At 41.0% G+C, this 72089-nt stretch overlaps 2 protein-coding genes across 2 annotated transcripts in view; one reads left to right on the top strand and one right to left on the bottom strand.

Annotated features, from left to right (window-relative positions):
• The first annotated feature begins 37915 nt into the window (after window positions 1-37915).
• NEFL (neurofilament light chain) lies at window positions 37916-41654 on the top strand. The gene is made up of 4 exons (XM_063088085.1): window positions 37916-38962; window positions 40107-40231; window positions 40670-40989; window positions 41515-41654. Exons 1-4 carry the CDS (start codon window positions 37916-37918, stop codon window positions 41652-41654), a joined length of 1632 nt encoding a protein of 543 aa, XP_062944155.1.
• Window positions 41655-67620: 25966 nt separating this feature from the next.
• Window positions 67621-72089, bottom strand: part of NEFM (neurofilament medium chain) — a 4621-nt gene continuing 152 nt past the window's right edge. The window contains exons 1-3 of the mRNA XM_063088126.1: window positions 71162-72089; window positions 70321-70445; window positions 67621-68944 (exon numbers count right to left, since the gene is read on the bottom strand). The exon at window positions 71162-72089 is cut by the window's right edge and continues 152 nt beyond it. Of these exons, the coding sequence (XP_062944196.1) occupies window positions 67621-68944; window positions 70321-70445; window positions 71162-72089 (2377 nt within the window). The remainder of the gene's footprint in view (window positions 68945-70320; window positions 70446-71161) is intronic.

A 72089-nucleotide genomic window follows, 5' to 3' on the forward strand; every position in this document is an offset into this window, starting at 1 on the left:
ACCTCTTGTCCCCCAGAGAGTCCTCTCGGTGTGTGCAGGCTGGTTTAGAACTGGATTTGCTGTGCCGTGCTCCTGTTGGGCCTTGATCCCTGATGCTCAGGGTTTCGTTTTTGCTCTCCTTTTGGTTCATGATCCTGTTAGCATTAGGCTTCTAAGAGTGATTTCTTTTCTTTCAGTCTTAAAAGCTTTCTTTCTGACACGTCTTCCTAAAAATGGCATCTAGCCAGCAGCCCCAGTACAACCTTTCCCACCTTTTCAGTAAAATATTCATTCACTTAAAAGGTGAAAATATACCACTTCCAGAACCAGCCCAGACGTTCAGCCTAGAGCCAGAATCTGAGAAGTGAGGAAACACACTCAGATGGGTCAAGGATTTGTGTCTGTCTTGCTCTTTCCTTGTGCCACACTGTGTAGAGTCCCTCCCCAACGGTGATGTTAATATTGGAATATGTTTATTCCTCCAGAAATAAATGATAAATGCAGCACAATGCTATCATACACCAACCAGAACTTTTTTAACTTGACAAGATGTTTCTAAAGTTCATCTAGAAGATAAACACTTGAGAATAACTAAAAACATTTTGGAAAAGGAGAATTAATGATGGGAACTTCCCATACCAGATACTGTACTCAGATAGATGAAAGAGAATACAAATACAAATGTAGACTATTGTGTATAATATTTTGGTATAGGATATAAAAATGGCAGTGTGGATCAATTCAGGAAATAATGGATTATTTAATGAATGGCATTGGGATAACTGGCTAACCATATATTCCTTCATACACCAGAAAAACACTTCAGATATACTAGATTTTAAAAATTAGATAGATGAAACAAAAAATTCTAGAAGAAAGTACAGGTAAACACTCATTGGGATGCAGAAGGACTTTCCAAACTTTAAGGCAAAGATAAAAGGAAGGAGGAGAATGATGGACTTGAATACAGAAAATACTTTAAACCATTCTATTTTTAAAAACCACCTTAAGTAAAGTTGGTTTTTAAATCATCTTAAGCAAGCAACACACAACAAAAATTTGCAGCACGTATTACGGAAAAAATAGTTGCTAAGTATATTTTTGAAAACTACATACGAAAAGAACTCTAACACCACAATAAAAGAAAAGAAAAACCTGAACATAAAACAACAGAGCACATTGTATTAATTAGGGATTCAATTTTGCTGCATGTAACAGAGATCCAAATAACAGTGATAAACAAGATAAGGTTTTATTTTCTCTCGTAATGAGAAATCTGATATTAGGTGGTTGCTAACACTGTTTCAGCACCTACAGATAAATGAGTTGAATTTTCTCTAACCACCTCGGCCTTTCCCTGGTGGTCACAGGATGGCTGCCGCTTCTCCAGGATGGAGCCTGCATTGCAAGCTGCAAGAGGAGGAAGGACAAAGGAGCACAGGCCTGCTGAGCTTCCTCCCCTTCCTGAAGGCGTTTTCCCAGAAGCCTCATCCCGCCAATCCCAGGTGCATTGCTATGTCAGACCACGCCACGTGAGGATCCATGTTTTACAAAGAAGGCTTTGTAATGTCATTTTTAGCTGAGCACACGCTACCTCTAACAGAATCAGAGTTCTTAGTGACGAGGAAGGGGAGAGCGTTGAGTAGCTAAGTAGCCATATTTGCTGCAGTCAAGAACAGACAATTCATAAAGAAGAAACAGATATTGCTAGTAAATTAACAAACATATATACATATATACTCATTAATAATAAAATATAATTTAAAATGAAATTTAAAAATTGAGAACAGCATATGGACTTGGTAAGGATGTGATGAAGCTGACATTTATCACTGATTCTGGAAGTGTAAATTGGTCCTACTTTCTTGAAAAGCAATTTGGCAACAGATACCAAAAGTATGCAAAAATTTCATACCTTTCTTTCTTTAAAAATTTTATTTATATGAATATATTTTAGGTGAATAATTGTGGAAGTGTGCAAAGATTAACTGTAAAGATGAACATTCATTTATTTATTCATTCACCTGTAATGCTTATAAAGCTATGACTTTACCACTGTAAGACTAGTATCCCAATTTAAGAAGCCACAGTCTGCAGTAGAATAGAGTAGGTAGTCTAGTACACTACTTAGTCCTTTCTCTTCCTTTCTTCCTTCTTAATAGAACTCCAAAGAGCAAATCTGATTTGGGCAAGAGAAACCTTTGCAAGATATTGATTCAGCTATAATGATAACAATCATAATAACTAATGGAAATTTGTTTGCACAGTGCATGGCACATCATAAGCACTAAATACCAACTTATGAAGTGTATATTAATTCATTTTGTTGTCCTATCAACCCTGTGAGGTGGAACTATTATTACCCACATTTTACAGATACATAAACTAAAGCACAGATTTATTAGGTAATTTACCCAAGGTCTCATGCCAGTAAGTGGTAGAATCAACATTTGAACCCAGGTGCTATGCTCTTAACCAGTATGCTATACCAGGCAGGTCACCTAATACCGGCAAATGATATATGAAGAGAAGTCTTCTGGGGACAGTTGGGACAATTTGCCATGCCCCTAGAAGACAGCTGCAGGAAGAGACAGTCCTACTACTTTCTCAGGATGCTGTTATTTCTACTGTCTTGCTACCAGCAGAAGGATGAAGCCAACACTGAGGATGGAGGAGCAGAGAGATGGAATGATTGTAGTATCTTTAAGACTGTGAAAAGAAAATAAAGTAATGAAGGCTCAAGATTTTAAGTGGAGTGGAGAGACTGCAAGAAAATCGCACTCAGAAAACCACTCAAGACTTAAGGACAAACTGTAGGGATATAAGTTTTGAGGAAATCCAATTACAGACATAAAGCGATCTCATACTTGGAAGAGAATTGTGGATAGGGGACACATATTTTTGATTTTTTGCATGTAGATGATATTTTAAGCCATGGAGTAGATGAGATTCCAGGGAGCCAGGGTGGTGAGAAAAGAGAAGTGGGACTGCCTGGGAGATAGGAAGAAAACCAGGAGTTCACTTAGATACGAGGAATAAATTCAAGAGATATATTGTACAACATGGTGACTATAGTTAATAAGAATGGATTGTATTCTTGAAAATTGCCAAAAGAACAGATTTTAAGTGTTCTCACCACAAAAAATGATAAGTACATGAGGTAATACATATGTTAAATAGCTAGATTTAGCTATTCTACAATGTATACATATTTCAAAACAACATGTTGTACATAATAAATTTATATTATTAAAAATAAAAAAAAAATTTAAAAATTTACTTCAATTGAAAACAATTTTTTTCAATTAAAAATAAAAAACTATATATTTTAAAAAGAACATAGACTCTGAAATTAGCTTCCCTACATTCAAATCCTGGCTTCCCTTATATCTAGTTTAAGTTCTCTGTATGCAAGTTCACTTGTCTACAAAATGAAAATTATGATTACTTCGTTGGGTTATTATGAAGGTGGAATTAAATAGTGGATATAGGGCCGAGCCTGTGGCGCACTCAGGAGAGTGCGGCGCTGGGAGCACGGCAACGTTCCCGCCACGGGTTCGGATCCTATATAGGAATGGCCGGTGCACTCACTGGCTGAGTGCCGGTCACGAAAAAGACAAAAAAAAAAAAAAAAAAAAAATAGTGGATATAAAACTACTTAGCAAAATATGAACAACAAACAAACAAAAATCTCAGCAAACTGTAGACAGAAAGGTACTTCATTAACCTGATAAACAGCCACCATGAAAAAACCTCCAGTGAACATTGTACTTACTGGTAAAGCACAGAATGCTTTACCCCTAATATCCGAGAAAAGGATGTCTATTTTGCACACTCTTATCCAACACTGTATTGCATGTCCTAAGCAATACAGCAAGAAAAATAAAAAGGTAAACATACATATGGGGAAGGAAGAAATAAAACTATATTCACAGATGACATGAGTTTCTATGTAAAAAACTCAAAGAACTTACAAAAATTTCCTGAAACCAAGAAGTAAGTTTAGGTAACCAAAAACAAACAAACAAACAAACAAATAAATAAAATGAAGGAAAGCAGGAGAGTGGTGTGTTGTGAAACCCAAGAGGGGAGAAAATTTCAAAAAGTAGGGAGCCCCAAAATGGTTGGATCATGAAAAAAGCAGGCATTGGAATTGGGTCTTGAAGGAAGGGAAAGGGTATTCCAGAAAAAGGGAATTGTATGGAAGGTACAGAACAGAAAAATCAGGGTACACCATTGAGTTTGATTGAAGCATAAGGAAAATTTGAGGCATTTCATAAAAGATGTTGAACGTGGGCTGAGAGCGGGCCATGGAGAAGTGATGTGCAATTTTAGCAGGATAGTCAAATGGCTTGCTCCCTTTCTGCATTTAAGTTGCTGAAATGAAAATCTAGGAGAGGTCTTCCCTGTGTATCTAGAGCTCCTCTTTCTATTGACACACCACTCTGCATTATTTATTTATTTATTTTTTCGGTAGTTGACACCACCTACCATTATTATAGATGTATACATTTACCTACTTATGGTCTGTCTCTTCAAATTCTAGAAAGGCAGTTCTGTGAGGGCAGGGACTTTCTCTTGTCCACTGTAGTATTTCCAGTGACTGAACAGTAACTTCCTCCTGGTAGGTGATTAATAAATACTTGTTTTTATAATAAGTGAATTCATGCAATACAAGAGAGTATCTGACAGGGAGAAAAAAAATGTGTAGAGTGTGGGTGGTAAGTTTGAAGATTAAAATAAAATTATGAAATTTTAATTAATGGAGCATATGTGACCAAGTTTATCATTTTAGGACATCTGGGCAGTGCTGAGTGCCCATTTGAGAGAGGTAACCATGAATTATGGCTGTCTTCAGTAACATTTAAGTGCATGGGTGCTTGGGACAGAAAAGTCAAATATCTGGGTTTAGCCAAGGCTGGAGTTTTGCCATGTTCATGTAGCAGAGGTAGAGTTTGGGCAACGAATTGAGTGTGGTAGGTTGTGGTATCTATTCTGAATGAAGTGGACAGACAAGACAGGAGAGAGGGTTGATATGGTGAAGTCAATGGGTTCATGGTATAGAAGAGGTTAAAGAATTGTAATAACTACACAGCAACTACACTAAAGTGAGAGAGCCCTGTGTTTGAAGAGCGTGATGCTTGAATTTGTGGTTTGGACTAACCTGTTTTCTAACAAGATATTGATGAAATAAATTATGATGTATAAATGGAATGCGAAACAGCTATTAAATATGATGTGTAAAAGAATACTTAATAACATGGAACGATGTTCTTGCTGTATACGTGATGAAAAGGAAACTACAAAATAAGAAGAATAAAACAATTCCATTTTATAAGCGCATGCATGGAGTACAGATGAGGGACGCATGCTAAAATATTAGTAGTGATGATCTGTCGGTGGTAGGATTATGTCGCTGCAATAGTTTAAAGTTCCTAAATATACAATAAAATAATTTTGTATTCAGAAATAAACCCTAATATTTTTGAGGGTTACTGGTCTTCAGATTCCTCTTTTGAAATGCAGATTTCCCTACAAAGTGATACTTCACAGTTGATGCGTCACAGCTCTATAGCCCTGGAAGAGATTATTACACATTAATGAGGCCATCTTCCTTACTGTCACACAGGGTCTCTGCAAACGTAGGCAGCAGCAGGGGCTCTCCAACTCTGTGCCGCCCGTCCCTTCGCAATTCTGCTTATCTCAGGTAAAAAGGTCATGAGAGAAAAGAGATACCTCCCAACAGGCAGGATCTTACTCTACGCTTTACCTCATGTAGGAAACTGCTTCAAGGCATTTATAAGTCTATAAGTAAACATGTCTTGAGGAGCCGCATGGCATGAGAAATAGATTTTAGAAAGCATTTGTAAAGCTGAGTCTATTTCCCAGGCTGGGTCTCTCACACATGAAGAGTAGGCAGTTCCACCTCACTTTCAGATCAAGTTTCCACTTCACCCCCATCAGGATGGTTATTCTTAAAGGCACATAAAATAACATGTGCTGGTGAAAATGTGAATAAACTGGGACTCTTGTGCACTGTTGGTGGGAATGTGCAATGGTGTAGCTGCTGTGGAAAACACTATGGTGGTTCCTCAAAAAATTAAGCATAGCATTAACATCCGATCCACATCTTTCACTTCTGGGTATATACCCAGAAAAGAATTGGCATCAGGACTCATACAGATATTTGTGAATGAATGTTCATAGCAGCATTATTCAAAATAATAACAATAGCCAAAAGGTGAAAATAACCCAGATGTCCATTGATGGACGAATGGATAAACAAAATGTGGTATATCCATAAAAAGGAATATTATTCAGCCTTAAAAAGGCAGAAAATTCAGACACATGTTACAACATGAATGAACTTTGAAGACATTTTGCTGAGTAAAATAAGCCAGACACAAAAGGACAAAGACTGTATGATCCCACTTGTGTGAAATATCCAGAACTGGCAAATTCATGGGGACAGAAAGCAGAGTGGTGGTTTCCAAGGACCAGGGGGAGTGTGTAATGGGGAATTAGTGTTTAATGGATGCAGAGTTTCAGTCTGGGATTATGAAAAAGTTCTGGAGCTGGATGGTGGGGATGGTGGAACAACAATGTTCATGTACTTAATGTCACTGAGCTATGCGCAAAAAATGGTTAAAATGGTAAATTTTATGTTGTGTGTGTTTTATCACAACTATAAAAAGGGAGAGAAACTTAAGAGACATATAAAAAAAACAGTTTCCATGAAATTCTCACATTGCTGAACACAGTGATTACTCCATGTTATTTTCCAGGCTGCCTTTACCTCTAGCTGGTGTATGACGCACTTCAAATGTCTTAAAAGGGTCATCGTGTGGTATATTAAGGTGGTTGTTTAGTCAGGTCATTTCAGTCTTTAAAGCATAAGAACATATTGAATCTATTCTTTAAAAATGAAATAGAGGATACTTTAAACAAATGACCTCTTTCGTCTTGTGATATGTCATCTAACTGGCTGAGATTTTTTTCTTTTCTTTTTTTCTTTTTTTTTTTTTGTCGTTTTTTCGTGACCGGCACTCAGCCAGTGAGTGCACTGGTCATTCTTATATAGGATCCGAACCCGAGGCGGGAGCGTCGCCGCGCTCCCAAGCGCAGCACTCTACCAAGTGCGCCACGGGCTCGGCCCGAGATTTGTTTTCTTTAATACAGATCTCATCTATGGGCAGAGGACAGTGACCTCGGAGAGCCCTGGTAATGGCTCTTCATTCCTCCCCCTACTGTATTTCATTATTTGGATTTTGGTGTTCTTATTAACACAAGAGTTCTGGGTGATGCATCTAAAGAAACAATAACGAAAGGTAGAAACCCAATTCCCTAAATGAGTGCAAGCCACCTAGGAAAGTGCTGGACCCGTGATCCTCTGATTCTTGAGGCAGTCCACTCTCCCACTGGTCTCCCTGCCTCAGTCTTCCCCTCCCCACCAATATCAATCCCGCACATCCATTGGTACAAAGGGTTCTCCCTGGATCCCACTTTGGACATCTACTCAAAATAGCCCTTGGCTCTGTAGTAAGCATCCAAGAGTTGCTCCAAACCTTCTATATGCCTCAAGCAAGCTGAAGGCTACTGGACTTTCCAGTCCTGTGCTTCCACACGGCGTTCCTTTTTACTGGACAGTCCTTCCTCCTTTCACAAGAGCTGGCTCCTTCATGACACCTTTTTAGAACCCCCAGCCACAAGTACTGTAATCTCTATCTCAATCCTGTGAACTCCTTTAACTTGTTGGTTCTAACTCTGCTTTATATTTTGACCTAAAGATAATTTATTTACATGCTGTCAGTCTTCTATAGATAAAGTTGCTGGACAATGATGTGAGTATCCCGTTAGTTTTTGTATTGCCCAGAGAGCCAGGCACATGGTGCATGCTGATGGATGCTGACTGAATGTTGAACAAGATGTGCAGAAATCCAGTAACTCACTTCCAGAATCACTTGTAGGGATCAAAATCCTTGGCTGCAAGTATGTTAAAAAAAAAAAAAGGAATACTTCATAATTTTATTTGTTGGCATTCTCTATGTCCTTTGTGAGTGATTCCTCCCCCCGCCTCCCACCACCAGCTTAGAATAATAGCAGTGTCAACTTAAATAACACAGAGAGAGAGAGGCTCTCTAAAATAAAATGATGTTTATTCAGGAACAGGCATTGCAATGGGGATATGTGTGCCATAGTAAACATAGTTTTCAGGGAGGTAAAGGAAGACAAAGGTTTTTAAAGAAAAAAAGAGGATTACATAATTGCTTGGGGATAATTATCTTTTGCTACAAGGATCAATAATTAAGGTGGTGCCAGTACAAGGTTGGACAGAGAGTTTCTGGGCAGATGTCCTCATAGCATCATTTCTTTGTGTAAGGTCGCGATGGCCTTTTTGCAAGGTTGTGGTTGTTGCAGAGCCACGAAATGCTTACTATCAGTTCTTGTCATCAGGCATTTGTGTGTGAGAATCCTCCCTTCATGACTTTCCCTGCCTCTACTGATCAGGATTTTTTTTTTACTTAAGTGACTTCATTTTGATTCTGACAACTTTCACAGCACTAAGAGATGAACTTGAGAACAATGTGGAGGAACTATGTCCATGACTAGCATAAATGGAATTACTGGAGCAACAGAAATTAGTTGCAGAGCAGATCAACAGCATGTCTTTGAGCTATTGAACTAAGCATATAATGTACTGATTATAGCTGGGGGTGGAGAATGATTTACAATAGTATGATCTTGTCTGTATTCACAGAGAAGTGTCTTGTCATGCAAGTTTGGAGATAGGACCATTTTTTAAAACTCTATATGAAGTTGATATTGCATGGTCATGCTGTGATCTGTGGGATTTCCTTGATCATAAATGATGCTTGTATTGACTGGGCCCTTGCAATGTGCTGACTACCATGCTGGGCATCATGTACCCTGTTGCTGTTCTGGCCTCTCAGATGTAGGCATTATGGTTAGCTCCATTTATGGACCTGGAAACAAAGACTTCTAGTGGGTAGAGGACCTAACTGGGTCCAGGTCACAACAAGGGTAAGTGGGAAAGGCCCACTTTGAGACAGCGTGGCTGCCTCCTTTCTCATCAGCATGCTACATGCCCTGCCACGAAGAGCCCCGGATGGAGGGTCAGGACTTTGGCACCTCCCAGCTTGACAGAGGAGTGGAAAAGTGCATTAGCAGAAAAATTTGTCAAAATTCTTCTTCCAAAAGAAATGCTTCAATGATCTAATATTTTATTTTATTCCTATAGGTGCAATTTTGGAAATTGTGTTTGGCTCAAATTGATCTTTCACGCCGTGATTAGTTCCAGTGACTGCCTTAATGTTTTAAGGCACTCGAGGGGAGAAATGTATCAGGAGTCTTGCTAATTCTCTTTTGTTCAGGGATTCCAGCACTTTTTTTTTTTTTTTTTTGGCAGCTGGCCAGTATAGGGATCCGAACCCTTGACCTTGGTATTACAACACTGCGGGCTAACCAACTGAGCTAACCGGCCAGCCCCCACTTTTTTTTTTTTTGAGTGAAGTCTGTTGACTTCTACCAAAAGTACCTGCTGTCTGATTAAACTATTTTCTTCTTGTGAAGCAGAGACACTCTAAATGGGCCATAAGAAAGCCCAAGTTTCAAAGCTTTAAAGAGAGCTTTCAAAAAAAAAAAAAGAATGAAGCCAGTTTTCACAGTCATGCGTCTGCTTCACATCCACCCCCCAACCCTGGCATCTCTCCTAAATGCATCCTGTGCTTCCGCCAAACTGAGTCTCAAACTCACCCTACTTTCACATGCAGCTCCTTCTATCCAAAATGCCTTTCCTTATAGGCCTGGCCACCAGATACGCGTTCATCAAGACTCGTGTTGTCCTGGCTTTTGGAGAGAGGCAGAGCTGCAGGAGTGTGGTGCTTAGCACGCTGACTTCAACATCAGACATACCTCACTGAGAGTCTCACCTCTGTATCTGAGCAAGCACCCTAACCTCAGAAAGGGTCCACTTTCACATCTGTTAAATGGGGATATGAGTAACACCTTTGACAGAGGGCAGCTGATGGGATTAAGTGATTCCTGAGAATCTTTACCATAATTAGCAGTAGAGAGCTGAGCAGTAGTGGATGCTGGCTCTGACTGTTATACGAGAAAGGCCTTCCCTGACACTGCCTTCCCCACCCTCAAGCTGAAGTGACTGCTCCTTGTTTAAGGTCCACTGTGCCCTGCGCTGTCTCTAGCACAGCACTTTCTGTGCAGACCGATGAATGTCAGCTTGTATTTCTCCTTCTTTATACTGGGAATGCAAATCTCAAATGTCTGGTACAGTACCTAATAGATAGTAGGTACTCAATAATGAGGGAATGAATGAGTTTTTATACCAGGGTATAGAAGGATCTCGGTATAAAAGTTCATTCATTCCTTCACTTATTGACTTTTACTTTCTATGATGTCAATGGAACTTCACATGAGATAGGCACAGCAGAACACAACATTTTCTGGCTGAGAACAGAATGAAATGACCTTTCCACAGCACACTAGTGACAGAGTTTGGGCTCAATTGCAGGTGCCCTGGCTCTTTCTCCAGTGCTCCTTCTGGAATCAGCTTTGTATCTCATGAATATTCATAACCAATTTTTTTTTTTTTTTAAAAAGCATGGGCTTTGAAAGTAGCCAGACCTGACTTCAAAATCACCAACCATGACCTAGGACAAATAAATATCCAAAACATTTATTTCCTGGTTATTAAATGTGGGTTACCTGAATATGAGCGAGAGCTCCACACATGGAAGACATTTTTATGAGGATGAGACTGTGGTCCTTCATTACAATACGGATGCTGAAATTTCAAGAATGTCTCATGATCCCCCAAACAGCCAGTCTAACAGTGCAAGACAAGCCTGTGAAAGAGTGTCAGTCCTGTCCCCCAAACCTGCACCACAGGCCACTTTGTTATGAAGGAAGACAAGGACAGGCTGGGTCATGTCTCCTCTTCCCAGCTACCATCAATGAGCTGCTGAGTTCAGTCCGAGAGGGACTATGGATCTGCACTGCAGCTTCTTTTCACTGCACCAACAATATAATTTATGCCAAGCATGGACCGTTTCTCCAATATAGCTCAGGTTCAGCTCTTATTGTCTTGGAGATGGGGTGGAGGGTGGGAACCAGTTTGTCAAGGATGTAGGAGAATGAGACTTTGTACATTCACTGATAAAGAGAACAAAGCACACTGTTTTATTTCATGCTGTGGCCAAGGATTCAAAATGGACACATGCCCTATAAGAGGCTTGAAAGTTGAAAGTCCCTGGACCACTGCACTTTTAAAAAAACAGATGTTTTTCTCATTGATTCAACATTTGTTCAACTGCTAGTAAAGACCAGGCTTGCTGGAGAATTCAGAATTGAAAAGGAACTATATAACCCACAAACAAATAAGAATATAAAAGGAAAATGAGACGTACAAGAGAATTATGATAAGCTATTAAAGAAGGCTGTGGGAGATGAGTTGCAGGAGTCCAGAGAAGAGAAAAGAGCAGACATTTGAGTCCAGCCTTGAAGGATGGGGAAAGGCATACAGGAAAAGTGAACAGTGTCTGGGATAGAAAGGAGTAGAAAAGGCCAGGAGCACAGTCCAGCCCAGTTCTGATGATGCACAGGAGGGCTTGGGGCAGCTCGTGGAAGCGGTTGAGAACAGGCAACAAGAAGCTCTGGACTATTCTGAGCAGGGCTTAATTGATGGTATTGGCAGATCTGGACTCCATGCAGAGTCCTTTGGCAGCAGTGGATGGGGTGGACTGAGATTAGGGGAGACTGAGGCAGAAAGACCTTCAGAGGAGTGGTTTGCATGGAGTCAGAGGACCATGGTTTGTCCCCAGTTGTGGAACCAGCCTCATGATTCCTCCCATTGGTTCTTCTGTTGGACAGTCCTGAATTCTGGTGCTAATTTTAACCTCAAAATCCAAAGACAAGTGCCAGAAAAGTGACAGAAAGCCATTCAATGTCTAAGTCACAGCTCCTCTGTCCTGGAATAATTGAAGCAAGAGACGCCAAGCCAGTGAAAAACACAGACTGATGAAAAATAGCCATTTGTTTAAAATGCCCCTACTTCTTTCTTGGTGTATGGCCTGAACAAAGCATTGCTAAACAACAGCCCTTAAACACTGCCCAGCACTGTTTTACCAAGGGGTTTCACATTCTCATTTCTGTGAGGTTGAGAACGGCATTTTGAGACAGGGAAACTGAGTCAAGCCAACCTTCCCAACCTGCTCAGGTCAAAGCCAACATCGGGGCAGGAGACTAGAATGGAAATTATTTACTGGACCCTCTTAGTCTCTGCTGGGATGGATGGACCACTGTTCATCTGGAGGATGGGATGCTTTCTTCACAAGCAACCAGTTAGAGCCGGCCAGCTGGAGGATGAGGTTTGCATTTGTGTTTTGTAAGCCTAGCCCACCACTACTGAGACTGGCTTGGGATCATGTGCTAGCCTAACTCTGAGAGTTTATGGCCATATTTATGGTCAAGAGAGAATGGGGCTTGGAATTGGGTTACGTGGTTGAACAAAGAGGACTCTGAAAATCCAGGGTGTAAGAGGAGTGAGAAGGCAGACAGGGGTCACTGGGAGCATATTGGGGTGACTGGAGCCCTTCAGGTGACCTCCAAGTTTTTATAAGCTTAACCCTCCATTAGCCTCCATGGATCAATTTCATTCACCAGAATAATAATGATCCTGAGATGTAAATCATAAGCAGCATACTACATAAGCATTCCTAATAAGTTGTATGGATTCAGGAGAAATAGATTCATTTACTAAGGCAGTCTGGTTCTAAAAATAATATATAAATGAATTAACACAATTAGAAGCTAATTTTTATATTAAAATTATTTAAAGCAATAGCAATTATGCAGTATGCTAGTAGCATCAGTAAAAGATAAAAAGAAATTAAAACTGTATCTTCCACATCTATACATAAAATTCCTCTAAAATTTGGTATAGTAACATTCACCCTGGAAAGCTTTCAAATATAAGCAGGATAATCATTTGCTTTTATCATATAAATGAAGTGGCATTCAAAAAAACATGCTTATCTCTTCCCCAAAGATCTCCTCTGTTTACCAGTCAAATACCTGTTAGTGGTAATTCTACCACTCACAATTTTGTCTTTTGGAGTGAGTCTCCAGGAATCCTGGTTTTTGAAAGCAAATACCTCTTTCCGGAAGAGGTTGATACATTGCTAACATTTATAGGCCTGAATTCATCCTGCAGTGCACAGATTTCACCACTAGATGTTAGCCTTGTCGTTTTCATAACGAAACAAGTTTTGTTCTTCAGAAATCAATGTTAAAGGTCCTTTTTAAGGTATAGAAAACTTCATAAAAAGATCCAGCTAATTACCTGACTAGTTCACAACTTCGTAGTGAACAGCATGTTACATAAACAGAGAAAAGTTTAAAAAGTAAAGTATAAAAATTGATTCCACAGATTCAAGACAAGGCATTTCTCTCTAGTGCTTCCTAAAGCTGTACTCAATTCCTTATTCAGAGACTTATAAGTGAGATCCTGGTTGATCCACTGTGGGTTTGACAGAATCTGGGTCTCTGATTCCGAAATCCTACTGAGTCTCACAGGTTTTCCCAGAAGCTAAGATCTTCTGACCTACCAGCGTGGGGTTTGCAATTAGCTAATTGGTACTTAAGTCATTTGAATTAAATTGTTGTCACTTAGTTCATCTGATGAGTCTTCCTTTAGAATTTTTTTCTGCTTTCTTTCAGCAACCAAGTCAAACTAAAAAAACAAGTCAACTGTAAAATGGGTCTGTCCCTTGAGTCTGTGTTGGTCTGTTTAGTCCATCAGGATAATTCCTTAGCAATTCCATAGTTCCAGGAAAACTGAGCAAGTTAGGGAAATTTCAGCAGTCCAGCTTGAAAAAAAGAGGGCATCAATTAATCATAAATCTCTTTTAGAAGATGATAGGTAAGTTGATAGCTTGGAAACTAGTGCTGATTTCTCATAACTTAAAAAATAATTATGGGTAGCACACAAAATAAACAATATACCCTTACCTACAAAGGAATTAAAACAGAGTCATTTCTACTTAATAAGTCTTTTGGGACTCCAACAAAACAACAGAGAAACTGCCAAATATGAATTATCTACCTATTGTTATCTAGGCAATGTAATAGATAGTTCACATACATTATCTTATTTCAACCTCCCAGCACATGTTGGAGATAGGCATACTTGATTCTGTTTACAGCAAAAGTAATTCAAACTCAGGAAAGTTATTTGTTCCAGACCTTCCAGTTGGTAAGTTGTAGATCTGAGATGAGAATGCAAAGCTTTTGTCTTAAAATCCAGGGTCCTTTCCACAAACCACAACAAACCACATGGGACTTTTCACTGAGGAAGTAATGTAACTGCAAACACAAAAAACACTCATAGCTGCCTGAGTGATGGAAGGAGGGCTTTGGCAGGCAACACTAACTTTAGACTTCAGTAACTCTAACGTTCTGTTAAATCTTAGCCACTAAATAATAGAAATATGTTAAAAATTTTCAAAACAGAAGAGATTAAAAAAGGGAATGAAGAAAACTCGACCAATCTGAATGAAGGCAGAAAAAGAGAAAAAAAAGATCACAGAAGAATCAAGGTAGACAGAAAGCATACAGCAAGATGGTAGAAATAAATCCAAGTATATTAGTAAATGTAATAAATGTGAATAGGTATAACGTACCAATTAAAAGCCAAATATTGTCAGACTGGAAAGGGAAAAATCCAGCTATATGCAGTTTACAAGAAATTACAAGGGAGTAAAGATTATAAATACATAACTAAAAAGCAACTATTTACCAGAAGATGTAACAATTTTACACCTGCATGTACTGATTAACATAGGTTGAAATATACATATATTAGCAAAAGTTGAAAAATTATAAAAAGAAGCTGACCATCCCAATCTTTAACACTTGTCTCTTAGTTATTGGTTTGTTTAAAAAACCGAATTACCAAGTCTAATGGATATATACAGAACACCATACTCACCACATAGTGGATACACCCTCTTTTCAAGAGCCCCATGGAACGTTTAGAAAATGAACTGAATACTGGGTCATAAGGCAATTCTTAACAAATAACACCACTAACAAAAAAATCATACAGACCACACTCTCTGACTACAATGTAAATAAGCTAGAAATCAATGGCCAAAAGTAAATGAAAAAACACATATGTTCAGAAATTTAAAGATATACTTCTAAATCATCTTTGAGGCAAAGAATAAATCTAGATGGTACTTAGAATAAATTCGAGCTGAATGATAATGAAAATTCCACAAAGGTCACCTTGAATGATGCAGCTAAGGGAGTATTTAAAAGAAAATTTATAGCCATAATTTCTTAGATTAGAAAAGACAAAACATGGAAAACCAAAAGCTAAAATTCGCTTCAAGAAGTTAGTGAATGAACCAAAATGAAATTCCCCCAAATAAAGGAAATGAAATAATAAAAATCAGAGATGAATGAAACAGAACACCCAAGAAAAAACACAGAAAAGATCACAAAATGAAAGTTCAAGCCATTGAAACGAGTAAAATTGTAGATAAACCTTTGGTAGAATTAATCCAGAAAAAAAATAGAGAAGACACACGGCCAATAAGCATATGGAAAGAGACTCAACATCACTAATCATTAAAGAAATGCAAATCAAAGTTACAATGTGATATCACCTGGCAACCATCTTGATGGTCGCTATCAAAAAAATAGAAAATAACAAGTGTTGACAAAGATGCGGAGAAATTGGAACCCTTGTTCAGTGTTGGTGGGAATGCAAAATGATGAAGCCTCTGCAGAAAACAGTGTGGAGATTCCTTTAAAAACTAAACATAGAATTAACATATGATCCAGAAGAATTGAATGAAGGATCTCAAAGAGATATTTGCACACCTATGTTTCTTGCAGTGTTGCTCACAAATAGACAAGAGTCCACTGATGAACTAGCAGATAAACAAAATGTGGTATATACCTACAGTATAATATTACTCACCCTATAAAAAGAGGAAATTTTTCACATGCTACAACATGAATGAAATTTGAGGACATTATGCTGAATGAAAAAAGCCAGTCACAAAAAGACAAATACTGTATGATTTCACTTATATGAGGCATTTAAAGTTGTCAAACACTTAGAAACAGAAAGTAGAATGGTGGCTGCTGGGGCCAGTGGAAAAGGAAATGGGGAGTTGTTCCAGGGGTACAGAGTTTCAGTTTTGGAAGATGAAAAAGTTCTAGAGATCTGTTGTATAACAGTGTGAATATACCTAACACCACTGAACTGTACATTTAAAAGTGGTTAAGATGGTAAAATTTATGTTATGTGTTTTTTATAACAGTTAAAACATTTTTAAAAAGAGAAGACACAAATAGCAATATAAAAAATGAAAAAGGAGGCATATCTTCCAATAAAACTAAAACATGAAAATGATAAAGGAATGTCACCAATACCAATAATTGTATGTTAACAAGATTGAAAACTTACACTGTACAGTTGTCTGGTCCTGTAACCATAAACATATTTTTCAGTAGTTCAAATTTATATAAAATAAAACACCATTCCTGGATGATTTTATGGGCAAGTTTGTTTAAATGTTCAAGAAACAGATAATCCAATGTTTTACAAATTTTTCCAAAAAATAAAATGTGAGAGAACTCTATCAAGCTCAGTTAATGAGGTTAGTAGAACTTTGATCCTAAGTTTAGGCAAGGACTTTAGGGGCAAATAGGTTTAGGTTAACCTCACTTTATAAATATATATTCAAAAATCGTAAATAAATGTAGACAAACTGAATCTAAGGATGAATGAGATTATATCTATATCTATGTCTGTCTACTATCTGTCTGTCTGTCTACTATCTATCTGTCTGTCTGTCTGTCTGTCTGTCTATCTATCTGTCTGTCTGTCTGTCTGTCTGTCTGTCTATCTATCACAGGAGATACTGACGATTTAACATTAGGAAACCAACTAATGTAATCCATCACTTTTACATAATAAAGGAAAAGAACGTACGATTGTAACATTAGATAAAAAAGGTATAGCGCAAAATTCAATATGCATACATGATAAGAATTCTCAGCAAACTAGGAATAGAAGATAATTTTCTTAATCTAATAGAGGATGTTCCTCCAAACCTTCAGCAAACGTATCTAATGTAGAAACATTAAAAGCATTTTCTTTCAAGTCAGAAAAACAATAAAGAGGCATTCTGTTCAACAGAGTATAGAGTTGTGAATAAGATGAGAAAGAATGATAAGGTTTAAGGATTTTAAAGGAAGTAACACAATTGTATTTATTCATGACCAATATGTCTATATTATTATGTATGTCCATATTATTTATAGATGTGAATTCAAAAGGCATGCAAGGGAAAGAGTAATACTAAATTCAGTCTGCTTGTTACCTCTGGGAAAGAGAGGTGGGGGGAAAGGGATCAAGGAAAGCTAAGTAGGGGTCTTTGAACATATAATTTTTTATTTTAAGATCCTCAGCAAATATGACAAAAGTGTAAGATGTGACAGCCGACCAAGAGATATTTGGTATTTATTATAAAATTCTTTATACTTTTCTGCAAGCTATAGTAAAAAAAATGTGTTTTTTTTCTTGACAGCTGGCCGGTACAGGCAACCAAACCCATGACCTTGGTGTTATAAGGCTGTGCTCTAAGCAACTGAGGTGACCAGCCAGCTCTAATGAAAAAAAGGTTTTGACAAGAACTGGTCATGCCTGCCCAGAAGTTGTTCAATAAAAATTTGTTCTTCAGTTTTTTTAAAGGTACATTGCCATCATGTGACCCTGAAAGTGTGACTTATAGACACAAAATATCACCCATTGTATATATATGTGTATATATGTATATATATATGTATGTATGTATATATATATTTATGCTTACTGCCTTTGGTTTTCAGCTCATCTGACACCAGTCACTGGGCTGGTGAAAATGTGGCTAACTTATTTGAATGCTTTGTGTACAAAGTTTGTTTTGTGCACATGACATGTAAGAATAGAATAATAAAGCTATCTGATTCAAGACGTTGAACTGAACATATTCATATTCATCCTATCTGCTGAGACACCATTAAAATGATAATTAAGAAATAAAAATATATGTCATCTCACAGGACAGGACGGGGGACAAGAGAGTTCTACACGTTTCTGAAAGTCAGCTGCACCTGAAAGGGTTCCGACCTATGAAGCAAAGTAAAGGAAGGCAAAACCCATGATGTGTGTGGAGAGCCCAGCAGTGAGCAAGATCCCTGGAGAGACTCAGTGCAGGGACTGCAGGTGACAACGAGGGGCAGGAAGGCGGGGGGGCAGTGAACAGAACCCTGGGATTAACCTATGGCCTTTGGGAACAGCCGGTTCCCTCCTTCCCCAGTACCAGCCTTAGTTGGGACTGCTGGCATTCAGGCATTTGGACCACTTCCCCTCACCCAGCTTCAGCCTACTGCATAAGTCCTAGTGGAAAAAGGAAAGAGTTTTTCTTAAGGAACTGACCAAACCATCTAAGATGAACTATAGAAGTATGAGTAATGGTGCCGATAAACCCTCATCCTCCCATACAAAAGTCACTCAGCAAACCCCACCCAGATCCACAGTGCTCTCAGGGAGACTTTCCATTTTATTATCCTTAAATATGAATAAACAACTATGGATCAGCAGATCTTTAAAGAAAGCCTGTGATAGAAAAAAAACCCAAAATTTTTCAAGCAGTGAGAGAGTAAAAGTAAGGAAAGCATGTTTATTCATTCCTTTTGACCAGTATGTATGTATGCATGTGTATATGTATTGCATCTGTGACGTTTTCAGCAGCTTTATTGATATACAAGTTATATAAAGTCCACCTGTTTAAAGTGTCAAATTCATTGCTTTTGAGTACTTTTTATAGAGTTGTGCAATCAACACAATCTAATTTTAGAATATTGTCATCACCCCAAAAAGAAACCACACACCCGTTAGCTGTCACTCCCCATTTGTCCCCCACCTCTCAGCCCTAGGCAACAACTCATCTCCTTTCTGTCTCTATAGACGTGCTTATTCTGGACATTTGATATAAATAGATCATACAATATGTGGTCGTTTGTGACTAGTTTTTCCCACTCAGCATGACATTTTCAAGGTTCATCCATGTTGAAACATGTATCAGTATTTCATCACATTGTTCTACCACACTTTTTTTCCCATTGCTAGCTGAGTTACATCGGACTTGTTTCTACATTTAGGCAGTTAAGAATAATGCTGCTATGAACATTCATGTGCAAGTCTTTGTGTGGACCTCTGTTTCATTTCTTTTGGGTAGACGCCTAGAAGTGGAATTGCTGGATCATATGGTAACTCTCTGTTTAACATTATGAGAAACTGCCAAGCTGTTTCCCGAGGTTGCCGCACTATTTTATATTCCCACCAGCAATGTTTGAAGGTTCCAGTTTCTCTACATCCTTGTCAACACTTGCTATTGTTTGTCTTTTTTATTATATTCATTCTAAGTGGTCTGAAGTGGGATCTCACTGTGGTTTTGATTTGCGTTTGTGGGTGACTAATGATGTTGAACATCTTTTCATGTGCTTACTGGCCATTCACATATCTTCTTTGGGGAAATGTCTATTCAAATTTTTGGTCCATGTTAGTGTTCTTCAAACATTTTTCGCTCACGTACACCCTAGAAGAATGTTAGAAATCTATGTGACTCTTCTTTTGATTTTAAATCCATATCTAAAACCATAAGTCTAAATAGTTGCAAAAGATGTACTTTCCTGTGCATTTTAAATATTGGTATTTAAAAATAAAATTTTGAAACTACTCTTTCCCGTGTATCACATGGAACCTAAATACAATGCCAACAGGTTACCTATCATCATCAAATTAAAACACACACGAACAAGCTCTTCTTTAATCTTTACCAATTTTATAGTTTTTTCTCCTTGAACTCTTATTTCCATTACTCATTCCTACATTATTTTATCCCTAATACATTTTATGCTTGCAAATCTTTTATCATAATCCTATCATTTTTCTGTAATAAAAATATGTATAAAAATGCAAATTAAGTAAACTGTTTTATGTAAACATAAACATCTAAGTATTACAAATTTTTCTAAATTGAATTATGACTGCAAGTACTATTTAGCACACAATCACTCAAAACAGAATATTTTACAAATTTTAATAAGCTATAATTAAAATAAAAATGATCTTTTATTTGCAGTGCCTCTGCTAATTAACCCATGCATCCATGAATGATTATTACTTATTGCTAGATGAATAACAAAACACTTGTATTTTTTCTTTGTAAAATGCACAGATAAGTATATAAATAAAAGTATATAAATATATAGGAATATAAGTTTATATGTTAAGCTTTATGCGTTTCAGCAATGCCATTCAATATTTGAAATATTTACAAACTTTAAATGAAAAAGCACATATTGACTTATTATAAAAATTATTTTAATGATCTATCAGCTAATTGATTAAGTTCTCCTGTAATTTTTTTTTTTTAAAGCAAAGAATTGGAAAACACCTAGTTTGCATAATTTACCTTTGGATGATTAAAATAATTTGCTCACTCCATTTCTGGGAAGTATACAAAAGAGGCTTCATCAAGTCTTATCAAATGACTATTAATTATATCTGTTTTTTTCACATAAAGGTACTTTATTGAACCCCTTATACTTAGAAAGTGTTGGAATAGGAATATTTTAAATTTCAGTACATCTTTATCAATACAATGTTAAAAATGAAATTATCTTCTTATGTGATTTAAATGGATTTTTGTCAAAACCTAATTGCTGCAGATTTAGCTCATTCAGTTTATGGTGGAGGTAGAAAAGAGAATGAGCACAAATTTGAAAGCAGATTGTTTTTACAAAAGACTACACATGGCAATTGTGGGTATGGAAATAGATTCTTTCAGCACTACTGTGCCTGTGAACTCCTTGGAAAGTCGTCCAATCTCCCCAGGGGAATGTGTGGCCCAGTTTGAAGACAGTTCCACTTGGTTAGTGGCAGAGCTCGATCTAGGATGAAACACCTCAGCCCCAATCCAGGGCCATTTTTACTCTTCACGGTGTTCTCCAAAACTATATAGACTTTCAAAATTATCTACAGAGCAACACCACATCCATAAAATTTAGTTGTCAGGAAAAGATTTAGCCGGCTTAGATGACATTTTTTTTTTCTTTTATAAAGTAACAGCAGGCTCCACTCACCGTGTAAGTAATACCTAGAGATTGTTTCCGTGCCCTCTCTCTAAACCCCAGACTTCATGGTCTACTATTCTTTGGATATTGAGTACAAATTCTTAGGTTCCTTTCTTCAAAGTGAAATCGCCAATAAGCAACTTTCAGGAAGAGATAAAGAACCAAAGATTTACAAAGAGAGAGGGTAGGGGGCAGGAAAAGATTCTTCGATTTCTCATACTCGGGTTGGGGTCATAGATGAGAAATACAAATGGACCTCCATGTATGCTTTGTTTTAACACTTAATCCCAAAACCAGAGCAAGAGAAGTATCTGATTTTCTCTCCTTTCTTTCATAATCTACCTGTGGGAGGTGAGGAGGGTGGGGTTCAGAAGAAGGAAAATGAATTAAATGAATTTTATTGTGTGATGTGAATGGGAACCAATTCAACTGATAAACTGCTTACACTTGTTTAGCTGTTTATCACTTAGCTTTATTCTATAGGAGACACTAGTTCAGTGCAAATAGCAAATGTATATTCCTGGAAGACTTTAATTAGTAACTCTTTCTTCCCTCAAAAATTTCATTCTATTGACTTTTGCTCATATTCTGTCTTTGACTCATATTTGAACTAAGACATTGGCAAATATCGGTTTTTGGAATCATGCTATGCTTTTAAGCTCTCATTTATGATTGTTGTAAGATGTGAGTGCTCCTTGGTCCTAGCTTACTCAGTACTTTTCACCTTTTTAGAGCATTTATTCTCCTTTTTGCCTTCTTACCCTATGTTCCCTGCTCAAGGTTCTCATCAGAGAATCTCAGGTTGGTGGAGCACCCAAGAGGCCATCTAGGGTCAAGGCCAGCTAAGAGGTAGGGTGATTCCTTTCTGAAACGCTATTGCCTCCTGACTGCAGCAGCCCTTCTAGCTTTGGACAGCTCTCAATTTTATATGGAGCTGAACCTTCTCTTTCCATAGCTTCCACTCATAAAGCTATTGGCCTTAAGTAATCTTTCTAAATTTCATTTTGGGAACTAATTTGGAAGACAATTTAAATGTGGATAACTCCTAAAGTAAGTATTAATCAGTGTAGTGGGCAAATACATTTTTGGCATGAGGAAAAGAAAACGCTTTTCAAATTGAAATATCTGAGCCCTATTCAGAAGCACATCTGTTATTCTAATGCAATTTGGTACTGTGGTTTATTAAATTTGTAGGATAAAGTGACACTAAAAGGTGCAGGGAACCTTTTTCAGTGCTTTTTAAAAAATTTCTCTTCCCAGATAATTCAATAATAAAAGGAATTTCTAGTTAACAATACTGCATTGAACTTGTATCCAGAGAGAGATGCTTTAATGCAATTGGGTCTTATAAGTCATTTCAGTGATGGATGTCTATTTTCGGAGGCTGCTAATAAAACAGAGTGTTGACTTATCTGGTTTGTGTCTGTGGTGCTCTGCTTACTGGATTACTGTACTTGGATGTGATTTGAGCATCTCCACTTTGATTATCATCACAGCATTTTTTTTTCATCAGTATACAAATTTAAACTTTGTGGGGGAAAAAAAAGAGTGTGAGATCTTATTTTCATGCCACCTCTCAAGAACATTTTGGGGGGGAGTTTCAAGATGGCGGCGGCTGCGGCGGCTGGCGCGGAGTAGCTGAGGTGGAAAAGGTGGCCACTGGGCCTCAGGCAGCCGGGAAACTTGTGGACCTTTCTCTGGCCATCTCTTAAGGGAGGACTGCTGCTGCTGGCCGGTCGTGGGGGCTCAACGCCACTTTGCCCCCGGCAGGAGAGGCTGCCTCATTTACAGGCAACAGCTTTGAAGTGTGGAGCAGGAAAAGAACTGATTCTTAGCTGCAAAAGCGAGTCTTGAAACAGGGAACACGGCGCCAGGGCTGCTGTGGATGCAGCCAGGATCCCGGAGGCTGGGGCCGCACTGAAGGCGGCCAGCTGCCCTATCCAGGATTCGAGGTTTCAGGCCGGCATTAAAGAAGACTCCTGGGAGCGCCCGAGCGGCGCCGCGACTGAACAGCCCGAGGCGGCAGCGCCGAGAACACGGAAGGCAACAAACCAGAGACAGAGCGAGCGCCCGACCTGGCACAGCACTGTGAATGATCCCTGGCAAAGCTCTGTTCGGGGGGTGGATGCCCACGCGGCTCCCCGCCTGCACCACCAGGCCACTCATTGCCCCGGTGCTGCCTCCATTTTCCCAGGTGCGGGCAGCTCCGCCCTGCTCGGCCATCACTGAGCCCATTTGCTTGGCCTGGCGCGGGGCTTTCCGGACCCTGCGGGCCGACCTCCTCTCCCACTCCCTCCACGGTTCTCTGGCAGGGCTGGGGGTGTGGGGCGTCCCGACCAGTTTTGGGAGGGCTAGGAAGTACAGGCGGGCCGACTGTCACTCCACCACACCCTGGACTCCGGCCCCGGTAAACTTCCTGTTACTGGGAGGCAGATACCATCTCTGTGACCACCAGTTTGGAAAAAAGCCTAACGAATTTCTGGTTGGGAATAGTGTGGTAGGAGAGTTCCCAGGTCTGCTTGAACCTGCCGGAGAGCAGGCTGCAGGCGGGCACTAGACTCGGTTTATACCGGGGGGATACAAAGGTGAACAAGACCCGAGAAAGATCTACACAGTGCTACAAAGGCACCCAGAGAGACTGGTCGTCTGTGCCTAGCAGAAACCTGGTAGACTTCCTGGGCGAGGCGGTGCTGAGCAGGATCTTGAAGGCCCAGCTGATAGAGGAGGGGTGCAGAAGACACGCCCCAACCCAGCACAGTGTGCACAGAGGGGGGAGACGTGCGGCCAGGGAGGCGGAGACTGGACAGAAACCACACACCCGGTGGGGTCGCCACTGCACGATCTAACAGCCTGGGCCAGAGCACACTGAACGGGGAGAAGTCCTGTACAGAAAGTGAAAGCTCAACAGAGATCACACACCCTGTGGTACGTGATCCACCAGCCCAGCAGAGTACAAGCTGACCAGAAAGGTGGATCCCCGGAGAAGCCCAAGACCCGAGGCAACCACACACACAAGACACTAGAGGCCAACTGAGCAGCCACGGCGGGAGCCATACCAAATTGGCAACCACAGCAACATCCTAGTTAGTCATTAGTCTTAAACCGGTGGACTGTGAAACCCCCTGCCACAATGAATAAACACCAAAAAAAAGACACCAGAAATACAAAAAATCAAGAAAGTACACCACCAAAAGTTAATAAATCTCATACTCTAGATCCTATAGAACAAGAAGCCCTTGAAATAACTGATAAGGAATTTCGAGTGATAATTCTAAGGAAACTGAATGAGATACAAGAAAACTCAGCTAGACATCATGATGAAATGAGGAAAAGTATACAGGATCTGAAAGAGGAAATATACAAGGAAATCAATGTCCTGAAAAAAAATGTGGCAGAACTTGCTGAACTGAAGAAGTTATTCAGCGAAATAAAAAACACAACGGAGAGTTTAACCAGCAGGCTTGTCGAAGTTGAAGAGAGAACCTCTGAACTTGAAGATGGGCTGTTTGAAATAACACAAGCAGACAAAAAGAAAGAAAAAAGAATCAAGGACATGGAAGAAAATCTGAGAGAGATATCAGACAACCTCAAGCGCTCAAATATCCGAGTCATGGGTATTCCAGAAGGGGAGGAAAATGGAGATTCCATTGAAAACATATTCAACAAAATAGTGGCAGAAAACTTCCCAGGTATAGGAAAAATCACAGATCTTCAGATCCAGGAAGCTCAACGATCTCCAAACGTATTCAACCCAAAAAGGCCTTCTCCAAGACATGTCATAGTCAAATTGGCAAAACTCAGAGACAAAGAGAGAATCTTAAAAGCTGCAAGAGAGAAGCGTCAAATCACCTATAAGGGAGCCCCAATCAGGTTAACATCAGACTTTTCATCACAAACCCTAAAAGCTAGAAAGGAATGGGATGATATTTTCAAAATACTAAAAGACAAAGATTGCCAGCCAAGAATACTCTACCCTGCAAGGCTATCCTTCCGAAATGAGGGGCAAATAGTATATTTCTCAGACAAACAAAAACTGCGGGAGTTCACTACCACAAGACCACCCTTACAAGAAATCCTCAAGGGAGTACTGGGTTTGGTTCCTGAAAAATAACTACCACTGCCATAAAAACCTAAGAAAAATCTAAACCTGCTAGTACAATAAAAATGGCATTCATGAAGAGAAAACAAGCTAACAAAAACACTATCTACAACCTAAGGAACCAACAAACAAAGAAACCAAACAGTAAATCAGAAAGCAAGGAACAAAAGACACCTAAGACAACCAAACAACCAATAAAATGCTAGGAATAAATCAACACCTTTCAATAACAACTCTTAATGTTAAAGGCTTAAATTCCCCAATTAAAAGACACAGACTGGCTGACTGGATCAAAAAGCAGGACCCAACTATATGCTGCCTACAAGAGACCCACCTCACCCATAAAGATTCACACAGACTAAGAGTAAAAGGATGGAAAAAGATTTACCATGCAAACAGAAAAGAAAAACGAGCTGGAGTGGCTATTCTTATATCTGACAAAATAGACTTTAAACTAAAAACCATAAAAAGAGACAATGAGGGACACTACTTAATGATAAAAGGACTGATCCATCAAGAAGACATAACAATCATAAATATGTACGCACCCAATGTTGGAGCAGCCAGATTTATAAAACAAACTCTATTAGACCTAAAGAAGGAAATTGACACTAATACCATAATAGCAGGGGACCTGAACACTCCACTGTCAATATTAGACAGATCATCTAGGCAAAGAATCAGTAGAGAAACACAAGATCTAAACAAGACTCTAGACCAATTGGAATTGGCAGATATCTACAGAACATTCCACCCAACAACCTCAGAATATTCATTCTTCTCATCAGCACATGGATCATTCTCCAAGATAGATCACATATTAGGTCACAAATCAAGTCTCAATAAATTCAAAAAAATTGGAATTATCCCATGTATCTTCTCAGACCACAATGGATTAAAACTAGAAATTAATAACAAACAAAACTCTGGAAACTATACAAACACATGGAAATTAAACAGCATTCTACTTAATGACATATGGGTCCAAGAAGAAATCAAGCAGGAAATCAAAAAGTTTATTGAAACTAATGAAAACAATGATACATCATACCAAAACCTGTGGGATACTGCAAAAGCAGTATTGAGGGGAAAATTTATTGCATTAAATGCTCACTTCAGAAGAATGGAAAGATGGCAAGTGAACAACCTAACACTTCACCTTAAAGAACTAGAAAAACAAGAACAATCCAATCCTAAAGTTAGCAGACGGAAAGAAATCATTAAGATCAGAGCAGAACTGAATGAAATTGAAAACCAAAAAACAATTCAAAAGATCAACGAATCAAAAAGTTGGTTTTTTGAAAAGATAAATAAAATTGACAAACCATTAGCATGGCTAACAAAAAAAAGAAGAGAGAAGACTCAAATAACAAAAATTAGAAATGAAAAAGGCGATATTACAACTGATTCATCTGAAATACAAGGAATCATTCGAGACTACTATAAACAACTATACACCAACAAATTTGAAAATCTGGAGGAAATGGATAAATTTCTGGACACACACAAGCTCCCAAAACTGAACCGTGAAGACGTAGAAAATTTGAACAGACCAATAACAATAAAGGAGATTGAAGCTGTTATCAGAAGGCTCCCAACAAAGAAAAGCCCAGGACCAGATGGATTCACAGCAGAATTTTACCAAACATTCAAAGAGGAATTGACACCGATTCTTTACAAACTATTCCAAAAGATTGAAACGGACGCAAATCTCCCAAACTCATTCTATGAAGCAAACATCATCCTGATACCAAAACCAGGTAAAGATATAACCAAAAAAGAAAACTACAGGCCGATATCCTTGATGAATATAGATGCAAAAATCCTCACTAAAATACTAGCAAACAGAATACAGCAACACATACGAAAAATTATTCATCACGATCAAGTGGGATTCATCCCAGGGATGCAAGGTTGGTTCAACATACGCAAATCAATAAATGTGATACACCATATTAATAAACTCAAACACAAGGACCATATGATCATCTCTATAGATGCTGAAAAAGCATTTGATAAAGTTCAGCACTCATTCATGACAAAGACCCTCTATAAGCTAGGTATAGAGGGAAAGTATCTCAACATAATTAAAGCCATATATGCCAAACCCACTGCCAATATCATCCTGAATGGGGAAAAGCTGAAAGCTTTTCCTTTAAGAACAGGAACTAGACAAGGATGCCCACTCTCACCACTCCTATTCAACATAGTGTTGGAAGTACTAGCCAGAGCAATCAGAGAAGAGAAGGAAATAAAGGGCATCCAGATTGGAAAAGATGAAGTCAAACTGTCCCTGTTTGCAGATGACATGATCCTATATATCGAACAGCCTAAAACCTCTACAAAAAAACTCTTGGAATTGATAAATGATTTCAGCACAGTAGCAGGATACAAAATCAACACACAAAAATCAGTAGCATTTATTTTCTCCAATAGTGAACATGCAGAACGAGAAATCAAGAAAGCCTGCCCATTTACAATAGCCACCAAAAAAATAAAATACTTAGGAATTGAGTTAACCAAGGAGGTGAAAAATCTCTATAATGAGAACTACAAACCACTGCTGAGAGAAATTAGAGAGGATACAAGAAGATGGAAAGATATCCCATGCTCTTGGATTGGAAGAATCAACATAGTGAAAATGTCCATACTACCCAAAGTGATATACAAATTCAATGCAATCCCCATCAAAATTCCAAAGACATTTCTCTCAGAAATGGAAAAAACTATTCAGACATTTATATGGAACAATAAAAGACCACGAATAGCCAAAGCAATGCTCAGCAAAAAAAATAAAGCTGGAGGCATAACACTACCTGACTTTAAGCTATACTACAAAGCTATAATAACCAAAACAGTATGGTACTGGCATAAAAACAGACACACTGACCAATGGAATAGAATAGAGAATCCAGAAATCAACCCTCACACTTACTGCCATCTGATCTTTGACAAAGGCACCAAGCCTATTCACTGGGGAAGGGACTGCCTCTTCAGCAAGTGGTGCTGGGATAACTGGATATCGTTATGCAGGAGAATGAAACTAGATCCATACCTCTCACCATATACTAAAATCAACTCAAAATGGATTAAGGATTTAAATATACACCCTGAGACAATAAAACTTCTTAAAGAAAACATAGGGGAAACACTTCAGGAAATAGGACTGGGCACAGACTTCATGAATACGACCCCAAAAGCACGGGCAACCAAAGGAAAAATAAACAAATGGGATTATATCAAACTAAAAAGCTTCTGCACAGCAAAAGAAACAATTAAAAGAGTTAAAAGACAACCAACAGAGTGGGAGAAAATATTTGCAAAATATACATCTGACAAAGGATTAATATCCAGAATATATAAGGAACTCAAACAACTTTACAAGAAGAAAACAAGCAACCCAATTAAAAAATGGGCAAAAGAGCTAAGTAGGCATTTCTCTAAGGAAGATATCCAAATGGCCAACAGACATATGAAAAAATGCTCAACATCACTCAGCATCCGGGAAATGCAAATCAAAACCACATTGAGATACCATCTAACCCCAGTTAGGATGGCTAAAATCCAAAAGACTATGAACGATAAATGCTGGCGAGGCTGCGGAGAAAAAGGAACTCTCATACATTGTTGGTGGGACTGCAAAATGGTGCAGCCTCTATGGAAAATGGTATGGAGGTTCCTTAAACAATTGCAAATAGATCTACCATACGACCCAGCCATCCCACTGTTGGGAATATACCCAGAGGAATGGAAATCATCAAGTCGAAGGTATACCTGTTCCCCAATGTTCATCGCAGCACTCTTTACAATAGCCAAGAGTTGGAACCAGCCCAAATGCCCATCATCAGATGAGTGGATACGGAAAATGTGGTACATCTACACAATGGAATACTACTCAGCTATAAAAACGAATGAAATACTGCCATTTGCAACAACATGGATGGACCTTGAGAGAATTATATTAAGTGAAACAAGTCAGGCACAGAAAGAGAAATACCACATGTTCTCACTTATTGGTGGGAGCTAACAATTAATATATAAATTCACACACACACATACACACATACACACACAAACGGGGGGGGGGGTAAGAAGATATAACAACCACAATTATTTGAAGTTGATACAACAAACAAACAGAAAGGACATGGTTGGGGGGGAGGGGGGGAGGGAGAAGGGAGGGAGGTTTTGGTGATGGGGAGCATTAATCAGCTACAATGTATATCGACAAAATAAAATTTAAAAAAAAAAAAAAAAAAAAAAAAAAAAAAAAAGAACATTTTGCACTTTTGTCATAGCAGGAGGTGTGAGAATTCAGACAGACCTTGACTCAGCTGTGTGACCTTGACAAATACTCTTAAACTCTATGAACCTCATTTTCCTCATTGTAGAAGGAAAATAATACTTACCTTGTTAGGGTTCTGTGAGGATTAAATGACATAATATAGCTGAATTCCTTAGGCATACCATTTAGGTTCTTGTCTAAATGTTAGTTACCACATTTTTAAGATGGAGATAATTTTATAATACCCAAGTACTCAGGATTTTGTGATGATTAAATGAAATTATCCAAGTAAATGACTTTGCACAGTGCTTAACACAAAGCTGCTATTAATATTATCGCACATCATATTATTCTTAATAAATGAAAATTCCCCTTCCCTTTATACTCTTACGTTATAGGATTATGATTTCATTTACCATCAATCCTCCTCAGACTTGACTACCTGGTGTGTGGGTTATTCTGCTATTTTGCTTCTCTTTCTATTCCCTACTCCCTCTGGCCTTTTTCCAGTTGGTCAACACCTTCCTGGAGTGTATGAGTTGGGAAAGAGCTTGAAAGAATGCCTGTCAATGCACAGAATTTCATCAGACAAAAGTCAGGTGGGGTAAGACACACAGAAATGAAGTTTTAAGGTCCTCCCCTGATTTGACTACATCCTGGACATCCCAGTATTAATTGGTTGTAGTTAATATGGATTATATCCCATTCTCATCACACCATGGAAGTAGAGGCCTTTGCTTTAGGCATGGTGAACTCAGAGTCTACAGGGAATATTTTGCTTCCAGCCCTGTCACTATCCTGGCTGTTCTCTGACCTTCCACTTCATCCCAGGGGTGTTTATTTTCCTTTTCCTCTTCTTATCCTATTCTCACTGCTCGAAGTTCTCAAATTTCTCTCTCTCTCTCTCTTTTTTTCTTCAAAACTGTTATCAACCTCATATTCAATCTTACATATGAAGCGTAGGTGTATCAGCTTTAACCTTTACTGCTTCTATCAATATTGGCATTTTACCAGTGATTGAAGCTACAGAAACGCAGCTCTCATTTGAGTAGTTACACCTCAGGTATCCAATCGGAAAGTAAGAGGCAACAGGGGCTTCTCTTCCTTTCTGCAATTGCACTATGAAGGAGTCTGAAAAAGGATAGGCCTTGTACACTTACCCATGAAACTGCAAGACTTAGAGAAAAAATTCCAAACGAATTTGATAACAGGAAACCTGGGTTAGAGCCCTGTCTCCATTGCTTACAGGAGATCGGATTTGGGGTACATCCCTTTCTCTCTTCAGCCCTCTCAGCAACCTTATTTATAGAGTGAGGATGGTAACACCTGCAGGATCTGCTTCTGCTCACAGGATTGCTACAGGGAGCCAGTGATAGATCTCGGGAATGCTTGGGAAACTCCAACTCCCTACCGCTATTGCCTTAGTTGTGGAAGGTATGCCTTAGGAATCACATGGAAGAGAAATTTAAGTATAGTGAGAAACAGAAAATGAAAAACCAAAGCTCATTTCTGTGTACTAGTGCCTCTGCCTCCCTAGAAATTCCTGCTCTGTTTAGAAGTAATGTCCAATGGCTGCAGTGTAAGAGATAGTGAGAAGGGAAAATGCACTCTACAGAAGCGGTTACCAAAGCAGACAGAGGTTAAGACCTGCCAAAGATGAAGAAACGAGTGGAGGACTTAATTGAAAAACATTTAAATTACTTTCCAACACCAAGAGTCTATGAAATGTAGCATATAAACTGCATTTCTAAGAGTGTTACCTTAAAAAAAACTGGCACATTTAGTCATTATCAAATTTGACTTAAAGTTGGAAAGTTTTAAAACTATTTCAGCAGCTTTGAACAATGGACCCAAAGTATTTATATTAAAGGCTAGATTTAAAGAAAATAAATAAAAGTTATATTTTAGGTTTTTAAGAAAGCCACAGGTGTGGTGCTGATAACACAAAGGTCAAGGGTTCAGATCCCTATACTGGCCAGCACCAAATAAATAAATAAATAAATAGATAGATAAATAAAGAAATAAAAAGAAAAAAAAAAGCCACGGTGTAAATAGTTTTCAGTATTTTCCTACATGTTGATATAAATTCAATAGAAGGCAATAATGTAAGATTGCTAAAAAATTTTAATGAATATGATGAAGGACTCAAAGAAATACAATATCTACTCATCTTTGAACAAGAACAATCACTTCATAGAGCAGCCGTGAGGTTTAAACATGATACCTGCAAAGCATCTAGCATAGCCAGCCGCAGAAATGCTAATCCAAGACCACAGACACCTTTTACTTTTCTAAAATCATAGCAACTGTTGCTTGTATCACTCTTCTCTTCCTTGTGCTGTCTCCTAGGATTCTCCTTTGTATTACTTTAACTTTTGCATAGTTCTGTGAAATTTCATGTGCATGGGTTTTGTCTCCTTAGGTGTTTTTTAAATGACTTGTTATTTATATTTACATATTATATTTTATATGATTATATTCATTTTATAATTATATTTAAATTTATATATATATATATTTTTTCTCTTGATGTAAAATTTACATTCAATGAAATGCACAAATCCTTGTATATTCTCTGCATCTTGACAAATGCATACTGCGCAATCCAAACTTCTCAAGACATAGAAAAATACCATCACCCCAGAAAGTTCCCTCATAACTCCTCCCAGTCATTCCCCATCCCACTTCTCTAAGCAACCACTGTTCTAATTTTTTTCCCCACCGCAGATGAGTTTGCTTCTTCTAGAATTTCATATAAATGAAATTATACAGTATGTATCCTTTACCTAAAGCTTCTTTCACAGTATCAGTGTATCGTTTTTGAGATTCATTCATGTTGTGCTTATCAGTAGTTGGTTTCTTTTTATTGTGCTCAGATGATTTTCAAGCCCTTTGAAGACTGGCACTGTGCTATAACTCCCTGCAGCCCCCACAGTTCTTGCGCAGAATTCTGTACGTTGTATGTGTTCCCTTGACATTTGGTGACTCAACGGATGAATGGACATTTGAGTTATTCAATCAATCAATAAGCCATTTAGACACAATCAAATTTTGCTTTTCTAATCCAGAAAGTCCCTCACATGTTCAACTTACCAAACACCAATGTTACAGATCCCGGTTTCGGAAGACTGCCCGCTTTACTGTAGGAATCCAGGGATCCGCCCATGTGCAATTCTGCAGCACTGAATGCAGCAGTGAGGCGCTGGCGAGAAAGTGAACTGCTGCCCTGGATCGGCTCCAGCATGGCTGTGAAAGAGCCACCCTAGGGGCTTTGTCTCTTGTGGATGGAAATGCTTATCCTCTATCTTTGCAAACATTAAACCTCACATTCCTCCCGTTGATTTATTAAACCACCATAAAGGTCAGCAAAGAAATCCAGGTGCTGCATGGAATATTTTTGTGGCTGCTTACGACCCAGATTGCAGAAGCAGCATGTATTTCCTTGCAATCAGGAAAGCACAACTGAACAAACAGGGTTAGAATTGTTGGCTCTGACCAACATCGCTCTGACCTACCTGAAATGACTGTCCCCAGGGCACCCTCTTACCTCTCAGTCTGGTGACTGTGATTAAGGGCAAGGCATGATGCAGCAGGCCTCTGGGGGAAAAATACATTACCTTGGCTAGTTGCATGGAGCAAGCATTTAGGGGTTTGAACCCATCACCATCATTTCTGCTTGGACAGCAGCAAGTTCCTGTCATTTCTAATACTGCACATGCTCTGAATACAAATGTGCTTTTCCTCTTTAATCTATTCAAATGGAATTCTCATTTCTGCTGCAATCTAAATTTTATATAGCTGCATAGCACACTTTATGATGTGTCACTTCAAAATGTAGTGCTATAAAATTAGGCATATTTTATTTTAAAATGGAGAAAGTTTTCTTTCAAACATATTTCTCAAGAGATCGGGAGAGTCATGTATGATTCCCGAGGTGAGCATACTATATAAAGAAATAAACTGGTTATAAGAAACCGAAAGGAAAGACATTTGTGGCTTCCACAAACTACACATTTCTGTTGATTTTATTTGTGTTTCTTTTGAAAAAGTTAAAGATGTGTAAAAAGCATAATAAACTCCAAAATGAGATGTTGAGTGCCAGCATTTTTTCTTTTATTCTTTATAGCAATTTTTAACCCCCCCTTTTCAAAGAAAATCCACTTACAAGGACAGAAAATGAAGATATTTTAAATTAGGAAAAAAGTGGAAGTCATGGTGTGGTTCTCTTAAAGAGTTTAGATCAGCTAAGTCGCATTTTAGCTCACTAATCCCTGAAAAGGTGTTTTGTAAACTGATGTTTAGAGTTGCATCTAAAAAATTACATCACCAGTTATGTGGCATGTTCCACTGATAACATCCATTTTATTTTACACTGGGATATTTAAGAAACCTACAACAATCATATCGTTTATTGCCACCACTAGCTGTCCAAATGGAACATGGTCATTAATGGTTTTCTCACAGAATACAGTAGATCAGTGCATATTAGTGTCCCCCAAACAGGAGAGGTTTATTACATGCATGTTAGATTCCATAGACTGCAGCATGCACTCCTCAAGTCCCACAAAGACACAGAAGCAGCCAACGCCAGTGGCTGTTGCATACATAATGAGTTGAGCCCCACTCAGTCTGGAAGCAGATAGAACTTAGGTTTGAAGTAGCTGTGTGATGTGGCAAATCACTTAATCTCTCTGGGCCTCAGCTGTTTGCTCTGAATAATAATAACCATCTCATAGAGATTTTGTCATTATTAAATAATAGACAGCAAATGCCAGTCATACGGTAGGTATCGTACACATGTTCATTTCCTGCATTTCCTTGCCTTGACATGCTGGTGCCAATGTTGATGACACTGATGCATCTACCTGATGGTAAGGTGGATGGGGACACATCTGCTGTTTGGACTACTTCTACAGCTTATTGGTGACAGGAGCACTTGGCTCCCCTAACCCCCTGACTGAGGCTTTTCATGGGCCCTGCCTTGTAAGAACTTCAGCTTAAAGCTGAGCTTTTCAAAACAAATACCAATACAAAACGTTCTGCTGTGCCAAAGGGCTTTAGAATGATGAAATGAAAAGTCCCCAGTCACCAGACCCTGTTCATCTGAAGCTTTTGTACTCTATTGGCACTGGAGAAGAAGTAAAATCTTTTTAGTAGTTCTGAAAGAGTTATATGTTATGAGTTCTACGGTAATGTGAAAACATTTTACTTTTTAGCTAAATGACCTCAGACAGTCCTTTAGAGGATTACAGAGGTATTAGGAATAACCAGAGTGATAGGAATTTTATTAATGAGTTTCACCAACAATATTTCTGTTCTTTTTAAAGTACTTTTTTATAATTTAGGAGTGTGTTTTGTCGGCAGCCCTCAACCAATTTCATGTTTGTGGAAAATATGCTTACAGGGGAATAAATGCAGAAGTATGTAACAAGACTCAAAAGCTTCCTTCTAGAGATAATTTCATTACTGCAAACAAAACTAATGCAGTAACATTTACAGTAAGGGGAAGAAAAAGATCAAGTTTTTTTTTTTCTAAACACATTGTTCACTTTACCTTTGCAAATGCCATGTGGACTTTCAGAGTAACATGCTGGGAAGAGGATTTAAAAAGAAGGATGACTGGACAGCATATTAAAGAAGAGGCAGACACGTAGCAGAGGAAGGCTGCAGGGAGTGTAACCAAAAGCCAGACCCAGGCTGGGTTTAGGAGCCCCCAAAAGCAAGGCTGTGGTGGAGCATGAGGTGGCCATGCAGGAGCTATTTTAAAAGACAAGAGATCTACATTCATAAATAAGGTTGGTCGGCTCCTCTGCCCAATCCACTGGCCAGGTTCAGCAAACAAAATGCCCCTCTACCCTCCCACTCTCACCCATCTCTGCTCCTCTATGCCTCCGTTTTCAGCTACCCAAAGGATGGCAGCAGGTGCCCCACTGGTTTCTTCTCTCTGCAGCCTCTGGCTGTCCCTGCAGCACCGGCTGCCACACTACTCTCTGGGCAGCCTCCTCTGCAGTCAAGGGCTTCAGCGAGGATGAAACAGAGGCAGAAAACGCTGATGGCCTTAAGATCTCTGACGGTGACCTGAAACTCCTGGGCAAGGGAGCTGGCACAAAGGAAATGAACTCATGAATACCTAAGAGTGTGGTGCATGCAGACTCACACTGAGCGTGAAACAATGTGGTTTACGTGGAGCACGTTAAAAAAAAAATCCATTCTTCCACCTTTCATCCACATATGGGTAATTGGGAGCAGACAAATATATGGCTTATCCAGGCTCTCTCTCCACATCCCCGCCCCACAGAAGCCTTTCCCACTGTTGAACCCAATGAATGGGAAAACCAAGGATATGTAGGCTATAAAAAGTTGTCAGAATAAGTACCCTACCATGTCTGCTAGGGCCAAACAATATTCAGGACAGCTTGTCGACCTTCGGCTTGAAATCCTAGAATGTCTGGGCATGGAAGGGCCTCTGTGATCACTCAGTCTTGATAGATTTCAACTATCAATATCAATGTTTGTGAATTTGCATTATTTGAGACAAGAGAGATTGTTTAGAATCCCTATGAAAGTTCTCTGCTGCAGTCTTTGTTCTACCAGGAAGACTGTGGGGTATCAGAATCACGGGGATTTTAGGGTCGGGAAGGACCTCAGAGGCTAAGCCTCATCCCACCGTGTCCTGGGATAGAGGTGCAATATCTCCAGAAGCAACTGCGGTACCAAGTGCCGCACCCTCTGAGCCTCCCAGGGAAAGCAGTTCCGGTTTCTCTACTTGAAAACAGTTATGTTTCCCCTTAGTTCGTCTCTTTAAAAAAAAAATCAGCAAGTTGCACGTCAAACGCTGTGTTATACAAATAAAACAAAAAACCCTAAATGCTTGCTTAGAAAAACCTTAGTATCTTAAGTGAATCTCTGCAATCCCTCCATGAAACCGGAGGGACTCCTAACACAATGCGCGAGAAAATGCTCTGTAAACCGCAGGGCCGTATCCATGTGCGTAGCAGTGTGCACACTGCTTCAGGTACCTGGGTGCTTCCTAAAGGAAACTCAAGGATCTGTTATCTATTTACTGTGGTGAATCGGGGGAGGAATCACGCGGCTATTTTCCATCCGCCCCAGAACAAGAAGTCTCGGTGCTGAGTTCTCCCCGGAGACCACACCCTGCGCTCGGGGCGGCAGCAGCGGCTTCCTCTGAAAATCAGCCACCTGCCTGGCTCCTCGAAATCGTCAGGTTGGGTGCCACACAGGTGTAAAAAGATGGAAGGGGGGCTTTTAATGCGGTGGAGTTGCTGGTATGAAGCAGGAATTTCGCTTGGTGGAGATACAGGCGGTGTGAAGTTCTCCACCCCGCAGGGCGCGCCGCTGCCTAGCAAGTGGGTCTTCTCCCTGGTTAGTTTCAAACTCGTTCTCGTCTCTTCTCCACCTCTACACTCGATTCAACGCGCTAACAGCATTCGACGCTTCATTCCCCAGAAAGAAATGAGAAAATCTAAGAACACTAACAGGCTGATTAACTGCTCTAAAGGATGAGAAATGCTAAAACGAACACCTGCAGTGACGCAGTTTCACTTGTGTGGGGGTGGAGGTGCGCAGATCCCCTATGTGTTGAGAAACAGCGCATTAAAGAAAAAGAAAAATAAGCAGAAGAAAGGCAGATGAATTCAAGAAAGTGCCAGAAAAGGCTACTAAGAAATGTAAAACTTTCCTCCATATTCGCTGCATACGTGAAGCCTAGCCTGTTATGTGCAGCTCAGATGCCCCAGCGGCACCGCGCCGTCATCATAAGCATCAAGGGGGTTGATTAAGAAAGTCCCTGGTGGGGAAGGTGAGAGTAGGGGGTCCGAGTGTCTCCGGGATATGGAAAACTAGGGTGTCAACAGGAAGCGAGAACCTGGGGACACTTATTGGGGACACTTCAGGATCCTAGTGATACGGGGTCCGGGTATAAGCAGGATGGGGGTGGGTGGGTAGGGAAAGGAAAAGGGTAGGGGGGGTACGGGGTCTCAGAGAAAATAGAGGGCCTCAGAGAAAAGTGGAAAGAAAGAAAGGAGAGCCGCAGTTCCCGGCTGCCTGTCGCTCGCCCCCGCCTTCCCTTTTGCGCAGAATCCTCGCCCCGGCTGCAGCAGCGCGCTGCCCCCACCGGCCGGCGCGCCGTGATCGATCGCAGGCTGCGTCAGAATCCTCCCGGCATATAAATAGGGGTGGCAGGACGGCGCCGAGCCGCACACAGCCATCCATTCTCCCTTTTCCCTCTCTCCCCCGTCCTTCTCTCTCTCTCTAGGCCCCCATCTCCGCCGCGGGCCGGGGAGGCCCCGATCGCCACCATGAGTTCCTTCAGCTACGAGCCGTACTACTCGACCTCGTACAAGCGGCGCTATGTGGAGACGCCCCGGGTGCACATCTCCAGCGTGCGCAGCGGCTACAGCACCGCGCGCTCCGCTTACTCCAGCTACTCGGCGCCCGTTTCCTCCTCGCTTTCCGTGCGCCGCAGCTACTCGTCCAGCTCCGGATCCTTGATGCCCAGCCTGGAGCACCTCGACCTGAGCCAGGTGGCCGCCATCAGCAACGACCTCAAGTCGATCCGCACGCAGGAGAAGGCGCAGCTCCAGGACCTCAACGACCGCTTCGCCAGCTTCATCGAGCGCGTGCACGAGCTGGAGCAGCAGAACAAGGTGCTGGAAGCCGAGCTGCTGGTGCTGCGCCAGAAGCACTCGGAGCCGTCCCGCTTCCGGGCGCTGTACGAGCAGGAGATACGCGATCTGCGCCTGGCGGCGGAAGACGCCACCAACGAGAAGCAGGCGCTGCAGGGCGAGCGCGAGGGGCTGGAAGAGACTCTGCGCAACCTGCAGGCGCGCTACGAAGAGGAGGTGCTGAGCCGCGAGGACGCGGAGGGCCGGCTGATGGAAGCGCGCAAAGGCGCCGACGAGGCGGCGCTCGCCCGCGCCGAGCTGGAGAAGCGCATCGACAGCCTGATGGACGAGATCGCTTTCCTGAAGAAAGTGCACGAAGAGGAGATCGCCGAGCTGCAGGCGCAGATCCAGTACGCGCAGATCTCGGTGGAGATGGACGTGTCCTCCAAGCCCGACCTCTCCGCCGCGCTCAAGGACATCCGCGCGCAGTACGAGAAGCTGGCCGCTAAGAACATGCAGAACGCCGAAGAGTGGTTCAAGAGCCGCTTCACCGTGCTGACCGAGAGCGCCGCCAAGAACACCGACGCCGTGCGCGCCGCCAAGGACGAGGTGTCCGAGAGCCGCCGCTTGCTCAAGGCCAAGACCCTGGAGATCGAAGCGTGCCGGGGCATGAACGAAGCGCTGGAGAAGCAGCTTCAGGAGCTGGAGGACAAGCAGAACGCCGATATCAGTGCCATGCAGGTACTGGCACCGTCCGGAACACGGGGGGGGGGGGGGGAGGGAGCGGGAGGGTGCTGCACAAAGCCGGGGTGGGGGGAGAGTTGAGGGCGCGCCCAGAGAGACCAGGGTGGGGCACCTGCATGCAGCAGTCAAGGGTGGGACTTGGCTCCTTGGCGACTCTGTGGTAGGGGTGGGGCACTTGGAGGGCGGGGTGGGGGCACGACTGCAGTTTGGGAATGTGCTTGGTGCCACGGAATCGGTGTTCCGCGCGTTAAAGTTGTCCAGCTCCGCAAGGGGATTGGGGTGAGGTGGGGGAGGGGAAGTGGGAGCTGGGCGTTGCCTCGAGCCTGGACTTGCACTAGCCACAGGCTACTTTGCAGCTTCTGTTGTACCATCTGGTTAATAAATGCAGAGAATGGCTCTCATTAATCCCGAAAGATCCTGTGGTCAACATGCTTTATGACTAATTTTTCCAACCACTCCCTCCCCTTAGCAGATAGACAGGAATACAATCAGAATTGTTTCAGGTAACTAGCAAGTGATGTAAACCATTTTTTTTAAGGATCTCCATCCCGGGGATGGGGGGTGTAGAAAAATAATATAGATACATAAGAAATATTTTAGAGAAAATATTAAAAAAAATCTATCTACATTCTTCCCCTATAAAGAAACATTAATTTTCTTGCATGTGAACTGGCTAAAGAAGAGTTAATCAGTAAAAGAGAAGCAAAGTTTTTGTATCAATTTAGTTTTCTTGTAGGCATTTTGTGATGATCATTCGACTGTATTAATTAAAGAAATTTAAAAAAGAATTTTCTTCTATTAGTTTTTAAAAATCTCATCTTTTAATCTTTTTTTCTTTCTTTTTTTTTTTTTTTATCAGAGAATTCCTTTCCTTTGTTTTATTGTTGCACAATCTAAACATTTTTTTGTAGCCCTTTACCAATTTCTCCCCAACCCTCCCTCCCCCTCCTTCTTTGAAACTGGGTATTTTAGGCAAGAAAAGTTTTTTAAAAAAGAACAGGCAGTTGTTTTACAGGAGATTTTATAGCAGGTGTGTACTTTGATGTTAATTGAAACTAGGGCTTTGCAACTATACTGCAGTAAAATGATAGAAGGGATTTATGCTTGGATTTTTTTTTTTTTTTTTTTTGTCTTCCAACAGGACACAATCAACAAACTAGAGAATGAATTGAGAACCACAAAGAGTGAAATGGCACGATACCTGAAAGAATACCAAGACCTCCTCAACGTGAAAATGGCTTTGGATATTGAAATTGCAGCTTACAGGTAAAAACAGAAGGGTGAAGGTGGCAGCCACATACCTTAGGAATTCCATCTGCAGTTATGTTGAATCAGAAACCTTCAAGAGTAGTCCTTTGAAATAATGAAGTGTTAGTTTTTTGATTTTTTCCAAGAAGAAGGTATTTAGATAAATACAGAAGACTACAACCCTGTAATAATGAGTCCTCTTCTTAGCTTCCCATTACATTTTAAACCTAATAGGACTAGTTAAGCTTGTTTTTATCCCCTGGTCTCGGTGATAAAATCCCCAGTCATTAAATTTTGTAATTCCCAGCCCTGCTCTTGCTGCATTTACCTTCAAGGGTGACATTAGGGGGGAGTGATGAGTAGTGAGCTCAGAGCAAGTCATTAAACACACTTCCTAGGGTTTTTAATTTTATTAATTTTATTTATTTAAATTCCATCCTTCACCTGCCTACCCAGGAAACTCTTGGAAGGTGAGGAGACACGACTCAGTTTCACCAGCGTGGGAAGCATAACCAGTGGCTACCCCCAGAGCTCCCAGGTCTTCGGCCGATCTGCCTATGGTGGTTTACAGACCAGTTCCTACTTGATGTCTGCCCGCTCCTTCCCGTCTTACTACACCAGCCATGTCCAGGAAGAGCAGATCGAGGTGGAGGAGACCATCGAGGCTGCAAAAGCCGAAGAAGCCAAGGATGAACCCCCCTCTGAAGGAGAAGCTGAAGAGGAGGAGAAGAAGGAAGAGGAGGGTGAGGAAGAGGAGGGAGCGGAAGAAGAAGAAGGTATGATAAAAACCAAACCCTGCAATGTCAAGTGCAAACTGAGGTCAATATTTGTGAGGGGATGGCTGAGGTAAATGAAGCCTTGCTTCTACTAGGAAAGCTATTCACATATGACTTTAGAATCTTAAATCATACATTTATCTGTTCATTCAGCAAACCCTTAGTAAGCACCTGTTAGGAGTAAGGCGATTAGTCAACTATTTCACTTTTTAATGTATTCATTTAACACAACAGTTTGATGTTCTCAAGAACAAAAATGAGTAGCAAACACAGAAAAGAAATACTGAGGTTAGGTCTTTGAAAGAAGCAGAGCTTCCAATACCTAGAAGTAGTCTCTTTCTGTTTAAACAAATGTGCATTCGCTGGCCAATTACTATGCAAGAATTGTCTGTTACGTGTGCTTTTGGAGAGAGGTGTTTGGTAAGTATTCTGACAATTGTGTTTTCTTAAAACCTTAGCAGAAATGTTTTGATTCTGGACCGACTCTGCATTTGGATCTTGTAAATTTCCTTTTTTATATTAAAGCTGCAAAGGAAGAATCTGAAGATGCGAAGGAAGAAGGAGAAGGTGAAGGCGAAGAAGGAGAAGAACCCAAAGAAGCTGAAGAGGATGAGAAAAAAGAGGAAGGTGCTGGGGAGGAACAAGCAACTAAGAAGAAAGACTGAGCCTCCTTTTCCTTAACCGTTCCAGGGATAGTCTCCCCAAGTCAGGTCAACCCTATCACCCACCCACCCACCAGTTGAGTTCCAGATCCTATATGAATTAAGAAATTAACATATGTATAATTCTGAGATGACTTAGGTTGGTCCTTCAATGTTGTGCTGTGAATTTTCTCCTCACGCAGAGTCTCTGTTTGCTTGCAGAGTGGCTTTTCTGGCTTGCTGCCAGCCCGTGCATGGTCCACGCTTATGAGTTCAGGATCTATGGCAATGTGAATCATTCAGATGTTTACAATAAAAAAAAAAACACAACATGAATAAATGAATTCACTAATGTTAATGTTAACTTCATGGAAAAATAGTCCTTTAAACCTTTGGTGGTTAGAAATTAAAGACCTTGAGTTATGTGCAATAAATAGTAAATAAAGTTACACCGAATGACATTTCTTGCTGTGGTTGTTTACTTAATTAAAATATCTTAGAGATGGCACCAATGTAAATCATATACAAGTGGACTATTGACCTCCAATTTTTTTTAAAGTGAAAATTTAAACAGTTATGATTCTTTTTTCCCTCCTTAATTGAAAATTCTGAGGGATATAGTTAGGTATGACTATTCAGGAAATATCTCCCCTCAAATACTTTACTGATAATAAACATGAGTAAATGAGAGAGTTTGTAAGTAAAAATATACTTTGCCCCATAACATGTATTATATTAGGTTGTACTTTCTAGGAAGCAGTCCTGAAATCATGTGACAAATACACCTTTTATGGTAAATAGGTCATTTCAAACTAGTATGTAATAATGCAATATGGATAGAATATGAATCCCACACGTGTCACCATAAATACATTTTAAAAATATAGTCTAAATAGCATGGGCAGAAGTTGAAACCTGAGCACAATATAATCAGGAGGAATAATTTTTTATTGATGTATAAATTTTGGAAGAGAGAGTAAGAATATCAAAGGTTATTTGCCTCTGTAAACATGTTGCCTGCAATCCTGAGCTCATGATTCAGTGTGTTGTTGGCTTAATTCTGTTCCCTCAAGTAAATAGCATTTAATGTTACACATTTTTAAACCTTTTGAAAACACGGACACAGGGAATGAAATTATTATCATTACTTAAGTGGGGAGGTAATATGCTTGTAGGTTACATTGGCATTGCTCTGCATGTCTTCATTGGGAAATACTTGGATTTCAGTGATAGCTCAACTGGTTGGTCATTGCATCAAAAACACATCTCATCTGTTCTCCCTGTCCACTGTAAAGTTATGAAAGTTCTTCACTTGCATTTGATGTGGAATATAAATGAAATTATTGACTAGCTGTTGTTCTGCTTCTGTTCTTAAGCAATTGCTTTTAATTGGCTCATTTTGTTCAATATTTGCTTCTTAGATAGCCTTTAACAATTATGAATTTAACCTGAAACCAAATTGGTCCCCATTTAAAGTTGTTCGATCCCTTTGCACTACCTATTTCTAGTTAAATATATGTTACTATGCAAATAGCTGAAATATTTCTTTATCTACAATGATGATATGGATTTGATCTATGAAGACTCTTAGTACATCAGGTTCTGCAAAGATTGGGAGTCTCCTCAGAAACCAAATTTTTTGCATTTATGCTTATTAGACATGGGATGATGCACATGGTAAATCTCAGATGCAAACTATATGTGAAAAATAACTTAAGCTAAATGGAAGTAGCTGGTTGGCTTGAGAATTACTTGGTTGAAATAAGAATGCTGTATCATAATCTATTCTGTGTGCCATAATAAAATACTGAAAAACCTCTATTAAATGAGTTCAAAGTCTTTAAAACATCTCCCTAAATATGATACTGTGGTCAGTACCCGTATTCCTTCTGGTCCCTCTCATAACTCCAGTTCTCTTTCAATATTCCCTCTCCTAGTCAGTGACCCCAATCCCAGTCATCCAATTCTGTAAACCAGACACCTTGGCTTGACATTCTACCTCCTATTTCCTCTCCTCAATCTCCTAGTCTAATCTGTCACCAAGTCCTATCAATTTTACTGCCCACATATCTTGAATTCATCCACATCTCTCCATTTACACTGCCACCACCCTAGCCAGTCTCCTATTGTCTATTCTTGACCTCCTTCAATCAATACGTCATAGAAGATGTGCCAGGAGGGATTAAAGTATAATGCTCTCCAAATTAAGAAGGTACTTTGAGACTGAGCAAGGAAGTGGGCAGGTCCATTTAGTAACCAGAGATATTTATTAATTGGGGTGACTTACATACAGGAAGGCTGCATGCAGCAAAGAATCAGATATCTACAGCAAATCAGGGGATAGACAATGCTTATATAGCAAAAGTCCTTTTACTAAAAATAAACTCAAGGAAATATCTTAAGAAAAAATAAGTTGATAACATCATTCACCAAGTGTCTTGTGATCCGTGAGGCAAGGGGTCTTATGATGTTAGTGCTGAGACCACTGACATTACCCACTGTAATAAGTCATTCACTCCCTGAAAGCTATGTTCCCTTTACATTTGACCTAAGGTTGATGTACAACTGGCCAGTGAAACAGAGGAATGAGGTTAAACAGGAATCAACATGATGGGTGGGGCACAAAATGGCACTGGTTTTGTCCACCTTCTAACAGTAGGCTAATCTTTTGAAAAGCAGATTTTGATATTGTCATCCCTGATTAAACCCTCCAGTAGCTTCCTATTTATTTTAATATAGAAACCAAAATCTCTAATGTGATTTCAAGGCTTACATAGACCTGACCTTTACCTACTTCTGTGGCCTTATCCTATATGTATCCCTCTGCCTCTCACTTATGCTGCTCCAGCCACCCTGGTCTTCTGTTCCCCACCTGCCATAGGGTTTTGCTGTTTTTTCTGGAGCGCTCAGCTTTTCTCTCCTTACTTCAACCTTGCGCAGCCAGTTCCTACTCACCATTCAGATTTAGGCTTAAGTGTTATTCCCTAAGGGAAGCCTTCCTTGACCTCTTCTGGTGGGTCAGATTCCTCTATTAAATATCTCATATGACATTGTAAACTTGTTGATATTTTCCATTGGCATCTGTTTACCTGATCACTTGATAAATGTCTTGCCTACCCCACTACAGTGGGATCTTCAGAAGTGTGGGAATCAGATTTCTGTTGCTCAATATTTTATCCCCAATATCTAGCATAGTTCCTGCCATAGTAGAAACACAATGCATATTCATTGGATGAATAACTTGTTGGTAGATTAGAATGCCTTCAGGATAACTAGAAAGCCAACAGTAATCAATAATCAGTCCCATTCTAGTCCATACTTTGTTGTGGAAACAGCAGAGAATCAAGAATTAAGTGTCCCTCCTGAACTCTAGTGATGTTCTGTTATGGAGCACTGGACATTCCCACCCTCATCTCACCCCTAGCCTCAATTTGCTTTTCTTCATAAGGGTTCTGAAGTAAATGTCCCAGATCCTTTCTAGACTCATGATTCAAATTTTCCTGAAAAACCTTCACTGCTTTATTTTAGAAGTTCAGGCTAAATGGCTGAATGGGAAACACACATATGACTCTTACATCCTCACTAAAATCCATCACCTGAAGGGAATTGCTAAAGTTAAAGTTTCATTCCTCACATAAAATTGGTAAGTGACTAACCTGGTCATTTTTTTCCCACATGGAGATTCTAGAGCTCTCAGGGTGGTTGCTGTGTCCAGGTACTGTTCTAAGCACATTATCTGTATTAACTCATTTATTCCTTACTTACAGCAATGTTATGAGTTCAGTGTGATTACCATCTCCATTTTATAGGTGAGGAATTAAGGTTAAGTGACTTGACCAAGGTCACCAGCTAGTTTGTGGCAAGGCTGGTATTGGTACAATCCAGCTCTCTCATCCACCACACTGCCTCTCCTTTGCTGTCCCACTTGTGAGAAACACTTGAAGAATCAGGGTATGTTCTCACAGGCACATTTTGTGATGGTGGTCAGGGAGCTCTCACACAATACTCAGAACTTTTACAGTGCAGTCCTGTACCACTCAATGGCCACACAAACACTCAACAATGTTCTGTGGTAGTTACTTAGGATGCTCAAGCTTTTCTCTCATCCCTTGGATTATTTGTGTCCATTTCTTAATCCCTGTGCTTCATTATAAGCTTTGGAAGGCAGGAAGCAGCTCTTGTAAATGGGAGAATTTGAAGTTTATCTTCAAGGATCATCAACTTTCAAGATGCTTTCTCATCGTGTTATTCTTCTACCTGGTTACAATTTTCTTGTTCTGTTTACATTTTATTGGCCCTTGATGGTGTCTTGTGTTTTTAAAAATCCTTGTCTTCTCCTTCCTTTCCTTCATCATCTCCTTCCTCTTCCTTCCACTTCTTCTTGCATGTCCTCTTGTTGGAAGCTATTTCAAATCATTTTGGAAGTGGGGAGGGTTAAGATTGACTGAATAAATAAGTGTCTCTGTTTTCTTCCACAACACCCAATGAGGTGCGTTGGATTTAGTGGGCATTTTAATACATGTTTCTGGAGTGACAAAGGTTTAATATTTGTGAGAACTTTCCACAAACATGGACAGGATAGAGAATTTCTTCTTTCTCCCTTGGGGATAGACTGTGAGATGTAAGAACTGGTCAGAACTCATTCATATGAAATGGGCTCCCAGTGGAAAATTCAGGATGCTATTTTTTTCTCTGAGGAAAATGCCCAGCAGAATGGAGTATAGTGAATTATGCAATCTATGCAGCAGGGGCCATAATCAATTTAATTCTAGAAAATTCTCAGTGAAGAGTCTTGAATGAAAGTTAGAAAGTCAAAAGGTGAAGCAACATGTAGAGAAACAAATCTTCTGCAGCCCTAGAAAGTAACTGCTGGTAGTTTTTATGAGCCTTTTTATTCTACTTCAACATAGGTAATTATTTGTATGTGGAGAGTTTTTAAAAATAATATAGCCACAATATAAACAAGAAATTTAAAAATAATCACATTTCCTCCATTCCAACCCAGTTATTTTCATTTATGTGTTATTTTTTAGTCCTTGGTTCTATTTATGTATATTTTCACATGGATTATCCATTCACTCCACAAAATTAATCATGCAGTATGTGCCAGGCACTGTTCAAGGTGCAAGGCATAAAGCAGAGAATGTCCATGTTTTCAGGGACTAACAGTGGTGTGTGTGTGTGTGTGTGCATATGTGTGTATGTGTGTGTGTCTGCAAACAGTGAACAAGTAAACAGATTGATAAGTAGGTGAACTTTGATTGGAGCAAGACTTAATGATCTGGTAAATGAGGGCCCCAGGTAGAGGGAACAGCAAATACAAAAACTTGGCTCTTTGAAACCAGAAAAATGCCTTCAGCTCATTGCTGAGTATTACGAGCGAGACAGAGGGTAGCAAACAGACGGTAGGCAAAGGCCAGATTATTCATGGGCTTGCAGATGAAGGAGTTTAGATTTTATTCCTTGAGGACTCAGACACTTTTGAAAGGGTTAAGAAGGGTAAGGTGACCTGATATTATTTATGTTTTATAGAGACCACTCTGGCTCTTGTATAGAGAATATAATTTAGTTAAGGAAGAATCAAAGTAGAGAGACCGACCAAAAGGCTGTTTTAGTCCAGGTAAGAAAAGATGGAATGATTATTAGAATAGGTAGTGTCAACAGAGATGGCATGATGTGATGTGATTCAGGACACTTTTTAGGTATTTTCTTCTTGACAAAACGAATGCATGAAGAGAGAAAGTTGTAAACAGTATCTTATTTTTTATATCTATATAATATTTCCTCTCATTGGTGTGCAGTATATATTAGTTACCTGGTGTTGCATTACAAATCACTCCAAATCTAAGTGTAGTTAAACATCCCAATCACTCATTAATTCTTAGTTTCAACAAATTAAGAATTTGGGAGTGGCTCAGTTGGAATGTTCTGGCTCTTGGTCTCTCTTGGGTTGTAGTCAGATGTTGGCTGAGGTTACTGTGTTCTGAAGGCTTGACCAGGGCTACAGGATCTGTTTGAAGGTGGCTCATCCACTTGGCTGGCAAATTCCTCTCCATGTATGCTTTTCCATGGAGATGCACCACTCTTCTTACAACATGGCAGCTGGCCTGCCCCAGAGCAAGGCTTCCAGGACACCAATGCAGAAGTTGTCTTTTATGGCCTACCGTTGAAAGTCACACACAATTGCTACCACTGTATTCTATTGGTCACAGAGACCAGCTTGCCTGATTCAGTATGGGAGGATCTACACCAAGAGGTAGAGATCATTGGAGGCTACCACAAGGTATTTGGGCATCTGCTTATTTCTTTTATGAACAGCAAGCCTCCATTCCAGATATTCTGAACCAATTACAATTTCAAGTATTCTTCTACGCTGTTCTCATCAGCATACTCATTCTTACCTGATTACACATCCCAATTTAAGTTTAAAAACATGTTTGTGAAAATTATAGACAGTTTAACAGTGAATATCTTCATCCAATGGATAGCTTCATATTTGCCCATCTATTGAAATATTTCTTTAGCAATCACCCCAGTGGGATTGTGTATTCAAAGGGTATTATGTACATTTTAATAGCTCCTGATATTTAACCCCATATGTCTTTTCTATAAAGGTTGATAGCTATACTTCAGTGCCTTAGCTTCTCTACATTAATTCATCTGAAATGAAAATGTGCTACTGTAGTTAATTGGGATAAATAAAGTGGCAGCTAATATATGGCTTAAAGTAAATTATGACAAAAAAAATAAGTGTTTATTGTTTTGTCAGGTGGTCAAACCCGTCCCAGTTGACATCTTAAAAAAAATTTTGAATACCTTAGATTTGCACACGATTTTAAATGCTAGACTTCTGATAAACAGAAACATGTTGATTACAAGTTGTTTTAATATGAAATGGCTTTTTAAAAAAAACTGAGATACTGTAGACGAGGCCCGTGCTTTTTGTAGCTATTAAAGACATTTTTATCTGTGTATCGATGGACGTTAATCCCCTTGCTCTTAACTGAATGCCATTCTCTCAGTTTATAACCACCCCACATCCTTATAATTTCATACAGAGCATAGGCCATTTCCTGATATGACATTAAAAAACACAGCAAGCAGGATGCTTTGCTGCAGCACTAATGTTTCCTTTCTACTCTTTGTCCTACTAGTAAAGACACAAACCCCACATTAAAAACTCTGCCCACCTTTTATCATCTCTGGTTTGAGAGGAAGGAATGATCTGCTCATTCTGGCTTGTTATTTGTTTCTAATCATTTACTCACTGGAGAACCTCACCTTCTTACTAGAGAGGTTAAAACCCCTATGAGAGACCTCCTGGCTTCCTCTCTTCTTCCTCCTCCTCCCCCTCTAGACACAGATGCAGGAGAATATGTGTGAGAGAATCTCACCTGTAAGCAACAAAACATTCACAGCTTAAAGCAAAGAAATTGGTGTCAGACATGTGAAATCAGAGAGGGATTTTGAGGCCAGAGTGAGATGCACCACCTTCTGTCCTGTGTCACTTGAGCCAGGGCTCTGGTAATGCCTCACTTAATGGGAAGATGTTTCCCCTTGAGTGTGTCTGTGGATGTGACTTCGGAGTGTGAACCAAGTCCTCAAATGGTCACTTTAGTGACTTATAGGAGCACCTGGAAAGGTAAAGGAGCCAGGAACTCAGTGTGTTCTCTATTTCCTCATTTGTACACTTGGCACCCACCCCCAATTCCTCCCCATCCCACCTGAGCAGTGGTAATTAGAAAATGACAAGTGTGTCCAGACATCAGGGAGTGGGAGATGATTTCAGCTTTTACAGCACTGTGGCTGTTTTCCTGGGGGATGGAGGAGGCACACAGCCCTTAAATGACCCCTCCTCAGACAAAGCAATCAGCCTGTGGGGGTGGGGGGAGAGCCAGAGAGAGTGTTATTTAGACACCTCATCCTCAGCTTGTTATTCTGTCCTGAGGGCCCGAACATGCACCTTGCTGGTCAGGGGTCAGAGGCCAGGCAATCTTCGCAGCCCAGCAGCTTTCTCCAGCCCCTTAGGAAAGGACACTTCGCTGAAGCTCAGGGATGATTATAATTTAAGCAAAGGGAGTAGAAGAGGGTTTCCTTTCATCCGCTGGCAGCACGCTTCCAGAGGGGAGGAAGGCCTGTTTGTGGGGTAAGGACTCTTCCTCGCTTTCCCAGGGCAGACCCCAGGGCAGCAGGATGGTCTCCCTTCTCTCCGCCCGAGGAAAGGTCCGCAGCACCTGCTTTCCCTGCTTTCTCCCCGGGGACCTGGGGCAGCCGGCGCTGCGGCCCCTCTGGGAGGCGCTGGGTGTGCTCCTAGACAGGGCTGAGCGCTCTGGATGCTGTTTCAATATTGCTCTAGAAATATATGTCATTCTAATATCTTTAAAAAAAAAAATAATAATTCAAACAAACGTCCCTAACCCGTGAGAATCTACTGAGCTAGCCGAGATGTAAAGCTTTGAAAAAATCAAAACAGCCAGATATCACTTTAAAAAATTTATTTTTAAAAAATGATTTTTCCTGCATTGATCCCCACTGTAACCCGAAGCCGCCCCCTTGGGTTTCTGCACATTCGGCTCTACGTGGGCGCCACCCCACCCTCCGGTCGCTGTTCTCTTTGTTTCTTTCCATCCTGCAAGGACGGACAGAACCAGGGCTGCAGGTGAAAGCTTAAAAAGCGGCTCCTGCCGCCTCAGTGAATGGGCACAGCCCCAAGATGCCTTCTGGGGGACACCGGGTGCAGGGTGCAGCCCACCCCCACCCCTTAGGAGCAAAGTGCCGCAGCCGCAGCTTCCCATTCCTTAGCATTTAAGATGTAACACCCTCTCCCCTCACGAAAATGGTAAAGTTCCAGGACTGTTGCAGTACTTTAGGGCTGGTTGAGGGATTCGCATTTTCAACAGGAAGCCCAGTCGTTTCCGGATGGAGAGGAGGGGAGCGGGGAGGCGCCGGGAATCCTCATTTTGCTAGATCTTTCTCCAGGCCCCCGCGCCCTGAGGATGCGGCGCAGGGGTCCCCGGCCAGAATCCAGCCGGCCACCACCTGGGAAAGGAGGGGCGGGGGAGAGGAGCGTGGGGCGGGGGGGAGAGGCAGCGTAGGGGAGGGTCCCATCGGGAAACTTCTGTCACAGCCCGGCTCAGGAAGCCCAGAGGTGTCTTATCTAGGCCCGAGCGGTTCTGGGACGCACAAGCTCCACCAGAGAAATGGAGGGGCTGGGTGGGGGGGTGTCTAAGCGGTCATGGTGGGCAGGGCCCGTCCCCGCTGAGGCCTGGCCTTAGCTCCCGCCGCTCTGGACTCCGGGGCTGTGGCGCTGCGCTGCGGGCCGGGGGAGGGGCGGGCCTCGGTGACTCCCGGGTGGGGTGCGGCCCAGCGGCGTTGGCATCCCCAGGGCGCTGCTTAGGACAGCAGTCTCCGTCCCAGCCCAGCTGAGCCAGAAGATGCACTGTCGCCGCACACCCGGGTGATTCTTGGGCATATTCAGTGCGAGACACCCTGGGAGAGAAGGAACTCCAGGTGACGCTTCAGGTGTGCAGGAGGGAGGCCCGGGAGGCCGCAGGCTGCTTTTCCCAGCAGAAGGTAGTTGAGAGGAGGCGCAGCGTTCCCCGTTTGCGTGTCAGCTAAGGGCTGGCCTTGGGCAGGAGGTTCCTCTCACGCGGTGGGCTTCTAGAGGGCCACTCGCTGTCCTGCACAGTTTGGTGAAGGAGCTTTTGCACCGTCTTAAGGGCCAGCAATTCGCTTCCATTTGGAGGCCCGCGGAGGTAAGGTCGTTGGGCAACCCCCTTCGTGATGTTCTGGAGCCCTCACCCTCTGACCAGCTGAGGCTGCCCAGGCCTCTTTTGGGGAGAAGTGTAAACTCATATGAGGAAGGGGATAGGACAGAATCTGATGAAAATTTATGTTCTTGGGAAGGGAAACGCCCCCACCCCCCATCCCATCTGACTTCACGTTTGCATTTTGTAAAAATGCCTTGCCATGTACCTCCCATGAGACAGGCCTCCCTAATCTCTTCAAGTAACTGTCACCTGGGTAATATTCTCTTCCTCTCCCCATGTCAGGGGTGGAGGGGGGTGGGTGGTGGTGGTCAGAAAACACACAGTAGAAATTTCTCTTGAAATCTTAAGAGATGCTTGCCTTTGAAATAAGCAAGCTGAATTTAACTGATCAACTTTCAATCCAATTAAGTGGTTGAGTTAATCAGACTTCACACACTGGAATTCATTGTGCTTTTTCCCCCAGCAGAGGGGAAGCCCTACATTCCAGCGTGGAGAGCTACGGATTGAGAGGCCATGCACTGGGTGAGCTCGGGAAGGATGGAGCTGTCACTCCACAACCAGGAGATTGGCGCTCTGCCTGCTGTAAGAGTCCCCCTCCACAAAGACACACACGTGGGGTTGAAGCATGGGACTAACAGACTGAGAAGTAAAGTCAGCCATCTCTTCTTGGAGAAATAAAGGTAGATCTTTCTGGTCAGGAACAACTTGACTGGCACCATCAAAATGAGGAAATTACTTTGAAAGACTTTTAAATACTCACATGGAGATTGCAAGCAGCCCAACACGTCATCATCTCCAACGCCACATTACATTGCTAAAGCCAACAGATTCATTTTACATCTGTGTGATCTGGCTTGTTTTCTCCTCTGTCCCCATCCTACTATCCATATGGGGACCAATTCTCCATCTGTCCATTTGTTTTGTGCTTCACAGTTGAGATTTTAATTTCAATGAAATTAAAAATGATCGCCATCACCAAGTTTTGATAGTGTGTTTTACTTCTGAAAGCACTTTCACCCTTTCTCACAATGCTGAGAGGTGGGAGGGTACGTACTTCACACATTTTATAGGTAAAATAAGCAGGACAGGGTTTATGGCAATTGTTTGTTTTCCCTTGAGATGCCATTTTCACTTTAACATCTCAAGGGCGGTCAATGTCTCCTATTGTTCCCATGGCAAAACCAATGTCTCCATTTCCCTTCCTCATCCATAAACCTCCCCTTTTCCAGTTTTTCCTAGTGGTGTCCATGTCAATAACTGGAAACCCCATTCTTTCAGTTTCCCAGGCCAAACATGGTGGACTCACCTTTGATTTCTCTTCTCTCTTACTCATTTCAATTCTCCATCAGCAAATCTCATGGACTTCACTTTCAAAATATCCCCAGAGGCCTGCACTTTTCACCACCTCCAATGCTACCTAGACGCCAACATCTCTTACCTAGAATTATTGCAATAACTTTGTCATTGGTCCTTTTGTCCTCAACTCTTTCTGCCCCCCAATCAATACTCGACATAGTAGCCAGATGATTCCTTCAAAATTTACCTGTGTCACTCCTTTTCTCAAAATCCTCCAAAGCCTTCTATTTACTGTGGCCTACAAGGCTCCCCTTGATCATGCCCCACCTGTCTGTGACCCCTGCCTCTTTCTCATTCGTTCTGTTCCTAAACCTAGCCTCCTTGTTATTCCTCAAACATGCTACAGAAGTTTCTGCCTTAAAGCCCTTGTACTTACTGTTCTTTCTGCCTTGAATGGATTCTCTCATATACATCTGTGTATTATCTTTCATAGATATCTGCATATAAGCTCATAAATACCTCATGTATTTAAGTAGGTCTTCCTTAACAATCCTTTTCTCCACATCACTTCCATACTTATTAACCTCTTCACACCACTTTATCTTTCTCCAAAGCAATTACCACCCCCTAAATCCTTTACATTTTCCTTTTGTTTTTTCCCTACTTCTTCCTGCAGGAATATAAATGCCAGAAAGGCAGGGACTTAGTTTGTTCACTGATACAGTCCCAAGGTCTGGAGCTATGAATGTCCCATGAAATATTTGTGCTTACCAATACTTGTTGAATGAATGAGTCAATGAATTTAGAGTTGTTCAAAGATGGAATGAGCTGCCTTGGCTGACAGTAGACCCCATTGCCAGAGGTTTTTCAATAGCAGCAGAATGTTGTAAAGTGAGAGCTGGCCAGTTAGCTCAGTAGGTTCGAGTGTGATGTTGTAACAAAAGTCTGAGGGTTTGGATCCCCCTACCAGCCAGCACCACAAAATAAATATGTAAATAAAATGCATAAATAAAAATAGAGAGCTATAAAATGTATTTAAGGATCCCAGGAGTTGGACTAAGCCAGATGTCCTTTAAGGAAAGCAGTATAGTATAGGGGCAAGAACGTGTGTCAGAGAGAACTGGTTTGAATCTTTTCTCTGATACTTACTCATTCTGTGACATAGAATAATTTATTTAACTCCCCAAATCTCAGTTTCTTTATCTGTTAGAAAGGATTTTATACTTTCTATCTCATACGGTGTTTACGATGATGAAATTAAGCAAGATAGTACATGTAAAGCATTTAGCCTGGTTCCTGATACTTAATAAATATGTAGCAAATAGCTGTGATGATGATAATGTCCCTTCTAGTCTCTGGATTCCTAGAATCTGTAAAGGGGTGTGCCCAAGGCCACCCAAGAGATGAACATCTCTTTTGACTATTAGTTGGGTTATGCTTTTCCCGCCAAACACAACATAGTTCTTTTCCTCCAGGCTTCTTTCTTTAGCTCTGATAAAATTCCTGCCTTTCCTGATCATCCCTTGGTAGCTCAAATTGCTCTCTATTTTGAATTTTTTTTTCCTCAAACTTATCTCGCCTACATCCTGACCTTTGCTGCTGATGTTTATTTTGCCTAATGCCAATTTTTGAACCAAAAACAATCCCAACCCAGATTGCCTATGTTGACTCAGATTTCAGTGGGATGAATCAAATATCAGCTCACTTATTCCTATAGCTAGCCTGACTCTTGCATAAACTGGTTGCTCAATAAACATTTGTTACTTATGCACTGGTATCACGTGGTCTTCAAGAAAGGGCCAAGTGTAATAATCATCATCATAGTAAAGATAATTGTTATCAGTCAAATATGCTTATTTTTATAACAGTTTGGGGCTGTGGTTTTGAAGCTGTTGAATCAATTGGAATACAGGGATTGCAGTGAACATAGACACAGGGGAGCTGTTTGCAGAAGGATGGTGAAATATGATAAGTGTCATGTAATATCTAGTCATGGTAGTAAATCTGAAATAAAATGGGGAAGGATTTATAATATATTGTTCCTGAAAAAGTGGGTTACTAAATGATATTTTGAAATGATCATAGCCATGTCAAATTCGTGCATAGAAAAAAGTCAGAAGGAAATACCCTGAAATACCAAATTATCTAAAGTGGTAGGAATATGGGTGAATATTCTACAATGCCAATATTTTACAATGGATATTTGTTACACTTACAATTTGAAAAGTAAAATATCTTTTCTTTTAAAAAATATCTTAGTAATGCATGTGGTAGGGCCTGCTAGTGACTCTCCTTTGATATAGATAAATCACTTCTGTCAGCTTCCATCTTTGCAGATTGAAAAGAGAGATCACAGTATCTGTCCTACATATCCAGACGTTTAAACAGGATTATGTGTATGAAGCTACTTTCTAAGCTGTAGAGAAATGCATGAGTTTTAAGTGTTTTAATGATCAGCATTGCTGTAGAGACAGATGTTTCTATTGCTGTAGAGACTCACATGATGCTATGGATTGATGGAATTGTGTCCCCCAAAGTCCATACATTAAAGCTTAATCCACACTGTAACTGTTGAGGCTGGGAAATCCAATTATGGTAACTGAAAGGTGGAGCCTTGAAGAGGTGATTAGATTCTTGGACCATGCCATAGTGAATGAATTAATGATGGTGGTCAGGGATGTGGTTCCTAGGGCTTTAAAAGGAGAATGCATGAGGAGCTATCTCTTACTCTGCTCTGCCATTTTCTGCCATGAAAGACCCCTGCATTGTTGTAAAGACACCACCAAAAAGACCCTTGCCAGATGTGTTCCCTGGACTTTGGACTTCCCAGCCTCTGAAACTGTAAGCAATAAATTTAGTTTTCTTATAAATTACCCAGTTCCAAGTATTTTCTTACAAGCAACAGAAACAGACTAATACACATGACCAGCTATCTCTAGTATGGCTCTGTCTCAGCATATCTTCTGATCTTCTGTCTTGGTTTTTTTTTTTGGTACAGTCAGGCCTCAGTTGCCTTCTGGGTGACCACACTTGACCTGCTCATGTCCAACTCTAAAGGAGAGAGGCTTTGGAATAAGGAAATACTATAGGTTACAACAACATTGTGGTTTTCCTGGCACTTTAGTCCTGAAAGAATTCCTTACTGAGCATTGCTTTCCAGTGGGTGAGAACTGGACTTTGAATTTGTTCAGTCTGGGCTCCCTGTCCCTGATCACCCAGCTGTGTTCTGATGACCTGCTGCATTTGCATCCAATTCCTTTCATTGTTCTTGTTCCACCAGGTGGTCAGTTGTCCTCACCTTGATTTATGCCCAGAATAGCAGCAGCCTGACCCTGAGGGCCTCTGCTTTGCTGCTAGGACTCTGACTTGGGCCTCTTTTGGTCCCAAATGTACAATTTTTCTAGAGAGTGAGATGCAGAGTAATTGAGGTCTATTCCATTTACCATCTCTGCTGCACTGTCTCCTTTTAGAGAAGGATGTGACCTTGACAGAATAATATGACCTTCCCCTTGACAGAGCAGTTCATGCTGAGGGGACATAAGCTGAGTGGCTCCTATCATCTCTTATTTGTTCTCCATCACCAAAAGACATCTGCTAAGGCCCTCACTCCTGAGCAAGGTGAGTTGTTCAATAAAGAGGATTTTTCTCAGAGTGCCTAGGCATTTTCTTGGTCTAAGACTAGAGATGGGGGAAATACCTGAGTGGATTAACAATATATTGATTGTCAGTCCATGGATTAACATTATTGATTGTCATACACAGGCACATTTGTACACACTCTTGGAACTTTTGGACAAGATTAGAAAAGGAAGAGAGGAGCCTCAAATGGAAGTAGGTAAAAAGAATAAAGAGGTAGAAAGCAGAAAGGAAGCTGGGATGGACACTCAGAAATTGAACCTTCCTAGAAGTTTTGCTTTACAGGCAGCTTACTTCAAGCCAATATTTCGATTTTCCTGACTCATTGATTCTAAAACTAGCTAAAATATGAGAAGTTGATGGAAAAATAGAATTAAGAGGTAATACAAATCTTTCCATTAACTTTTTGAAGACTCTTTGTAAAGGTCCCCTGACTACTAATAAACAGCACTTATTGAGCTCTTACCATATGCTAGAGAATTTCTATGTCCTAAAGTCTTCACAAGAATTACATGTGTTCGGTAAGGCTCAAAATATCTTCTACTGACCCCATTTTGCAGACAGAAAAGCTGACATTCAGACAAGTAGAATGAGTTGCCCAACGTCACACAGTGAGTGTGTCAGTCGTCTTTCACCTTATTCTCAGCTACATTTCTCACCCTGTCCCTGCTCTACTCTTCATCATGGGAACAACATATCCCAGGCTCCCTTGCTGACCAGCTTTCAGGTGCTATTGGCCCATGGGAGGTACTAGAGAAAGGGTGGAAAGGGGGAGGAGAGGAGACCGAGACCTCCCCTCACCTCCGTTCCCCTGCCCCTTCCTGGCCCTGCATCTGGGTGGCATATCTGGCAGGAGCTGCATCTCCTCATCCTTCTTGAGTTCTTGAGTCTGGCTTCCATTGGACACCCCCTCCCTTCCTGGTCTCAGTTCTCCCCAGGCTGCCCCTGCTGCATGGTTCCAGCTCCATCCGCGTGGCCTTGGCTTCTGTGTTCTGGTAACAACATCTACTTCTGTGTCTCTCCAATCCCAGAAGTGATAAAGGGCTTCTTTCTGTTACTCATTTTTGGATTGCCCATTGTCCCCTGCCACAAAATGAATTGTATCCCCTCAAATTCATATGTTGAAGCCCTCAGCTCCCAGTATGAGTCTATTTGGAGACAGGTACTTTACTGAAGTAATTAAGATTAAATGAGTCTATAAGGGCAGGGCCCTGATCTGATAAGATTAGTGTCCTCATAAGAAGAAACACTAGAGAGCTCACTCTCTCTCTCTGCCAGGTGCAGGTCAGGAAGAGAGCCCTCCCCATAACCTGCACCTTGCTGGCACCTTAATCTTGAACTTCGAGACTCCAGAACTGTGGGAAAATAAATTTCTACTGTTTAAAGCACACCGTTTATAATATTTTGTTAGGGCAGCCTGAGCTTACTAGTACATCCCATTTTGGCTTCTCAACTTTTTCTTAACTTGGGATACAATTTCTCTGTATTAGACGCCATTCTGTTTGGAACTCCTGGAACGTCATGTCTCTTCCTTCCCCTCCCCTCCTCCTGACTGGCCCCTCACTTACTAAGCCAGCTAGGAAGTTCAGAACTGGGATTCAAACTAAAATCTAATCAGATAGCAAAATCTGTGCTCTTAAAAGATATATTGTACTTCCTACATTGTTTTGGTTATTGCAGAGATTTGGGGGAAGAGCCAAGTAAACAACACGGAAAAGAAGCTCTATCTGATCAACGGCACCAAAAGGAATGGAAATGGAAGAACATCTCAAGTTTTCTGAGGTTCTCAATGCCATGTTTCAGACACAGCTTTTGTAATGGCAAAGCTGCAGTTTGGGATGTCTGAGTGGAGAGAGAGCGTTCTGGTTAGTGGTCCTGCTGTCATGGAGTGGCTAGGGGCAGGGATCTTGTGCTGATAGAATGTGCACATTGGTCTTTCTTGCTAACATCATGAAATGCCTCATAAGATAGCATGCCAGACCGTGAACTGAACGGAGGGTTAGCCTGGCAGTCAACTACATATTTTCTTTTCTGATAACACATGGAGTTATAGGATGTTAATGTGGGCAAGGTACAAGTCTTTATTGTTATTAACTATCCTCACCCTTTGCAAGTCTTTCTTCTCTCTCCAGTAAGATCTTGTTCACTTCTTTTCATCAAATTTGAGGAGGAAGCAGATATTGGGTGACCTCATTCATTTTTCCTTCCTTGGCCTTGTTTTTTGTACCTCTTGATGGAGGTATTGAGATCCATGGGTCTTCCTGAGCAAATCCTGTAAGCAGATCCCTGACAAACAATTGACGAAGCAGTTTGCTTATTGCCAATGACAAAGTGATAACTTTAGAAGCATTGTGGCATATTTCATGGGTGGCTGATGGAGAATGGAGATGGGATCAGCTCTCCCAATACCACAGACATGTGATTTCCTTCTAATTATAATGATCATTCTAATATGCCAAGGGAATGAACTTGGTGGGTGGGCATGGTTAACTGCTTTCACAGGGACATGGTGATTATTGAGCTTCACAATCAATAATGCCCAGCAAAGGAAATTTAATTTCAAGCTATGATAGTAACAGATGACTGTGGATGGGATGTGGAAGTGACATATCCAAATTTGTCTAAATTTCTATCCTGTTACGTACGTTCAAGGCATGCTTTATTAGAACCATCCGGACCTGACTAATTGCTGATGCCTAGAAACAATTTCACTTGATACTAAATCACTTTAGTCCAAACTAAATACTTTCCTTGTTATCACTGACAAACAAAGCATTCATCAAAGGTGACAGGAAGACACATGTTGCTGTACCCTATGGAACCAGTTGTGTATTATAGGTGATTAATAGAAGAAACACTCACTTCTTAGCTCATTGCCCTTAAAGACTTGAGAAATGGAAAAGTAGAGACATGGAGTGTCTCAAGAAAGAATCAGAATTTTAATATATTTTATTCGGTAAAGAGGATTCCACAAAATAATGTTTCATATCTAGGCACAAGATGGTAGAACCTCGAATATGATCCAGAAAAACTGTTGAGTGTAATATTTCTGCCACTTTCATAGCAATGAATTTTAAAGTAACACTCCCCAAAGGTCAGTTAATTTCTCCATATACTGAAAAATGGAGAATGGGGACTAATTGGGACAAGCTAGGCCCGACAGGTAGAAGATTCATTCATTCCAAGGGTGCACAAATACAGTCACGTTCATTTGCTGTTTTGCCTCTAAAAGTAAATAGTAGGAAAGGCATGGGTTCGATATTTAAAAAAAGGTCCGGGTTCCCTATGCCCAAACTTTTGCAAAAAATGATGATAAAAATAACATCTGCACAAATATTTGTCTTGAGAATTCAGTGGTTTATTACAGGTAAAGTGCTTAGAGAAGTGTCTGGTAGGTAGTAAGCTCAACACTTGTTATTATTGTTATGAGCTATTTGGATTGGGGCATAGGCTTTCACTGCTCTGAAGGTCCCATCTGGGGAAAAGGGAAGAGGATTTACATGATTCCCCAGAATTTGCACCAGTGGGTAAAAGGGGTCAGAGATTAGAAAAGTGCAAAAAAAGCCTTTGAAAATAGTCAAAACTGCCTGTTGGTATGGCTTGCAACAAAATAGCTTCCCTGTTGCTGTGGATATTCCATTACAGGTTAGGCAATTGTTTTGGGGCATGAGAAAGGTAGGTTAAACATTAGCACCTAATCCAGCCTTCAGGAATTTGTAGCAGATAGTAAGTACAATTTAGTGCAAAGTGTCTATTCTTCTACGTCTTGAAGCTTTGCTCTAAGTTGAATTTTTGTGTGTGTCTGTTATTTAATATATATGACTTTTAGTTATTACTTTTAAGCTGATAATAGTAATGGCAATAAGAATTTTCCATTTAATAGGCAGCACCTACTGTTCTGTGAATCTTACATTTGTAATTTTATTTAGGCCACTCGGAAGTCCAATTTAGAAGCAACTAGACAACTTTGATTAGAAACAAATCTGGAAAAAAGGGAGGACAGGTTCCTCTTTCCAACCCCCAGATATTCATATACTATATACTTACATAGATATAAGTTAATAACTTTTTACTTTTTATTCTTCCAAACATTAGCACATGATATTTCTTTCCTTTTTTCTTATCCATATTTGTGGGGTACAAAGTTGACTACCGATAATTGTGTACAATGTGTGATGGTCAAATCAGGATAGTTAGCTTACTCACCATTACAGTACATAATCATTCTTTGTGTCCATTAATCAATTTCTCATTAACCCCTTCTTCTCCTCCTCCCCTCTTCCTTTCCACCTCTAGTAACCACAGTTCTGTTCTCTCCTTCTAAGATTTCAATGAATTATTGTGATTGTTGTTTCTCTCTCTCTCTTTCTTTTTTGTTTATTTAGCACATGGTATTTCAAGTAGGAATTTCCCTTTAGCTGGAATATTCTTTCTGGCTAAGAGTAAATTTTTGACATGTAAATTGAGGAAGATGCAAAAACATTATATCAGGATCCAAAGATGCTTGGATTTTCTTTGTTAAAATGGGAGGATTGGGGTGTTATGACTTGTCCTGAGGCCTGAGCCTCCCAAGTCTCAGGGCAAAGAAGGTTATTGGTGTTATACTACTCTGTGCTTCCAACCAATCTGTGGTTTTTCAGAGAAGATTATGAACAATTAAAATGAAGGATATTCAGAAGCCCTAATGTGAACCAGTAATTTTGCCTTCCTCATCAGTATTCCTTTAAAAGCTGAGAACCAATTAGACAAGGAGGCCAATTTCAGTGGCATCTTTTAGTTGTCATGGCCTACTCTCATATCAGTGTGAGAGAGCCTAAAGATAAAACCTATGACATTCGAAGTTGGTCCCTGACTTATGATCTCAGTTCAGAATCAGAAATTCCCTGTCTGCCTCCTGGAGACAATATTGTTACTCAAGGTCTTGGACCCCTTAATTCTGTGCTCTTCCTGGCCTTGGCCCCACCCCCCAACACACACACACACACACACACACACACACACACACACACACACACACACACACACGACTATAGGCATGCTCTAACTTCCTACTTACATCTTCAGAATGTAAACATTGCTTGTAAACATTGTTTTAAAAAAAGGCTTTAGATCTAGTCAACTTAATTATTTTTTTCAGCTCTCTTCTCTTCTAAGACAAGAATGCTAACTAGACTTACAGAAATGAGTTTAAGTGTATCACCTAAAATTAATAACTTATTGAAGATATTATGTGATATTTTTTCAAAATACCTCAAATAAGAAGTCAAAGAAAACTCTGAAAGTCCTGTATTATGGTGTTGAGGACAATGAATAAGAATTTGGGGAATTCGTGCTGTCTTCAGAGGCCTAACACAAGAGTATTTCTCTCTCTTACTTTTGATATTGTTTTAAATAATTTGTACATCAAGAGACTTTTAAGCCCTATGATTATGTGGATGCATTTTTGGGTGTCTGAGCAGCATCTACTGTTTACTGCACTGAAAAGTGCAATGATTTTTCCATCCAAATTCTCTATGTGGATAATAAATATATGTGTACACTAATGAAGAAATATACATCCACATGAGTACACATATATTTGTTGTATACTTACTCTGAGGAACTCATTGTAGTTGCAATTTGTATTGAAATCATATACAAGAAGGTTAATGTACCAATTTATTTCTTATCTTCAAATTAAATAAATTCTGTACCTGTTGCTTATTAGAGAATGCCTGAAAGTGGGTAATATATAAAGAAATAGAATTTATCTCCTACAGTTTTGGAGGCTGGGAAGTCTGAAGTCCAGGGAACACACCTGGCAAGGGCCTTCTTTTAGGTGGTGACTCTCCACAGTGATGCAGGGTATTACATGGTGAATGGCTGAGCAAGAGAGATGACCTGCTCACTTGCTCTCCTAAAACCATCAGAACCATGCCCATCACCTCTCATTAAACCATCAATGAATTAATCCATTCATGTGGGCACAGTCCTTATGATACAATCCTCTCTCAAAGTCCCCACCTTTCAATAACCATAACAGGATTTCCCACCATCTTAACACTGTCATAGTGTAGATTAAGTTTCCCATACACAAACCTTTGGGGGACACATTTAACCCGTAGCAGTTTTGATCCAATTTAAAATTTAATATGGGTGTGGGTGGGGAGATGTTGGTTAAAGGATACAAAATTACAGTTAGACAGGAGGAATAAATTCAAGAGATCTATTGTACAGCATGGTGGCTATCGTTAATTATGATATATTGCATTCTTGAAAAATGCTAAGAGAGTGGATGTTAAGTGTTCTGATCACAAAAATGATAACCATCTGAGGAGATGCACATGTTAATTAGCTAGATTTAATCATTCCATTATACACATACTTCAAAAAGTCACGTTGCACATGATAAAGACATATTATCTGTCAATTTAAAATAAATAAATAAATTTTAAGATAAAATAAAATAAAATTCACTAAGTTAGAAAATGATTTTGATCAATTGCTATGTGCCTGTTACAGTGCTGAACACTTTCATAGATGCCATCTCATTTAATCCCCTCAGTGGCCCTATTTTACTGATAAGGAAGTGGATGCTTATGGGGGTAATGTATTGGACAGAAGGCACAATTGTACTATCTACAGACCCAGGAGATGAACTCTAACCTAATTCTTTTGCCAAAGCTCTACACTTAGAAAGGTAGAGGAGACCTGGAAATGAGCACATTTTGTGTCGACCTAATAAAATAATCTGTTTAAAAATAGCTTCTGTTTCCCTTTAAGCAAATTGTATAAACCACCAGGAAAAAATAACTTGTTCCAAACTGGAACAACTCACCTATTTGTTGTGGAAACGAATATCCTATGTTGTAAATACTGTCTCAGCACTGACTGGCAGTAGAAGAAAATGCCCTAGAAATAGCACTTTCCTTTTCTATTGAATATGAAAGTTACTATGAGAAAAGTATTTGCCATATGTTGGTACACTGCAAGCTGTTGTGGTAGAAGGAATTGCCACATATTTTGTATTTGAGTATTTCTTCTTCTTATGGTGCAGACAGCGCTATGGCACCATGCTTCCATGTTTTTCTATGCGGAGGTGACATCACATCAGTTTTTAAATTATGAAGAACTATATAAACATAGTAAACGAAAGATTCATGGCATGGTTATGTTTTCTTTCTTTCAATCTGAAGAGAAAGAAAAGACCACAGCTGACCATCCTTATAAATCGAGATGGCAACAATGGGTGGATTTGAGGAGCAGTGTAGCACAGTGGTTAGGAGTATGTACTCTGGAGCTGGACTGCCCGAGTTAAATCCCAGTTCTATTATCTGCTAGTTGTGTGACCCCAGATAAAGATTTTTTTTTAAAAAAAATTCTATTTCCTAATGTTTGAAGATCGAGAGCTAATTAGCTTTGGTACTCTTCACAACATTTAAAATGAAATAGTATCTCTAAGGCAATCTACTGGCAAAGTAGAAATTTTATTTTTTCCATGGCTTAATGTCATTGTAGCCAGAGACCGATTGGAGTCAGAGAAATCTAATTTCCCAAACACTTGGAGCTTTGTGCTTGGTTTAAATGTAGTTTCTCTCTGTCACTGAGCATAGTTGGAAACATGAATTTCAAACTGCTTTCTCTTTAAACAGTAGTGTAACAGTTAGATAACAGAAAAAAGAAATTCTAGAAGAGAAAACTATTGTATTTCCAGGCTGTAGTCCCCAATGAACATTTGTTGAATCACTAGGAAATCAAACTAGGAAATTTGATTTATTTAGAAATGTTTGCATGGCTTATCAAAGGAATGTTGTTCTATTATTTTTACAAAGGGCAAAATAGTGATTTTGTCTTTTGAAATTCGTGGAAGTGTTACTAAAATTTTTACCATCTTGGAAATGAAAACGAGATGATTGAAAACAAAGATAGAACTGAGGGAATGTCTCTAGTGCTGGCCTTGGAGAGTTTTGCTGATTGATCCTGTCATTTTTAAATGGTATGTGTTAAAAAATAAATAAATAAAAATAAGGATTTCTAAGCCCCAGGCATGAGTGCTGGTAAGTGAGATAAGTTTGGGTGCAAATGAGTATTTTTATAGTAATGGTTAAAATATTTGTAGGCCTTTAAAAACTGCATAAAGATCATATCACATAGACCCAGCCTCTATTCCCACTTCTGATAACAGCTCCCAGACTTTTCTTTGGGCAGTTGCTGCTTCATCATTGGAGTCAGTTTCAGTGGAACTGTCAGTCAAGATGCTGCTCCCTTTGCTGGCCAAGGTGTGAGGCAAGGAAATGATGCTCTGTTCCAGAGATTGCAATGAAACAAGGATTTGAGTTTAGTCAGCCCTATGACTGCATGATGATTCCTGTGACCTCTGTCCCTGGGACTGTCTCAGCTCATCTTTCCCAACATCTGCTTCCTCTGCTGATCCTTCCATTCCACGAATTACCCTGAATCCTTCCATTGTGCTCTTTTTTTATTTTTTAATTCTACATACTTAGAGTCATTTTTTTCTTTGATTATATTTAAATAATCCTGTTTCACCTTGGGTGTTATGGATATTAATGCATTGAAAAAAATAGTGTTTTAGTCCTCCAATCGAGATGGCAGAATAAACGGTACTTACTCCCTCCCACAATCAACCAATTTACAACTATTAAGAAGCAACCAATGCGAAGCTGGGGTCACTAGAGCTCAGGGAAAGAGGAGGAGAGACCTACAGAGTTCATGAAGACAGGAGAAACCACGATGAGAGAAAGAAAGGACCGCTCCAACTGTTTCAAGCCCCCACCATTTCCAGGCTGGCCCTGGAGAGCACACAGAGCAAGAGCTGGCAAAAGCCTCTACTGTGCCCTACCTACGAAGTTGCTTGGAGGCTGCAGGGGAGAAAAGGGTCTTAGTGGCCCCCAAATAGGAGCCACATAGGAGTGAGGGGCCACAGGCAACTGAAAAAAGAGCCACTCAAAGGCCAGTGAGCTGTTGCAAGGGACTGGCACATGGACCGTCCTACGGGAAGTGTTTGGAGTGTGGGCAGTGGGGAAGACAGGCCCCCCCGCAAGGGAACACTGGGGCACAGCATGGACAGCTGATCTGCCCCCCAATCAGCACAGGCTCACACAGTGGAGACTGGTCAGGAATACATATCTGCATGGGGTGCAGTTTGCTGAAAAAACTCAGGCCTAGACCAGAGTTTCCACACAACCCAGTTGTACCGGACCTCACAAAACTCAGAAGTGCTTACAAGGTCAAAAACCTGAGCTGCACAAAAAGACTTCTCCAGGGAATCAGCAGCAAAGCAGCAATTTAGCTCAATCACAGGACTAAAGTGCTGGTTCCTTTAGGAAGTTCCCCCATTTTAGAAGTAAGCAAAAGATAACAAATTTATTCCAGTGTAGAGTTTAAGTGGTGGGGGTAGCTAATAATCCAACACAGAACTGAAAGAAAAACCAAAAAAACCATGGATCAGAGACAAAGTTCTGATATTAACCAGTAAAGGTGTAACACTACTAAAGAACACCTATAAAACCTAAAGGATTGGAAGCCCCCCAGGCTCCCAAGCTGGGGTTGGGGGAGGGCTGAAGGCCTCAGCCATGCCCCCCTCTATGTCTGCATCCAGCCCTGGTATGACCACTGAGCTGCCACCAGAAGCCCCCTGGGTTCCCCTGCCAGAATGACGGGGGGGGGGGTCCTATGGGTCTTGACCGTGCCCCTTGCTTCCTCCTCCTCTCACCCTCTCCCTTCTCCTCCTCCCTCCCAACTGCTCCACGACATCATAGAATGTAAAAAAAAAAATTAATTAAAAAATTTATTGACATGAAAAAATAGTGTTTTAACATAAAACATGAGGTTTTTTTAAAAAAATGTAAATAAATGATTGTATAGATGATGAACAGATATAGCAAAAACTCAAGATTGGAAAATGGCTAATGATTGGAAAACATCACTGCAAAAATTGCCATTAACAATGAGCTTTGTGGGCATATTTAGGCATTAAAATAGGAGTACCAAGGATTATATTATTTGGCTGATCCTATTGATAAAAAGAATGTGGATCTGGGAAAGATAAAATGCTAATTATTATATTAATGTTCTTCAAGGTCTAAAGCAAATAAATTCTGAAAAGGAATAGTATTGTTTCCTTGGTCAAGATAAGGCCTTCTTATCTAAAAACACATATTACCTGTGTTAGAGAATGTCATTTTTCTTTTCCTAAATTGGCATTTAAAAAAATTTTTGACATTATTTTCCCCATTTAGTAAAACACTGAAAGTATATATCTCTGCCAACCAAATCAAGAGTCAGTGATACAGATAAGTGTGTGTATGTGTGTGTGAACAGGAGGCCTGCCTCTGAGATGGGATATTTCCTGTTAGGAGTGTTGGTGATTTCAGCCCTGCCTCTTCTGGACACATCGTTCGTTATAAATGCCATGAGTTACCTTGTCTGTGTCCCAACTCCAAGGCACCAATTATGAATCGTCTATTGTCCCTCTTACTTGGAGGTTCTCTGAGTTCTGGTTTGGGGTCAAAATATCTGGAGATTGAAGATTTCTATCTTACCAAATTTTCTTTTTTATCTTATGCTTTAATTTTTATTTCAAAAATATAAAAAAATTTTGGGATGATGGTTGGGTTCAGTAAAGATTTTGACCCCTGAAAATGTCTTCAGCAATTATGTTTCCTAGGTAATCACTCTCAGGGAAATAGTGCTATGAGGCGCAGGTGACTTACAATTTCACCCAAGTAATCTATTCTAGGCAAAGAAAGCTTCAGGTAGTGGAGATTTCACTTTGAAATGACATAACACCAAGCAATTGACTATGTTTCTGATATGACCTTTATTGAGCAAGTACTGCTGTGACGTTTAACATCAATCAACAAAAGGTTGCAAACTGTGCATGTTGACGAGGTTCTCCCATGAACAAAAGTCCATTTTAAATGCACCGGTGAGGTAAACATAATTATTCATATATATAGCTTTCTTAAGGCTAAGAGAGTTCTGTGTTTCATTTATTTTTGGCTCAGTTGGTACTTTGCATAACACATCAAGACATTCCCCCCCGAGTGCCCCCCTTCCAACACCTTAGGAAATTGGCAAATTCCCTAGGTACATACAATATCATGCATTTGAATCCCCCAAAGACTGAAGAGGAAGCACCCCGAGCTTGCATGCAGTCCCCTCCTATTGCACAAAATAAAATACAATGTCTGGAGCCCCCATGGGAGAACCCGTTCTGTTTTGAAGCTGTCAATCACATGCATTTTAAAATTGTCATATGGCTTAACCTTTTGCAATGGACTCAAATCTTAGTCACTCTGGGTGACTTCCTTTACGATGGCGTGCGAAGTGACTTTTTCTACCTTTTTAGTAGACACTAGTTTCTCCTCAAAGGTCTCTTCATGCTCTTCGACCTTTTGAGTGACGGTTACAGATTTAGTGATGTATTTGGTAGCACCTTCTCCCCCCTCAGTGATTGTTTCTATCTTTTTGGTCACCACCACTTTCTCCTCACTTCTGTCACCCCCCTGCTTTTCCTCTGCGGGGCTCAAGTCTAACCCATTGGTGATGACGCCTTTCTCCTCTTCTCTCCCGCTGCCTTTTCCCTCGGTTTCCTGTTCCTCCCGCCCTTTCCCTTCCACCTCCCCATTGACAGCTATGTCTTCCTTCCTGGCTTCCTTCGCACCTCGGTCACTCCCTTCCCCCGCCCTCCCTCCCTCCTCTTGCACCTGCTCCTCCTTCTCCGGCTGCTGTGGCTTCTGCTCTTCTTTGGTGTCTTTCTCCAAGCTCACCTTTACCGATCTGGTGATGGTGACCACCTCCTCCACGGCTCCCTCCCTGACCGGAGACTCAGCTTTCTTCTTCGCTGGCACATCTTTGGGCGTCTCCTCCTTCTTCTCTGCTTTCTCTTCCTTGGCTCCTTCTTTCTTTTCTTCCTCCACTTTCCCTTCTCCCTCTTTCTGCTCCTCTTTGCCCGCTGCAGCCTCTGCTTTTGGCTTCGCCTCTTCCACTGGTGACTTCGGTGCAGGGGACTTGGCCTTCTCCAGCTTTCCCACCTTGGCTTCTGCCACCAGCTCCTCCTTGGTGACCACTTCATCACTTTTTTCCTTAATTTCCTTTGCCTCCTTAGCTTGGGCTTCCTCTCTTTCTCCCTCAGCCTCTGTTTCTCCATTTTCTCCCTGCTCCTCTTCCTCTTTGTCACTAGAGCCTTCCTTCTCAGACCCTCCTTCTTCGGCCTGGTCTGACTTTGCACCCTCATCTTCTTCCTCCTCTTCCTCCTCTCCTTTCATTTCAGGTGCAGCCTCTTTCACTGGAGACTTTTTGGCAGCTACAACTTCCTCTCCAGCTTCTCGTGCCTCCTCCTTTCCTTCCTCCTCTTCTTTCACGGAGACGGCCAGCTCCTCTGCAATGGCTGTCAGGGCATCTTCCATTTCTGACTTCTCATCCTCCACTTTGGTTTCTTCTATGATCTCCTCGACAAATTTGTGCTGGACCTTTAGCTTGGGAACCTCAACCTTGGTTTTCTGAATCTTACTGGATATTGTAACTGAGGGCTGTCGGAGCGTATACAGTGGCCCAGTGATGCTTCCTGCAAATGTGCTAAATCTGGTCTCTTCACCCTCCAGGAGTTTTCTAAAGAAAGAGTCAAAGTCAAGACATAATTAAAATCTTGTTGGGCCTTCTGGGCTTTGTTACATTATGGGTAATGGGGTTGCCACTTCGAATAAATAGAATCACATAAGTGAAAGATTCCATCAAGCCATTGTACTACCTGCTAACATTTCACTGGTATATTGTGTCACATTCGATGACAGAGACAGATTCTCCTGGACTGCCAGCTAGTCACCTAGTGTAGTAGCTAACCACGCCCAATGTTCCACCAACTGCCCACATCCAGCCACTAAGTCTTAGCCTTGACGATCCATTTGATGTGACATGAATATGCTGAAAAGCTCTCTGGTAGCAAACGAACAAAAACCCCCCACAAAAACCAAAAAAACTTTAGTGACCTCTTGAGCATTTGGGCTTTCAAGATAAGAACAAAATTTTTTAAAGTAAGTGTAGGATTTGTTCAAAGAATTTTACAAAACTATTAAGAGTATTTCAGAACTTAGTCTATATCAAATTATAACTGGGTACTAGTATTAATACGGGTGTTGAGTTATAAAGTGGTCTGTAATTTTAATCATAAAATGTCCAATAATTAATCAACTTATTTTTGTTATAGTATAATTATCATATTGAGAGTAGAAAAACCGTTTAATCAGAGATTTTGTCCTTTGAACTTAGTCAACAGCAAGGTCATGTCAATTAGTAGACCTATAATTTCTCTCTATATCTATCTATAAATAAATCATACACATATGTCTATATATGTAGGTCTATATGTATCTATACATATATGTATGTATAGATCTAGATATATGTAAATATCATACTTTATATATATCTGGACATAATTTATACTATACAGTCTACTATAAAATAGAATACAACTAAATAATCTACATATATCCAAATAAATGTATCTACATTCTAATATATCAGTCTATATCTATTGTCAGCCAGATGATGGCAATAGTAAGCTATAAAAGATAAACAGAAATAGAATGTCCTGCTGTTTGTCCTTGACATTATGAATTGGAAAAGCCGAAACCACCAGATGAAATATTAAAAATTAAAACTGCGTTTGTGCTTCGAGCAGTCAAAAACATCTTTTACCAAAATAAAGTGTTTAAGCACAGGCATTGAAATTAATTGGCGTCCCCCCTCCCCCGTGTAATTTAAAACACTTTATTTCAACTAGTATTTGCTCTTTTAAAACTGTATAAAAAGTGGTAAAACCATATTTGTAATTCTCTAAAATAATTCTTTTTCACTGAGCAAGAACACCAAGCACTGATTCGACTCCTGCAACCTGCAGGCTTTAATTTAAGTGGTGAAGGTTCTGCCTGAACAGCCTCTGCAATGCGGTTAGTATTCCGGCCACGTCGCAGTGAGCACCGTACCTGTACGCAGCGATCTCGATATCCAGAGCCATCTTGACGTTAAGGAGATCCTGGTATTCTCGCAAATGACGAGCCATTTCCCACTTTGTGCCCCGAAGCTCATTTTCCAACTGCTGGATGGTGTCCTGAAACAGACACAGGGAGTCTCCACAGACTCATTCTTCCAAACAGCAACTTCTTTCCAAATCACTTGCCATCTCCCCCTCACCCCACGCCCCACCCCGTGTCTCCCTCTAGCTCTGCAAACCTCACAGACATAGGTCCCAGCATTCCCACCCTCTTTTCTTTTAAATCTAAGGGATTCGCAAACAAGCAAGATCAATAAGACATTGCCAGGGCACATCACGCACTGAGACGGGGCACCTAGAACACGTCTCAACAGGAAACATACATGCGTGGGGAAACTCCACTGCTCGTGTGGCCCTTTCCATCTGCGCCCTTTGGACTGAAGGCAATTTTGAGAACTTTTCCAATTACAACATGAAAGGTGCAGAATACATGCCTTTCTTCATAAACGGTCTTAAAGTTGCTGCTTTATCAACTACCCGAACGTATATCTCCTACTTTAAATGTGCGAACGTGCAAACGTAGAACTGCTGAGGAACAGAAGCACATTTTTAAGAAGGTCAAACGTCTTGGGCAGCTGGGGCAGGTGGGTGGGGGAGGGGTGTGGAGAGGCTGGAGAGGGCTTTGCCTCAACTACGTTGGAGCTGTGGCGCGCGCGCACTGGCGAGCGGCCACCAGGGAGCGCGTCCGAGAGGGCCCCTGAGCACGCGCGCGGGTGTCGGGGTCGCGCGGCGCTGGCGCTGGCGCAGGCTGGCCGCGCAGCCGCGGTTCCTACCTGGTAGCTGCTGAGGTCGTGGTTGTGGCGCTCCTCGATGTCGCTGAGCTGCCGCTCCAGGGACTCCTTGGTGCCACGCACCGACTCGAGCTCGATGCTCTTGGACTGCAGCTGGCGCCGGTACTCGGCGATCTCTTCCTTGGCAGAGCGGATGGCCTCCTTGTTCTGCTCGGCCGCCTCGGTGAGCTTGGCGTAGCGGCATTTAAACCATTCTTCGGCCTGGTGCATGTTCTGGTCGGAGTGGCACTCGAGCTGGGAGCGGATCTCCTTCAGCGCTGACGAGATGTCTGTCTTCAGGTAGTCTTTGCGCTCCACCGTGATGTGCGACGCCTGGATCTGGGCCAGCAGGTCGGCCACCTCCTCCTCGTGATTGCTCCGCAGGAAGGCCACCTCATCCTGCAGCGACTGCACCTTCTTGTCCAGCTCCACCTTGACCATCGAAGCCTCCTCGATGTCTTTGCGCAGCGCGCGGATGGCAGTCTCCGTGTCGTCGCGCAGCCGTGCCTCCTCCTCGAAGCGCTCCTTGAGCCGGTGGATGTCTTCCTCCAGGTGGTCCGAGTCCAGCTGCACCTGAGCCTTCTCGTGGTTCACCATCTCGAGTGTGGCGCGCAGCTCGCGGATCTCCTGGTCGTACGCGTCGCCCAGCTGGGCGTGCGAAGCCTGCTTCTGCCGCAGCGCCTGGATCTCCGCCTCGATCTCCTTGTTCTGCTGCTCCAGGTAGTGCACTTTCTCGATGTAGCCGGCGAAGCGGTCGTTCAGCCCCTGCAGCTGCTCCTTCTCGTTGGAGCGCGACAGCTTGTAGTCGGCGCCGGCCCCGGAGCCGCCGTTGAGCAGGGACGAGGACTGGCTGAAGTCGAGGCTGCTCTCGGCGGAGCTGAGCATGGCCGAGCTGTAGGTGAGGCGCGGGGCGAGCGCGCTGCGCTTGTAG

Source organism: Cynocephalus volans, chromosome 2 (genome assembly GCF_027409185.1).
Source record: "Cynocephalus volans isolate mCynVol1 chromosome 2, mCynVol1.pri, whole genome shotgun sequence".
Lineage (NCBI taxonomy): Eukaryota > Metazoa > Chordata > Mammalia > Dermoptera > Cynocephalidae > Cynocephalus > Cynocephalus volans.

Bases quoted from the DNA above. Each gene is read 5' to 3' on its own strand.
- NEFL (XM_063088085.1), top strand. From the start codon at position 37,916: ATGAGTTCCTTCAGCTACGAGCCGTACTACTCGACCTCGTACAAGCGG. The intron at 40,232-40,669 runs GTAAAAACAGAA...CTGCCTACCCAG, and splicing joins ATTGAAATTGCAGCTTACAG to GAAACTCTTGGAAGGTGAGG. The intron at 40,990-41,514 runs GTATGATAAAAA...TTTATATTAAAG, and splicing joins GGGAGCGGAAGAAGAAGAAG to CTGCAAAGGAAGAATCTGAA.